The 72,089-nt window shown below is 44.8% G+C and overlaps 1 long non-coding RNA gene across 1 annotated transcript; it reads right to left on the reverse strand.

Annotated features, from left to right (window-relative positions):
* Positions 1 to 15,143: 15,143 nt before the first annotated feature.
* On the reverse strand, positions 15,144 to 44,411 carry LOC115029099 (uncharacterized). Its single transcript, XR_003834678.2, has 5 exons — positions 44,330 to 44,411; positions 18,532 to 18,720; positions 18,004 to 18,114; positions 15,365 to 15,526; positions 15,144 to 15,249 (listed from the first exon to the last, which is right to left on the reverse strand). It is a non-coding gene; the product is annotated as an uncharacterized LOC115029099 (long non-coding RNA).
* Between the last annotated feature and the right edge of the window lie 27,678 nt (positions 44,412 to 72,089).

Raw genomic sequence — 72,089 nt, forward strand, 5'->3', positions numbered from 1 at the left:
CTTGTTGGATTTCTTTATATAGCCTATCAACCTCCTATTACACGTATGATTTGCAAATATTTTCTCACTGGGTTTTCTGTCCACTGTGTCCCTTGGTTGCTCACTGTGTGCAGCTTTTTAGTTTTCTATGATCTTATTTACCCTTTTTCCTGCCAGCGTTTTGGAGATCACGTCTTTAAAACCACGGTCAAGTCCATGTCCTCGTGTGCCCCGCCCCCTCCCCCTCCCCCCTCCCCCCAGTTTTCTAATATTAGAGCTATGGTTTCAAGTGCATGGCTTCTTTATTACTCATTGTAGGAAGGATATCTAAGGAGCGGAGGGTGGCAATGAGTGGTATGAGGTCATAGATTTAAGAGCAAGACCTAAAGAGACCACGAGACAGTCAACAGCACAAAAGCATGAGATGCTCCACAGCAAGAGTTCTCCAGGGCTGGGATCAAGTCGTGAGTATATCAGCTTTGTGAGTGGCCTTAAAGAAATGAATCTGTTGTTCTTTGCCCTATCTGCCTTACTAATAAATAAAAAAAAATCCACCAGAACCTTTTTTAAAAATTAAGAGAGATAATTCACTGAGTGCCTTGAGAAGTGTCTGGCACGTAATAGCCATGCTCTGTGATTACCAGCTACTAGCTGTGCCCTACGGGTCCAGTGTGCCATGAGACTCCACACCTGTGGATCCAAGCAACTGTGGATTAAAACTATTTCAAAAAACAGATGTATAATGAATACATCTGATATTTTCCTTGCTATTATTCACTATCAATTCCCAGCATACTAATATTTGTATCCTATCTACTATATTGTATTGGAGATTATAAACAACCTAGAAATCTTTTTAGGTATCAGGAGAACGTGCACAAGTTATCTGCCAGCACTATACCACTTCGCACCGGGGAGTGGCGAATCCTCAGGAGTCATTTATGTAGAGCGCTGGAATCTAACTCCCACAGGTACTAAGGAAAAACGTTATTACCCTTAAGTAACAGTGTAGTCCAAGGACATGACAGTGGCCCAAGGCTGCCTATGATGCTACATGGGAGCCATGTCTATAGTATCATTTCTAATTATCCATCTCAACAGACACCATTCGCTCTTTATCTCCTGTAGCATTTCCACATCAGAACACACTATTACCATCTCAGGCCTAAGTCACAATCACTTCTACATTTCCTTATACCAGGCATGCAAACTCCATCTTCAGTAACATCAGGATGCATGTGTGTGTGTGTGTGTGTGTGTGTGTGTGTGTGTGTGTGTGTGTGAACCTGATCTCTCATGGACTGCTTAATGTCTTAGTACCTGTCCGGTCTAGTTTTTATTTCACTTGACACAAGCTAGTGTTGTCTGAAAAGAGGAAATCTCAATCGAGAGATCAGGCTATAAACAAACCTGTAGGGCATTTCTAAAACTGGTAATTAATGTTGGAAGGTTCAGCCCATTGTAGGTAATACCACCCTTGCTCTGGTGGTCCTGGGTTCTATAAGAAAGCAGACTGAGCAAGCCATAAGGAGCAAGCCAGTAAGCAGCACCCTCCATGGCCTCTGCTTCAGCACCTGCCTTCAGGTTCCTGCCTTCAGTTCCTGCCCTGACTTCCCCTAGTGACCGACTATTAGCCAGAAGTATATGTGGAAGAAACCCTTTTCTCCCCAGGTTGCCTTTGGTTATAGTGTTTCATCACAATAGAAACCCTAAGAGAGCGCCTTGCTCATCATCGTAGCTATGTGACACGTACTATTTTAGTTGCTTCCTCCTGTGATAAACTACACTTCAGGTAAAGGTGCAAATTTGTATGAGTTCTTTTTCTAGTTCAAGTGGAGATAAAAAGATTGGCTCCTGTAGTGGTAGAAAGATAACCCAAGTTTTCAAAAAGAAGAGAGAAGACAGTAAACCAACCAACCAACCAAACAAACAAACAAACAAACAAACAAAAAAACCCTGATCCTTACACAAATCAGACTTTCCTATGGGGCTACAGAGAAGTAGTCGAAGCACAAAGTGTGGCTAAGTGAAAGTCCGGGAGAGTTGTTAGTGGCCGAGCAGAGTCGGGTCAGATTCCACCAGCAGAAGGCTCAGGGAGAGTGTGAACAGCTGCAGAGACGGATCTGCCAAGGACTGGAGAGGTGGCTGGGTCAGACAAATATTTGAAAAAACAATGACAAAAAAAGTGTTCCAAATCAGATTAATCAGTCTACAGGTCAGTTTCCAAAAGCGAGCAGGGCAGGGGTTAGGGGGACGAGTTAAGGAAGGAGGGAGGGAGGGAGGGAGGGAGAGAGGGAGGGAGGGAGAGAGGGAGAGAAAGAGAGAGGGGGGGAGGAGTTAAAGATGTGGTGGAGGTGGTGGTGGAGGTGGTGGTGGTAGTGATAGTGGTAGTGGAGGTGGTGGAGGTGGTGGTGGTGGTAGAGGTGGTGGTGGTGATGATGGTGGAGGTGGTGGTGATGGTGGAGGTGGTGGTGATGGTGGTGGTGGTGATGGTGGTGGTGGTGGTGGAGGTGGTGGTGGTGATGGTGGTGGTGGTGGTGGAGGTGGTGGAGGTGGTGGTGGTGATGGTGGTGGAGGTGGTGGTGATGGTGGAGGTGGTGGTGATGGTGGTGATGGTGGTGGTGGAGGTGGTAGTGGTAGAGGTGGTGGTGACGGTGGTGATGGTGGTGGAGGTGGTGGTGATGGTGGAGGTGGTAGTGATGGTGGTGGAGGTGGTGGTGGTGGAGGTGGTGGTGGTGGAAGTGGTGGTGGAGGTGGTGGAGGTGGTGGAGGTCATGGTGGTGGTGGAGGTGGTGGAGGTGGTGGAGGTCATGGTGGTGGTGGAGGTCATGGTGGTGGTGGAGGTCGTGGTGGTGGTGATGGTAGTAATGGTGGTAGTGTGTGTATGTTTGTGTGTGTATGTGTTTGTGTACATGAGTATGTGTTTATCCCACAAAAAATTATTCACAGAATATAAAAGTAACTATTACCCATCAGTAATAAAAAACGTAATAAAAACATGATAATTATGTTGTTACCTAATTAGAAGGTGTCAAGAGATTTGGATCAGCACTTTACAAAAAGCATACACAGAGGCTAATAATTTCCAACTTAAAAAAAAAAAAAAGGGGGGGGGGCTGGTGAGATGGCTCAGTGGGTAAGAGCACCCGACTGCTTTTCCAGAGGTCCAGAGTTCAAATCCCAGCAACCACATGGTGGCTCACAACCATCCGTAACGAGATCTGGCGCCCTCTTCTGGAGTGTCTGAGGACAGCTACAGTGTACTTACATATAATTAATAAATAAATAAATCTTAAAAAAAAAAAAAAAACGGGAAACATCTGAGCGCACTGTCTCAATGCCATCATCCGGGAGTTTCTCCCCCATCTTGGCCTTGCTCATCCACTGTGGAATGACAAGGGGACAGGATAGCAGAAGGAATATTTTCACTTTCTCTGCCTGATCCAGGAGTTGGATTACAATCACAAGCTTCTGGAACACTGGCTAAGGCTTGATATTTTTAGAGATACCTGGCAGAGTCTGTATGCAAAAGAGGTCAAAAGTAATAGAAGCGAGGCGTAGGAGACTTGTAGTTATTTCCTTTCCCGTGTCTCCTTGCTTTGCTGGCCTCGGAAGCAGCCCTTGTCTTCCATCAGACGCAGGGAAACGGGCAGGCAGTGGCTAAACACCTGGCACAGCTGATCCTGCAAGTTACTGTGAAAGGTTGAGAAGTCACCCTAACTTCACGATGACTGTTCCCCCGCCTTATTCCACAGCTGTCTCCTCTCTAATCCAACGCCCGTCATTAGCACTGACAGAAGTGAACCTTCAGAATCCAAGTGGATTTCCCAAGAGTCATTCGTCAGAAATGTTACAAGAGCAAAGTGTGTGTTTTATTATCCCTAAAAACGTACACGCGGGTCCTGGGGATAAAACCATGCAACGGAGCCCCTGCTTGGTGTGCACAAGTCCCTGGGCTCAGGCTCCAGGGAAGAAATGGGGTGGGGGAACATAATTTTCTGTTTCTCTGTCTAACAGTAATTCTGCCTGTCTGCCCCAAGTGAATGAAGATAAGTTTCCAAAAATGGAGGATATAAGTGCCCCACTCCATGTTAGGTGTTTCATTAGAGGGCAAATAGAATCACAATGAGAAAGTAAAAATTATACATTATATATATATATGTATATATAATATATTATGATATATATCATCATTTCTTCTTGTAGCTATATATATATATCATATTATATGTAATATATATGCATATGTATGTATATATGTAAGCACACACACAAACACATATCCTTTCTTCTTGTGACTGTATATATCAGAGAGATAACCATGAAAGTCAGACCATTCATTGCCTTTTCAGATTTAAATTATTAAAAATTAAAAATTATTCAGATTTTTCTGCGTTCCCCTAAGTCTGTTAACATGGGAAGTCTGTAGGCTTGGTTCAAAGGGCAAGAGGGACTTTATATAGAGTAAATATCGCTGAAGCTACTGAAGAATGAGCCATAACATCAGGAACACCAAAGGAATGTTTGGTTTTTCCTATCTTGAACAACTCAACAAAGACACAATGGAAGTGAGACGAAGCAGAGAGGCTCACGGACAGGCTCACTCCTGCCTTCTGCTCCTGGCTTGCAAGAGTGGAGATGTCAAACATACTAAATGTGGGGCAGCAGGCATGGGGGAATAAAGGGAATGGAGAAAACCTGCGTCCCGCCAGAGTTCCGGTGCCCTGGGTGGGCAGACGCTGAGGACAGCTGCAGGCTCTCCACGTGGCCTCGGGTGGGTGTCTGGCTGTGTGAAGCTATGGACTCAGTCCGTGGGGGTTAGGGGGTGGAGGGTGGTCAAGGGGCAGACCGTTGTTCTCTGGGCCCCACAGAGGCCAGAGATAACAGGTTCTCAGTCTCAGGTATCCCAGATGCTGTTGGACACCACCGAAGAGCTGAGAGCAAAATGGGGGCCCCCGGGGATGGCTCAGTCAGCCCCGGGGCAGAAAGGAGAGAGCAGAGGCAGAGGGGACGCTGGGTGGTTCCCACGCAGGCAAGAGTCCTAGGTCGGTCTGGTCCTTGGCTGGAGCTCAGAAAGGCCTTCCAGCGGGAGGTTAGACGTGGCTCTTTAGGGGAAAGCCTATTCCATTATTCAAGCATGGTGGGCCTTGTTGAGCAGAGACAGTCTACAGTTTTAGAACTGTATTGTAGAAAAGCAGAGAGAAAGAGAGAAGGTAAAAGAAAGTGAGGGGCCGTCCATGGCCACGTGGAAAGAAGGGGGAAGGGAGGGGAAAAGGAGAGCTAGAGATGAGAGCAAGAAAGTGAAAGCTTAAGAGAGAGAGGAGGGGCCAAGCAGCTCCTTTTATAGTGGGCTGGGCTACCTTGCTGTTGCCAGGTAACTTTGGGTTGAAGCATACCTGGCTATTGTCAGGTAACTGAGGGTGGAGTCTAGCTAGAATGCCGGGAGCTTGGGGCTTTGTCTGTGTGATTGATAGGCATAGAATTATGGAGTTGGGGGCTCTGTGGTGTCAGGCACCTGTCTCTGGGAACATGGCTCACTGTTCCATCCCTTGTAGAGTTTTCTACTGGGTATCCAGAGCAAGCCTCGCTCAACCAAAACAGGCTGCCTTTCACGACCCCACAACTGAAGGCAGGACAGTAAACCTTAGCTTCTGCCTGTCTATTTTCTATTGATATGTCTGAGCACCAGTCTCTTATAAGGAAAGGTTTAGTCAGTTCATGGTTTTGAAGGCTAGGATTCAAGACTGGCTCACCACTTCTGGTGCGATGTTTATTGCTGATGGGAATTCTACAGGGTGATTCCAAGGTGATTCGGGGTATCACATAGGAAGAACAACTGAGCACAGTCTCTCAGGTCTCTTCTCTTTGGATAAAGCCACCAGACTATAGCCACACTTAAGGTCTTACTTCCCTTTGACTGCTTCACAAAAATACCATCTCCAAATGACCTGGCTAAATTAAGTTCCCACCCCCTTAATACCTCACAGAGTACGTTTTGATAGGAAGATTCAAACCACAGCAGTTCTATATTTGACTCTTGGAGTAGAGGTTAAAATGCACGGTCACTCAGAGAGGTTTGATTGGCACCTTCATTGGATGAACATTAGATTTAGAACTGGCCATGAAACCCACTGTAGTGGGACAAGGTGACCTTGAAGCAAAGGCTGGAACGAACCATGAGCCTAGGGCTCTGTATCCTATCCTATGGGAGCTGAGTCATTCCAGAGGAGGTGGCTTGATAGTCCTGGCATATTAGATAAAGTCAAAAGAGAGACAATAAATCCTGGTCATAAGTGGCAACTACGATGCCCAACAGAATAGTCACAGACAACATTCCAAACATTCCAAAGCCATTGCTTTAGAGGTAAATCAAGATCAAAAGCAAAGCCATCAAGAGGCCAGGTACCCCAGCTCTGTGCAATGTCAAGATGACATATAAGTTTCCTCCCACTAGGTAACCTCTTAGGAAAAGAAAGATATAAAACCACCTTCAGATATAGATTGCTTTTATTTGAATAATATGATTTTCTTTGCAGTTTCTACTATTGCCTCAAATTCAAGTTAAACAATGTAAAATACAATGTAAAAAAAAAGTAGAAAAAGCAATGGAATCATGATGTACTGAGAATTTGTCACAGGAAAAAAAAAAAGGAAGCAACTCTCTTGTTTTCTTTCTCCATTCAACTGAGTTGTGTAGTATACTAACACTGTCGTGTGATGTCTACCTCCTAATCTGTTGTTTCCAGAGAATGCTTGTAATACATCTTATATTACCATATTATTTCTTAAAAATAAAAATTATATCACTGCAATGGGTTTGTAGCTAGTGGTAGAGAGAATACCAAGCATTCATGAGGCTGGGGCTGAATCCCCAACATTGCAAAACAAAAATAAATAAGTAAACTCCCCATCATAGGTGTGCTTGCATACCACAGAGAACTAGGCAATCACAACTGAGAAGTAAGGTCTATGATCAATGACGTAATTATACACCAGCTTACAGATCAAAGATATCTCTACGATTTAGATTTTAAAAGCAAATAGAATAAAATGCCAATCATTGAATGGAGTATTACAGATCCACTGGACTCTCAATCTCTCAATCTTTTTTGTTATTTTATCCAGACAAGTTTCGACAAATATGGAAATGTATGCCCAATATGTTCAAACCTTCTGCCAAGAAAGGAAAAAGTCAGACTTCCAAAATACAAAAATAACTTGTCTGTGGAAACCTGGTCTTTCATGAGTTCTGAAAAGTAGAAAAGCCACAGGACAAAAACCTAAGCAGGCCATGAATGTTCACAAAGGGAAGGTCAATGTCGAGAGCTAACCATTGGGGACCTTGATGAGCCCCAAACCAGTATCTGAATAGAGTTATGGCTGGCCCCTGCCACCTTAATATTGGAAATTATCATCTAAAACCAACACATGGACTATGAACAAGTTCCGCCAAGCTGCCAATATTACTCTCTGTCCATAATGGTAGACTCATGAGAATCATGCATTAGAAATTCTACACAGGATCTTTAGCAAGATGCTTGCTATGGTGCATGGGAGGGTGGGAGGTGGGGGTGGGGGTGGGGTGGGAATGAAAACTGAGTCCCAGTAGCAAGGGTTCAGAACTACCAGAGTGGTGACCAGTGGTGATCGATGGCACTGCTGTCGGCTCTCTGGTGTGGATTAGGGGCTCTGCTCTGGGCCTGGTCACACTGTAACAGTTTGAAGGGGATATCAATGGAAATAGACGAAATCCTCTGTGGATGAAGTGAGGATTCCCAAAAGAACTTAGCAGGCTACAAGGATGGGCATGGCTCGGTTTATAGTCAAAATTCTGCTCGTTGATGGTGGGTCCTCTGCACGCCCCTTTCAGGATAGACCAGTAACAGAAGGACAACATCAATGCATACACACAATCCCCTGACATTCAAAAGCACCTGCTTTGGAGTCAGACATCTTTGCTCAAGTCCCTACACATTCGGTCCTTCCTCAGCATGTTGGTGACACTGCTAACTAAGGATACCTACCGCCCGCCTCGATGGGTTGACGCGGGAACTAAATGAGATGCAAGAGATGAGAAGCATTTAGCACATTGCCTTGCTCATAATAAGCTCTCAACAGATAATAACTATATATAGATGTACACACACGGTGGCTTAGCAGGAGCATGTGTGAAAAAGACTTGCGGTTTTTAATAGATTCCAAGTTCCAAATGAGCCAATGATCTGATGTGGTCTCCCAAAATAACTGATAGGGACTTCAGCTGTCTTTAAACAGCCATGGTAGGATAAATACATGAAGTGGCGAATTTCGCCAGGCGCCCCCAACCCCATGTCAGATGCCAGTGGGAGCAGAGCCCCCACTCCACTCCCATTAGAGCGCATCTTCCTCACTGACCTAAGATAAGAGCTCCGTCTGTCCCACCGATGAAGGATGGTGCTCGTCCACCCTGGAGAGAAATACTTAAGGGCTTCATAGCAGCTGTTTCAAATATTTTTAGGACAGTCCCATGGGAGAGAAATTAGCACTCAATGTACAGTCAAACTGATTTTTTTAGGAGTCTTAGGAAATAGCTGAGGCTTGGACGAGGACCTAATTGAAACAATAAGTCAACAATGAAAGAGCACCTTTCAGTCTGCTCCGAACAGTCTAAATCAGCCCTGAACTATTTTTTTTTTCCTAACTGTTTGATAATTTTTATAGGTAGGAGTCTTTCTCTCTGAAAACAAACAAGAACCTTTCCAGAGAGTTTGATCATCTTTTAAGATTCGGTCCACACCATCATCTGCCCATTTTCAGGAGAAGAAAAGTAAATAAAGGAGGGATAGTTCAGTAAGTGCCTCTCTCAGCTCTGAGGGAGACTGGCGCTCTGCTCATCTTCCTCTGTCAGGTTCCACCCCACCCACTGATGAGCTGGGAGGCCTCCTTTCTCAGTTAGCGATCTCCTGGAAGCCATGAACACACTGGTGTCTTTGCATATTCTTCCTCTCCTCCCTGACTCCATCTAAGCAGATTGAAAACTTAGTTTCTGAGGTGAGTGTGAGGGATTGCACTGGATGGAGCACCAGGCAGCCAGCTCCTCCCTGGGGAGCAGCAACAGTGACTCCACCTTCTATGTACATAGTGACATGACTCCATCTCAAGTTCTCATCTGTGAGCTATCCCAGACTCTGTTTTTAAGTAGGGTGTCTATATGTGTGTATATGTGTGTGTGGGGGGGTGGATATATACATGTATATACACCCACATATGCATGTATGTATATATACACACATATATGTATGTACATGTGCATATATGTATACATGTACACACATATTTTTTTAAATAAAAACATTTGTATTCTGATCATAGTGTAGGAAGTAGGTCTTTGATGGAACAGACTCTGATTTCTCTTACGTGATCACTTCATTTAAGTGAGAGAGAGGAAACAGAATCCCATTCACAATACAAATAATAGAGAAAGGCAGAAATCAATGTTTCCTAATCCAAACCAGAAAGCTGTTGTAGCTCTGCACCATTTCCAATGACTGTTAGCCCACAGGCAGACACCTGCTCTGGAATGAAAATCTGTGCAGCCTGAGGCTGCTTCTGCTAAACCCCTCTGTCCTGAAGGCTCAGATGTCAGGAGTAAAGTGGGCTGACAGTGACTGACTAATTGGAGTACTTTGATCTGGTCACATATTAATTTAAGAATAAAAATATAGCTTCAAGCTGGGTATGGTGGCACACACCTTTAATCCCAGCACTCGGGAGGCAGAGGCAGGTGGATTTCTGAGTTCAAGGCCAGCCTGGTCTCCAAAGTGAGTTCCAGGACAGCCAGGGCTATACAGAGAAACCCTGTCTCGAAAAAACAAAACAAAAATAGCTTCAATCAGTTCCTCTCCAATACTGAGGAGTTACGACAATGGCTACTTGGCCAACATTTATGAGGGATGGGAATTAGAGTTGGTAATTATGTTTTCTAAACACTAGGAACTTCTCCAGGTAACCCTAAATGCATAACTGATGATATGCATCCGTTTGCAAATGATATGCATTATTTGAAAAGAACCCCAGGGACGACCCGCTCTCCCATTCTTCCACAAGACATTATTTACCAGCAAACTTCAAAGGATCCCACAGAGATTTTCAATTATATTTATTATTAGCTCTATAATCAGCAAGCTGATTATATAAAGCAAAGGCAGTTAACTTGGCCGGCTCAGGGACCAGCATCAGGTTTCAAAGTGACACGTGGCTCTTGCAGATCACAGACATTGGGAAGATAGCCATCCCTCTTTTGTTTTGTTTTGGGTTGTTTCGACTCTATCAACGGATTCTCCTGTTCCAGACACTACTGTCTTTACCCGAAGGTTAAAAAAAATTTTTTTTCGAACAAAAATATTTTAGTTGTTTTTATTTTAACAACACTTCAAGAGGTGGCTGAAGAGATGACTCGGAGCAATTACTGCTCCTGCAGAGGTCTCAGTTTGTTTCCCAGCAACCAAATGTCAACTCACAACCTTCTGTGCCTTCAACTCCAGGGGGTCTGACACTGTCATCTTGCTTTCTCACACTGGGCGTGGTGCTCATACAAGCATGCAGACAAACACTCATATGCATAAAATAAAAATCTTTTAAGACAAAATAAAATGTCTCAGAAGGGCAGGAGATTTGTTCCAAGAAGAGATGTTGCTTATCCCAACAGCTACATCCATCAAGGGTTCTGGGATTCAAAGCAACCATGACTTCACTCATGACTGAGTGTTATGGGAGTTTTTTTGTTGTTATAGTTGTTGTTGTTTTTTAAACCAAGGTGTGCTGTGAGAATGAGGGCATTGAGGGCACACGATGAAAAGCAGCAGCGGGGAGAAGATCAGGCTTAAGACACGCGGGACAAGGGCAGTCTATGCTGGTGCCCTGCCCAGAGCAGGACTCCTCAGCCATTGGCATCTGCTTCTTTGCAGCCCTGAAGCAAAGAGAGAAGAGCAGTCAGCCTCCTGCGGAAGCTCTTCACAGTCTCCCAGGGATTTCCAGTCATGGCCAACGTCTTTGTTACAGGACGGAATCCAGCAACCACTTGCAACCTTAACATAGAGCAGTAGCCAAGTTTTACGGGCTAGTTACAAATATCAGATGTGTGGTGATTATCCATGGGCTTAGAGTGAGTTGGGCATATTTAAGTTATGAAAGATGTGTTTATTTCCCCTGGACCCCAAATAAATGTCAGTGACAGCTCCAAGGTCAAGAGTCCTTCTCTCTGAGGTAGCTGCCACCAACCATAGTTTTTCTAGACAACTTGAGTCATTAGCCCTTCAGATATGCTGGGTCTTTGTACTAAAGATGGTTTGTGGGGAGCAGTTTCCTCTTGGCCTCTTTATAACACTGGAACGAGGATTCAGCTCCTCTGATTTAGGTCTCAAAACTGACTGCTGAAATAGAACATTTTAAACACTCTCAGTTAGGAGACAGTAGGAGCCAGGTCTCAGCCTGCAAAAATAGAGGCCAAAAACTGAGACAGGAAATGAGGTGGCAGACAGTTCACGGCACTTCACAAAACAGGTGACATAGGCAAAATGTGTGTCACCTTTTTACAGAGTTGTTACAATGACTTCATTTGCCACAGGATATCTGCAGGTTGAGTTGAGAGAGCAATGTTTGCTTACAAATAAAGATAGTGAGACTCAGGCCCATGCTTTCCCATCACCAGTGGAGCCCCAGAAGAACCACACAGAGAATCAGATCTCCCTTGCTCTTTGGTCTCCTCTTCACTGATGTTGCCAGTGAGGGGCAAGAGCTGCAATCACCATGAAACCAAGAACAAAGGACAAGGTCAGGTGGTGCTTCCTCTAGCTCAAGTAATAATGTCTGACTGAATAGAAACGTGCTTTTAAAAAAGTTCATGGAGAGTTTACCCACAGGCTTCCAGCCTTTGCTTCACAAACAAAAGTCAGTGCCACCACTAGCTTCAAAAGCCAAGACCCCTTGAGTGGGAGTTCCATCCAATAGGCCAATAGCAACAAAGTAACCCCTGCATCTCTGCTCTGATGTTTTTATGTCTCCCAAAAGCTCATCTATCAAAAGGATTGGTCTCCAGGTGCCACTGGGAGGTGAACACCAAGGGGAAGGACTTTAGGTCATTGGGCAAGTCTTTGAAGGAAATTGTGAAACCCTATGTGGTGGCTTGAATGGTAATGGCCCCCATAGACTAATGTGTTTGAATGCTTGACCACAGGGAGTGGCGCTGTTAGAAAGTGTGGCATTGCTGGAGGAAGTGTGTCGCTGTGGGGTCGGGCTTTGAAGTCTCATGCTCAAGCTACACCCAGAGTGGCCACAGTCTCCTTCTACTGCCTGTGAATCAAATTGTAGAACTCTTTGATCCTTCTCCAGCACCGTGTCTGCCTGAATGACAGACACTATGCTTCCCGCCATGATAATAACAGACTAAACCACTGAAACTGTAAGCCAGCCCCAATGAAATGTTTTTCTTTATAAGAGATGGCGTGGTCCCAAAGGGTATACTGTGTAACACACCATGACACAGTGCAGATTCCATGATGTCAATGTCTGTCCCTCCCTCCATCCATCCGTCTGTCTGTCTGTCCTCTTTGATGGTGTGATGGTTTGTATATGCTCAGTCCATGGAGTAGCACTATTAGAAGGTGTGGCCCTGTTGGAGTAGGTGTGTCACTGTAAGTGTGGGTTTTAAGATGCTCATCCTAGCTGCCCGAAAGTCAGTATTCACCTAGCAGCCTTCAGATGAAGATATAGAACTCTCAGCTCCTCCTGCACCATGCCTGCCTGGATGCTTTCATGTTCCTACCTTGATGATAATGGAATGAACCTCTGAACCTGTAAGCCAGCTCCAGTTAAGAGTTGCCTTGGGCCGGGCATGGTGGCGCACGCCTTTAGTCCCAGCACTCGGGAGGCAGAGGCAGGTGAATTTCTGAGTTCGAGGCCAGCCTGGTCTACAAAGTGAGTTCCAGGACAGCCAGTGCTATACAGAGAAACCCTGTCTCAAAAAAAAAAAAAAAAAAAGAGTTGCATTGGTCATGGTGTCTGGTTACAGCAGTACAACCCTAACTAAGACAGGTAAGAAGGTTGCATGGGTGGATGTGGAGGGATGGGACAGTAAGTGGGACTGGGGTACATAATGCAAAATTTATAAAGAATCAATAAAAAATAATTGCCATGGTCGTGGTGTCTCTTCGAAGACAATAGAAACACTGTTTAAGACCCTCAATCTCTTCTTCTTACTCTTTGCTTCCTGGCCATGAAATGAACAGTTTTGCTCCACTATGCACCCGCCACAGCGTATAATCCATCTTCGCCATGATATGCCCTTTTGTCACAGGCTCAAAGCCATGAACCAGCTAAATATGGACCAAAGCCTTCAAAACTGTGAGCCCAAAACAAGCATTTTTCATTATAAGTCACATATCTCCAAATATTTCAAAAAAGTAACTGAAAGCTAAAACAGCAACAACAACAACAAACCAGTCTGCTGCTATGCAGTCCAAAATTTGATAGAAAACTACATAAAGTCTGAATGGAGAGAGCGAAAACATTAACAATGTTTAGTATTAGTGGTTCACGGAGCTCTTGCAACACCAACTCTGTCTCCTGTGTGTTCCTGGGAAGTAGATGCTTCTTGGAAACATTTCTAAGCCCTCACTGGCCTTAAAATTGAGTAGAGAGCTTGAGGGCACGTTTCTTACAGAAATACACACCATACATTGTTTTTACATTATCCCGAGCTTTTGTCCCCGCCGGCAAGAACACACTCAGGACAACCGGAATCTTCTGCGGCAAAGCTTTATTGCTTACTTCTCAGGAAGATCCCGACCCCAGAAAATGAAGTCCCTTATATAGCACTCAGCCATGACGTTTCAGCACCTGATGTGGCGTGACAGCTCTTGATTCGTTGCTCGCCCATCACACCACTATTACACCCCGAGAATGGGCAGTGACTAGGAGTGAGTTCACTCTCGCACTTGCGCACAAGGCTTGTTTACTAGTTTGTCACAGCGGAGGCCAGCGCCATCTTATAATGGTGATTGCTCGCAGCACGCGCACGGCTCTCCACAGCGATTGCTCGCTGCACGGCTCTCCACATTACATGGTTTTGATTTCAGTTGTTTTAGCTTCCAAAGTTGAGCACACACTTGCGAGCAGAGCCAGTGTAGGACCTGTTCGGTGTTGTACTTGACTGTCGCCTGAAAGCTTTGCTGGGGAATGGAGCCTAATTCACCACTAACGTGGATCCAGCAGCTTCCTTGCAGTGAACGGGGAAATAGTTCTTCTTTTTTTTTTCTTCTTTAAGTTACATACAAAAGCTGTTGCAGTTTTGCCCCACATGGAGACCACCCCTTGAATCCAAATGTTTGATGTGAAATGCATTCTCGTCCCTGTGCCTTTCTCCAAAGCCATGGAATTCCCCATTCTCTCCAAGTTCAAATTAGCTCTGCCTCATGTGGGTCTCCAACTCCATTTTCTCCCTCCAAGAGGAAAAGTGAAGAATTCGGAAGGATTGTAAAGTACTTAAGGAAAAAGAGTCTCCTGGCCTCCTAGTGGAAGCAGAAACGCCAAGCCAACTCCAGTGTGCTGATACATGTTATACTCCCCAAATTAGACTTTGTGGGATATTTACTGCATGTAGAGCCACATATTGCAGCCCAGAAAGAATATACAGAGGTATAACAGCAGAGCCACCCCTGAAAGGATTCAGCTGCTCTGAGAAACGATAGTACAGCTAGTCATGCTGTACTGGACCTAAGAGCAATATGACCTTGCACTAATCTCAGAGGGTCTGCTCACTAAGAACTGGTTCCCTAAAGTTATTCTTCCCTTCAACAGAAAGAAGAATATGGGAGCTACAAGCCTCTTCTCCATCACTATCTGTTCCTGATGCAGTTCATTCCCCGCCAGCAGGACTCTCTGGTCTCCTCCAGGGCGTCAGACAGAGGGTGGCCATCCTTCAGACATCTCTCAGGCTATGTTTTACAAGCTGATATTCCTACGGGAAGATAAAAAAATTAATAAGCTTTTCTAAGTGCAAATGGAAATGGGAAGACATGGGGACACAATGGGACACCTGCTGGTAAGTGAGTCTTGCTGGGAGGAGTCTTTTGACCTGGTTAACATCCAATTTCAGTAGCCGGAGAGCGTCCCCGAGTCCCCGAGCTTCATGTCAGGTTTATCCCTCACACGATCTTCTTAATGAAGAAAAGCAGGCTGGAAACGCCACAGTGCTGTGTGGATCACCATCCCCTGGAGAGCTGTGTAGGAAAACTATAATGAAGTGAGTACATAATTCAATGTTAATGTATAAAACACATGACGCTTTGTAAAAATAAAATAAAATTCACGTTCTCAAGGGCTTTTAAATTCACTGGGCAATACCTACAGCAAGTTTGATCAAGTTACAGATTTCCATCCCAGAGCTCTGCCAATTCGTCACGGCTTGTACCCAACATCCTCCTGGCCATCAGAAGTGATACGGCTGCTGGAGTCTAGTGTCCTAGTTTGCATTCTGCGGCTATGATGAATAACAGGACAAAAGAAGCAACTGGGGAAGCAAAGGATTTGTTTAGTGTACACTTTGTTTAGAGGGACACAGCACAGTCCTCACTGATGGAAGTCAAGACCGGGACCTCGAGGTAGGAACTGAAGGAGGGGCTAAGGAGGACCACTGCTTACTGACACGCTTGCTCCCCATTGTTTGCTCCTGTTTGTTTTCTCTCTCTCTCTCTCTCTCTCTCTCTCTCTCTCTCTCTCTCTCTCTTAACCTCCCAGAACCACCCGTGGAGGGGTGGAACCTCCAGCAGTGGGCGAGGCCCTCAGACTTCAATCATTAATCAAGAAAACATCTCCCATAGGCTTGCCTATAGTCCAACCTGCTGGAGTCAGTGTCTCAGGTGAAGTTTTCTCTTCCCAGATGACTCTAAGCTGAAAGAAAACTTACAGCACATTCAACATGGCTTTGATTGTGGTTCGCTAGATATTTCCCCTGCTTGCGAACCTGCTCTTAAAAATACAGAGACCCAACACCTTTGTCGGACAGCAGGATCCAGCTCTAACTTCCTTTGCACGACAGCAGTCTTGGCATCTGTGTGTCACCCCCAGCACAGATCATGTGGCTGTCTGTGACCATTAGTTCCTGATACACGCTATTCATTATGAGACAGATGGGAGCACTTGGGAAGGAGGCTGAAATACTTTGGTATGTGGTGGGATTTCCTCTTAATTTGCAGCACCACATCCTTTTCTCTACATTCTGTGGCTGCCAGCTCACTTACCCTTTGCATGACTTTGTCCTGGAAGGCAATTTTGAAAATGATATGTCCACATGGATCAGTATTGGCAAACAGCCACCCTTGGTCCTCCATATTGAGATCTTTCCCCAAAGTCCTTGCCAAGAAACTTGCTGTTAGCAATTAAAGACGACCAGTGGGGATTTTCAAGAGCCTGCTATCTCAGAATTGGGAGAAAGGAAGACATATTGCAGGCCAGGCTCTTGGGTAGCTGCTGCTGGGATGGAGAGTGGAACAACACATTGAGTGTACAGAGGAAAGAGCAGAAGAATTAGCCACAAGAATATGCCAAACTATAATCAGGCCCCAGTCAATGTCCCACTGGGGCTCCAGAACTGACTGGCCTTGCAGAGTCACCCCGGGGTGGAGTGAGGGGCCAGGCGCTGGCTGCTGGTAGCTTCCAACAGTGACCTCAGTTCAGCAGCTGTCTTCATTATAAGCTGTGAGATGTTGACAATTAACACCCCCAGCAGTTGTGCAGTGGAGAATGCTGAGTCCTCAGGGCAATGGGGTGGGGGTGGGGAAGCAATGATGAGCAGCAGTGACTGCTGGGATCTGATCACATATGCATCCTCCCTCAGTGTAGTCACACATCTAACCATTTAGTTATTTATTTACTTACTTACTCGCTTACTAACCTATTTATTTCCTTATGTGCTTTAGAGACAGAGTTTCTCTGTATGGCCCTGGCTGTCCTAGAACTCACTCTGTAGACCAGGCTGGCCTCGGACTCAGAAATCCGCCTGCCTCTGCCTCCCGAGTATTGGGATTAAAGGTGTGCATTACCACTGCCTGGATAAGTCCAATCTTTTTGCTCTGCTACTTAGCCAAGATGACCAAGTGACTGTTGGATCAGAATATACCCTCCCTCTCTTAACAATGTGAGAATGGTGGGCGAGTTTTTGCATTCAAAACATAACTGGATTTACTAACTGCTGCTGTATCAAGACCATTCCGAGCCACGCTATGGTATAAGGCCAGTGTACACTCGCACACACAACACCCTTCACAGAAGTCTTTCCCAGGAACTTCCACCAGGGCCAAGCCTGCCCTTCTGGAGAAATGGCTTACAGTCTAGACATTGGGAAGTTACCACACTTAACTGATCATAATTGTCAGACTAGTGCTTGAAAAACTCATCGTTTCTTTTTTTTTTTAACTATTGCAAAATCACACCTACTTCTATGGTAGGAACCAGAGAAGTAAAAGCATAGTAGGTCATTTCTCTGGTGTCAGCCTAGAACTGGGATGATTCAGTCTGGCTTTCTCCTCTGCGAAGTCCATGGCCCCCAAGTAAATACTTTACATTCTCTGTGGGCCCTGGGTTTTTCAACCTGTGGCATGTCTGGGGAAGGTGAGTCTTGCACACTGGAATGAGTCCTGTCACAAAAGCTAGAGCTGGAAGTGACACATGTGGCACAGCAGTCATGGTCTCCAACGGCTTTATGATCACGTGACATCCTACAGATGCCAAAGGCCTTGCCAGCGATAGCCCAGATGGACAAGGACAGGACGTGGGCCAGCACCATCCAGCCATCTTGTTCCTCAGCCAATGAGCCCACACCTTATCCTCACCCTGCCCACTTTCTCACAGTGCTACACAGAATTACACGTGCTGCTTGGTCCCATAGAGCCTTTGAGAAAACACATAACACTGGCCAGTGATTTCAGCCTCTGCACTGGAGGCAAAGCACTCTTCAGATCTGAAGGACTACTGTTAAAAATGCGTTACCTAAGTCATTATGCCAGAACTCCACCTTGGGATCCCGGAGAGAGGAGAGAAGTAACTTGTTGTGTGTGGCTAATGCAATGTCTGAGCACGCCCATCCATCCGGGTATGCGGCTGTCACAGAGGAGGCAAAGGAGAAAGGAGAGGCAGAGCCTTTAAAAAAGCAAATTACCATGCCATGTATTTTATATTACATTTTCCTGCCCTGCTTCTTTAATCAGTCTAAATTGAGAGCTCTTGTAATTCCCTAGAATCAGCGCATAAGCTCTCAGCATGCTCAAGGGCTGCAGGGCGTGCAGTTTCTCTATCCTTCCGTAGGTATTCATTTCCAAAACTTCATTACCGACCCACTCGTGAGTCATTCCCTCCCATGCAATCCACTTAAAACGCCCACCAGGAGAGAAAGCACAGAAAATGCTGAGCCTCCTCATTTGGTATGTTATGGACTTTTCAAAATGACAGGGGAGAGGAGGGACCAACGGGGTCCCCCGTCTGAAGCCCACAGAAGACGTGGACACATCTGATCCTTACCCATCTCCCGTCTCAGAAGGTGCCCTGAGACTCCGCTGTATGCTTCATGAGGGGGAAGGACAGTTGCTGAGGGAGAGCAGAGATGGGAGACGTTGCTTCACAGGAGGCTAAAAATCAGAACTGGAGACTATCAGGAAGCATCCCATGGGCCATGTGTAAGCATCTCTGGTAGGTACAGCAGACCTGGGCCTGGAGAGGTCACACAAGTGTGCAAGTGAATTTTCTGTCTAAGCCTGATGTCCTGGTTAGTTTTGTTGTCAGCTTGACACATCTGAAAACTCCGATGAAAAAAAAAATTGCCTCCATCAGATTGGCCTGTAGGTGTGTCTATTAGTGTTTTCTTAATTGCTAGTTGATGTAGGATGGCCCAGGCCCCTGCTGCAGATGGGCATGAGCTATAGAAGAGAGGTAACTGAGCAAGCCAGGGGGAGGGAGCAAGGCAATAACCAGCCTTCTTCCATGGTTACTGCTTCCAGTGTCTGCCTTGGCTTCCCCTGGACCACAACCTGTAAGATAAAATAAACCACTCCTCTCCAGCTTGCTTTGGGTTTTATCACAGCAACTGAACTAGAATGCTTGAGGACCTGAGTTCAGATCCCAGAAACCACAATTGATTTTTTTGCTTTCATCCCCAGTATTACAGTAAACACAATAGTAAAAAAAAAAAATCAATTAAAGCCCTTTTGTTTCAAATAATACCATCTATTTTGGAGTATGGTTTGAATGAGTCCCCCGGGATTCATGCCCTGAAAGTCTGTTCCTCAGTACAGTAGAGTTGGGAGGTGGCAGAACCTTGACTGCAGTCTAAGGGGGATGAAACTAGGTCCTTGAAGGCAGGGCCTTCATAAGGCATCAGTGTGAATTCCACAGGAAACCAGTTTGCTCTCAGGAGCAAGTTCTGAGAGCTCAACACCTCCACCATGATTTTCCTTTAGTGTGTGGCTAGTTCCTTTTCCATTTCTCTATATGCTGTAATGAAGCTAAGGGGGCTTCAACAAGATGGGACCCCCAAATCTTAGACTTCTTGGCTTCCCAATTTGTAGTTACATGCACCTCTTTTCTTGACAAAGTACCAAGTCTCTGGTCTTTTGTTGTAGCACAGAAATCAGACTGAGACAGTAAGGATGAAAGAAAGGGGGATATATTTTCTTGAACTTCTGGTTTATCTCCATATTGAATGGAGATATAAAGAAGGTAGTGAAAATAGTCTTCTTAATGATCTAAGAGTTGTAAATCTCTTAGAGAGCAGGAGCCAGGGCAACAACAACTGTGCCCCTTCCTTCTGGAAGATGTGAATGTATAGGCTGGTTCCCATGGTTGCAGTCTGTGGTGGTCTGGATAGATGTGGCCCCCACAGACTCACCTGTTTGAATCCTTGGCCCACAGAGTGTAGGAGGTCTGGCTTTGTTGGAAGAAGTATGTCACTGTGGGGGCGGGCTGTGGGGTATCCTACACTCAAGCTCCACCAAGTGTGGAATTCTAGTCTCCTCCTTGCTGCCTGCAGATGAAAATGTAGAACTCTCAGCTCCTCTAGCACCATGCCTGCCTGGATGCTGCCATGGTTCCTGCCATGATGATAATGGACTGAACCTCTGAAACTGTAAGCCAGCCCCAATTAAATGCTTTCCTTTATGAGTGTTGCCTTGGTCATGGTGTCTCTTCACAGCAATAAAACCTTAACAAAGACACAGTCTACGGTCAAGTGCAAGTTCCAAAGAGAGAGAGAGAGGCAATTTTATTGGCTTTCCTTGGGTGAGGCCAACCAAGCATGGTGAGAATAAGAAAGGCCTCGATGGTCATGGTCATGCAGTACACCTTTATTTTTCTTGTGGACAAATCTGGAAATGAAGACTCTTGGAGGAGTTCTCCCTACAGAAGGTGCTGCATGCAGATCCAATCCAGAGCCTGGTGAAATTTACTACTCGATACCACAATTGAAGCTGCTATGAATAAAACGCACCTTGCCTCCTACTCACACCCGGTGATGTAAAGTCTGCATCTGTGGAACCAGCTAGGAATTCTGATTTAGTGGAAAATGGTTTTCTGTTGTTGTTGTTGTTTTTGTTTGTTTGTTTGTTTGTTTGTTTTGTTTTGTTTTAATGTATGGGGTATAGAAAGATTGCTCAGTGGTTAACTGCACTGGCAGCTCTTGCAGAGGACCCATCCATATAGTGGCTCACAACTATCTGCAACTCCAGTTCTAAAGAAAACACCCTCTTCTGACCTCCATAGGTATCAGGCATACACAAGGTATATATAAATCCATGCAGGCAAAACAGCCATACACACAAAATAAAAATGAATAAATGTTTAAATTTTATTGTGCTTAGTTCTACTCAGTATTTCACAAATATCAAGAACAGCTTACCACCACTGATAATTCTGTCAAGCGATAGATAATTCTGAAATCGTGTTCAAATGGCTTCTGAGAAAAAGGCTGTAGTAGAGAATGTGCCACCATTGATCAGCGATGTCTGGATGGACAGGGGTTACAAATCCCAACAGGTGCCCAACAGTAGTTGGCATTCCTTGACTGTATTCAAGCACTGAGAGAAATGTGAAAACTCAGAATCTATAAGATCAACTCAAAGGAATGAGACAAAGTATTCTAACCTTGACCTCAACTTAGAAATGATTTAGGGGTTGATTTAAAGCAGATCCCATCACAGGGACACTTGCCAATAGAAATATTGACTCATGCTCTGGCATTCCTGCCATTATTCTGATTGCTTAAGAGATAACAGGACAAGAGATTGCTGCTCAGAGATTTGTTTCTCACTCTTTAAAGAGCTTGCCGATCTGCCACACAGGAGTGTGTGAGTCCAAGTTAGGCTCAGGGTTGACAGAGGACAGAAAATACAACCAAAAAGGCCTTAAAGGAGAAGCTCACTGTATCCTTCTCATCCATATTATATTGATTTTCTGGATGCTGTGATAAGTACCTGACAATATCAACTTAAGGAAGGTGGGGTTTGTTTTGGCTGGCAGTTTAAAGGCACCTTGTATCATGGTGGACAGAGTCAGAGGCCACTGGTCAGGGAGCAGAGAGAGGTAAATGCTAGTGTTCATCTCTCTTTCTTCTTTTTATTCATTCTGGGCTTGCAGTCAGTGGAATGGTGCCACCCACATTCAGGGTGGGTCTTCCTACCTCAGTTAAACATCTCTGGACAATACACTACAGACACTCCAGGAGCTGTCTCCAAGCTGTTTCTAAACCTGGTCAAGTTGACAATCAAGATTAAACATTAGTCATAGCCATACCGATCCCAAGTTGATAGGAAGTGCCACAGTCACCAGAAGCCTGCTTTGCCTTATGTCGGCCTGCCCTGCCTTCCTCAGCAAGAGGCTTTAGCCTCTAAACTGCCTCACAATCCATGATAGCTACCAAAATTCCAACAAGTGACTAACTCCACTCTAGCCAGAATCAAAAGAAAGAACAAAGAGGCAAGTGGATGTGTTTTCCAGCAGTCAGCCCAGTTTTAAATTATTTTCCAAAAAGCCCTACTTGGTGGCTTTCAATAACACCCACTGGTGACGCCTAACAGTAAGGATAATTAGGAACACATGGCCCTCTAGAGAGGAGAAAATGGATTTGGGGCGGACAGGCCATCAAATGCCTATGACACATTTTGTCTCTTAGAAGGCTGCTGCCACCAAATCCTCAATCACACTATAGATCTTGGGCTCTGTGACAGCAGAGATCCAACCCCAGCCCACCCAGGACTGGGTGTACTTTGAGAAATGTAGAGTAACTGGACAAGTCAGAATTGATATGTCAGCTTCCTGTCTGGGCCGGTGCCCTGTGAAGACCTTGAGCTCGAACTCCGCAGCCAGTCCCACAAAACCCAGAGGAAGCTCCATTCACAAGTGCTCTAACATGCCCAGGATCATAGGATCAGTGGTGAGGAGGACACAACATCTGCCTAAACACTGGGAGTAACTGGGACCAGCGGGATCCAGGCACCCAGGAACTCCACCTGACCAGTGGCACAGGTTCCTTCCAGTCTGAGCTGGTGCCCTGAGCAGACCTTGGGCTCGAACTCCACAGCTAGTCCCACAACACCCAGAAGGAGCTCCACTCCCAGGTGCTCTAACACGCCCAGGACCACAGGACCACAGGATCCCAGGATCCCAAGATCCCAGGATCCCAGAATCACAGGAACTTGATCACACCAGGATCTCAGGGTCACAGAGGCAGCTTGACTCCCAGGAGCTCTGACACACCCAGAATCTCAGAATCACAGGATCCCAGAGACAGTTGAACTCTGAGGAATTCTGACACAACCAGGATCACAGGAAGGACAGGCTCCAGTCAGATATATCGAGGACAGGTAACACTAGAGATAATCAGATGGCAGGAGGCAAGCATAAGAACATAAGCAAAAAAACAAAACAAAACAAAAACAATAACAAAAAAAAAACATAAGCAACAGAAACCAAGGTTACTTGGCATCATATGATTCCAATTCTCCCACCATAGCAAGTCCTGGATACAACATCACACCAGAAAAGTAAGATTCAGATCTAAAATCACTTCTCATGATGGTGATAGAGGACTTTAAAAAGGACATAAATAACTCCCTTAAAGAGATACAGGAGAACACAAGTAAACAGCTAAAAACCCTTAAAAGGGCTCTTCCGGTCAGAAAAGCACCTGGGAAGCAAGGGCGCAGGGTCGGCTGACACTCGCCAGCTACCCACATCACCCGCCACAGGATCTTAAGACTTCTGGTGAGTGGAACACAGCTTCTGCTCCAATCCAATTGCGCGCAGGACCTGAGACTGCATTAGTTAGGGAAGCAGAAACCGGCCTGAGTAGGGCCACAGGCCTCATCCGGCCGGATCAGCACCAGGGGAGCTAGAGCGCAGGGTCGGCTGACACCCGCCAGCTATCCACGACCCCCGCCACAGGATTTTGAGACTGCTGGTGAGTGGAACATAGCTTCTGCTCCAGTCCAATCACGCGGGACCTGAGACTGCTCTGGTTGGGGAGAGAGAAATCCGGCCCACATAGGGCCACAAGCCTCTTCCGGTCAGAAAAGCACCTGGGTAGCTAGGGCACAGGGTCGGCTGACACTCGCCAGCTACCCACAACACCCGCCACAGGATCTTAAGACTTCTGGAGAGTGGAACACAGCTTCTGCTCCAATCCAATTGCGCGCGGGACCTGAGACTGCATTAGTTAGGGAAGCAGAAAACCGGCCTGAGTAGGACCACAGGCCTCTTCCGGCTGGACCAGCACCGGGGTACCGCCAGCTACCCACGACCCCAGCCACAGGATTTTGAGACTGCTGGTGAGTGGAACACAGCTTCTGCTCCAATCTTTAAACAGTGACAACGACAACAACTAACCCCAGAGATTACCAGATGGCGAAAGGTAAACGTAATAATCTTACTAACAGAAACCAAGACCACTCACCATCATCAGAACCCAGCACTCCCACTTCGCCCAGTCCAGGGCACCCCAACACACCGGAAAAGCTAGACACGGATCTAAAAGCATATCTCCTGATGATGATAGAGGACTTCAAGAAGGACTTTAATAACACACTCAAAGAAATACAAAGGAACGCTGGTAAACAGGTAGAAGACAATAAAGAGGAAGCACAAAAATCCCTTAAAGAATTGCAGGAGAACACTGCTAAAGAGTTACAAATCCTTAAAGAAAAACAGGATAACGTAATCAAACAGGTAGAAGTCCTTAATGAAAAACAGGAAAACACATCCAAACAGATGATGGAAATGAACAAAACCATACTAGACCTAAAAAGGGAAGTAGACACAATAAAGAAAACCCAAAATGAGGCAACACTTGAGATAGAAACCCTAGGAAAGAAATCTGGAACCATAGATACCAGCATCAGCAACAGAATACAAGAGATGGAAGAGAGAATCTCAGGTGCAGAAGATTCCATAGAGAACATCGGCACAACAATCAAGGAAAATGGAAAATGCAAAAAGATCCTAACTCAAAACATCCAAGAAATACAGGACACAATGAGAAGACCAAACCTACGGATAATAGGAGTGGATGAGAATGAAGATTTTCAACTCAAAGGACCAGCAAACATCTTCAACAAAATTATAGAAGAAAACTTCCCAAATCTAAAGAAAGAGATGCCCATGAACATACAAGAAGCCTACAGAACTCCAAATAGACTGGACCAGAAAAGAAATACCTCCCGACACATAATAATCAGAACAACAAATGCACTAAATAAAGATAGAATACTAAAAGCAGTAAGAGAAAAAGGCCAAGTAACATATAAAGGCAAGCCTATCAGAATTACACCAGATTTTTCACCAGAGACTATGAGAGCCAGAAGATCCTGGACGGATGTTATACAGACACTAAAAGAACACAAATTCCAGCCCAGGCTACTATACCCAGCCAAACTCTCAATTAACATAGATGGAGAAACCAAAGTATTCCACGACAAAACCAAATTCACGAATTATCTCTCCACGAATCCAGCCCTTCAAAGGATAATAACAGAAAAAAACCAATACAAGGACAGGAACCACGCCCTAGAAACAACAAGAAGGTAATCCCTCAACAAACCTAAAAGAAGACAGCCACAAGAACAGAATGCCAACTTTAACAACAAAAATAACAGGAAACAACAATTACTTTTCCTTAATATCTCTTAATATCAATGGACTCAACTCCCCGATAAAAAGACATAGACTAACAAACTGGCTACACAAACAAGACCCAACATTTTGCTGCTTACAGGAAACTCATCTCAGAGAAAAAGATAGACACTACCTCAGAATGAAAGGCTGGAAAACAATTTTCCAAGCAAATGGTATGAAGAAACAAGCTGGAGTAGCCATTCTAATATCTGATAAGATTGACTTCCAACCCAAAGTCATCAAAAAAGACAGGGAGGGACACTTCATACTCATCAAAGGTAAAATCCTCCAAGAGGAACTATCAATCCTGAATATCTATGCTCCAAATACAAAGGCAGCCACATTCATTAAAGAAACTTTAGTAAATCTCAAAGCACACATTGCACCTCATACAATAATAGTGGGAGACTTCAACACACCACTTTCACCAATGGACAGATCATGGAAACAGAAACTAAACAGGGACACAGTGAAACTAACAGAAATTATGAATCAAATGGATCTGGCAGATATCTACAGAACATTCTATCCTAAAACAAAAGGATATACCTTCTTCTCAGCACCTCATGGTACCTTCTCCAAAATTGACCACATAATTGGTCACAAAACAGGCCTCAACAGATACAAAAATATTGAAATTGTCCCATGCATCCTATCAGATCACCATGGACTAAGGCTGATCTTCAATAACAAAATAAATAATAGAAAGCCAACCTTCACGTGGAAACTGAACAACACTCTTCTCAATGATACCTTGGTCAAGGAAGGAATAAAGAAAGAAATTAAGGACTTTTTAGAGTTCAATGAAAATGAAGCCACAACATACCCAAACTTATGGGACGCAATGAAAGCATTTCTAAGAGGAAAACTCATAGCTCTGAGTGCCTCCAAAAGGAAACTAGAGAGAGCACACATTAGCAGCTTGACAACATACCTAAAAGCACTAGAACAAAAGGAAGCAAATTCGCCCAAGAGGAGTAGACGGCAGGAAATAATCAAACTCAGGGGTGAAATCAACCAAGTGGAAACAAGAAAAACTATTCAAAGAATCAACCAATCAAGGAGCTGGTTCTTTGAGAAAATCAACAAGATAGATAAACCCTTAGCCAGACTCACTAGAGGGCACAGGGAAAGCATCCTAATTAACAAAATCAGAAATGAAAAAGGAGACATAACAACAGATCCTGAAGACATCCAAAACACCATCAGATCCTTCTACCAAAGGCTATACTCAACAAAACTGGAGAACCTGGATGAAATGGAGAAGTTCCTAGACAGATACCAGGTACCAAAGTTGAATCAAGATCAGGTTAATGATCTAAACAGCCCTATATCCCCCAAAGAAATAGAAGCAGTCATTAATAGTCTCCCAACTAAAAAAAGCCCAGGACCAGATGGGTTTAGTGCAGAGTTCTATCAGACCTTCAAAGAAGATCTAATCCCAGTTCTTCACAAACTATTCCACAAAATAGAAACAGAAGGTACTTTACCCAACTCATTCTATGAAGCCACAATTACTCTGATACCTAAACCACAAAAAGACCCAACAAAGATAGAAAACTTCAGACCAATATCCCTTATGAATATTGATGCAAAAATCCTCAATAAAGTTCTTGCTAACCGAATCCAAGAACACATCAAAACAATCATCCATCCTGACCAAGTAGGTTTCATCCCAGGGATGCAGGGATGGTTCAATATACGGAAATCCATCAACGTAATCCAGTATATAAACAAACTCAAAGACAAAAACCACATGGTCATCTCGTTAGATGGGGAAAAAGCATTTGACAAGATCCAACACCCATTCATGATAAAAGTCTTGGAAAGATCAGGAATTCAAGGCCCATACCTAAACATGATAAAAGCAATCTACAGCAAACCAGTAGCCAACATCAAAGTAAATGGTGAGAAGCTTGAAGCAATCCCTCTAAAATCAGGGACTAGACAAGGCTGTCCACTTTCTCCATACCTATTCAACATTGTACTTGAAGTCCTAGCCAGAGCAATTCGACAACAAAAGGAGATCAAAGGGATACAAATTGGAAAAGATGAAGTCAAAATATCACTCTTTGCAGATGATATGATAGTATATATAAGTGACCCTAAAAATTCCACCAGAGAACTCCTAAGCCTGATAAACAGCTTCGGTGAAGTAGCTGGATATAAAATTAACTCAAACAAATCAATGGCCTTTCTCTACACAAAGAATAAACAGGCTGAGAAAGAAATTAGGGAAACAACACCCTTCTCAATAGTCACAAATAATATAAAATATCTTGGCGTGACTCTAACTAAGGAAGTGAAAGATCTGTATAATAAAAACTTCAAGTCTCTGAAGAAAGAAATTATAGAAGATCTCAGAAGATGGAAAGATCTCCCATGCTCATGGATTGGCAGGATCAACATTGTAAAAATGGCTATCTTGCCAAAAGCAATCTACAGATTCAATGCAATCCCCATCAAAATTCCAAATCAATTCTTCAACGAATTAGAAAGTGCAATCTGCAAATTCATCTGGAATAACAAAAAACCTAGGATAGCAAAAACTCTTCTCAAGGATAAAAGAACCTCTGGTGGAATCACCATGCCGGACCTAAAGCTCTACTACAGAGCAATTGTGATAAAAACTGCATGGTACTGGTATAGTGACAGACAAATAGACCAATGGAATAGAATTGAAGACCCAGAAATGAACCCACACACCTACGGTCACTTGATCTTCGACAAGGGAGCTAAAAACATCCAGTGGAAGAAAGACAGCATTTTCAACAAATGGTGCTGGCACAACTGGTTGTTAACATGTAGAAGAATGCGAATCGATCCATTCCTATCTCCTTGTACTAAGGTCAAGTCTAAGTGGATCAAGGAACTTCACATAAAACCAGAGACACTGAAACTTATAGAGGAGAAAGTGGGGAAAAGCCTTGAAGATATGGGCACAGGGGAAAAATTCCTGAATAGAACAGTAATGGCTTGTGCTGTAAGATCGAGAATTGACAAGTGGGACCTCATGAAACTACAAAGCTTCTGCAAGGCTAAAGACACCATCAATAAGACAAAAAAAACACCAACAGATTGGGAAAGGATCTTCACCTATCCTAAATCAGATAAGGGACTAATATCCAATATATATAAAGAACTCAAGAAGGTGGACTCCAGAAAGTCAAATAACCCCATTAAAAAATGGGGCTCAGAACTGAACAAAGAATTGTCACCTGAGAAATACCGAATGGCAGAGAAGCACCTGAAAAAATGTTCAACATCCTTAATCATCAGGGAAATGCAAATCAAAACAACCCTGAGATTCCACCTCACACCAGTCAGAATGGCTAAGATCAAAAATTCAGGTGACAGCAGATGCTGGCGAGGATGTGGAGAAAGAGAAACACTTCTCCATTGTTGGTGGGATTGCAAGCTTGTACAACCACTCTGGAAATCAGTCTGGCAGTTCCTCAGAAAATTGGACATAGTACTACCGGAGGATCCAGCAATACCTCTCCTGGGCATATATCCAGAAGATGTCCCAACCGGTAAAAAGGACACATGCTCCACTATGTTCATAGCAGCCCTATTTATAATAGCCAGAAGCTGGAAAGAACCCAGATGTCCCACAACAGAGGAATGGATACAGAAATTATGGTACATTTACACAATGGAGTACTACTCAGCTATTAAAAAGAATGAATTTATGAAATTCCTAGCCAAATGGATGGACCTGGAGGGCATCATCTTGAGTGAAGTAACACAATCACAAAAGAACTCACACAATATGTATTCACTGATAAGTGGATATTAGCCCAAAACTTAGGATACCCAAGATATAAGATACAATTTGCTAAACGCATGAAACTCAAGAAGAATGAAGACCAAAGTGTGGACACTGTGCACCTTCTTAGAATTGGGAACAAAACACCCAGGGAAGGAGTTACAGAGACAAAGTTCGTAGCTGTGATGAAAGGATGGACCATTTAGAGACTGCTGTATCCAGGGATCCATCCCATAATCAGCTTCTAAACGCTGACACCATTGCATACACTAGCAAGATTTTGCTGAAAGGACCCAAATATAGCTGTCTCTTGTGAGACGATGCCGGGGCCTAGCAAACACAGGAGTGGATGTTCACAGTCAGCTATTGGATGTATCACAGGGCTCCCAATGGAGAAGCTAGAGAAAGTAACCAAGGAGCTAAAGGGATCTGCAACCCTATTGTTGGAACAACATGATGTACTAACCAGAACCCAGGAGCTCTTGTCTCTAGCGGCATATGTATCGAAAGATGGCCTAGTCGGCCATCAATGGAAAGAGAGGCCCATTGGACTTGCAAACTTTATATGCCCCAATATAGGGGAATGCCAGGGCCAAAAGAATGGGAGTGGGTGGGTAGGGAAGTGGGGGGAGCTATGGGGGACTTTTGGGATAGCATTGGAAATGTAATTGAGGAAAATATGTAATAAAAATATTAAAAATTAAAAAAAAAACCCTTAAAAGGGAAACACAAAAATCCCTTAAAGAATTACAGGAAAACATAATCAAACAAGTGAAGGAAATGAACAAAACCATCCAAGACCTAAAAAGAGAAATAGAAACAATAAAGAAATCACAAAGGGAAACAACCCTGGAGTTAGAAAACCTAGGAAAAAAGATCAGGAGTCATAGATGCAAGCATCACCAACAGAATACAAGGGATAAAAGAATGCAGAAGATACCATAGAAAACATTGACACAACAGTCAGAGAAAATGCAAAAAGCATGAAGCGCCTAATCTAAAACATCCAGGAAATCCAGGACATAATGAGAAGACTAAACCTAAGGAAAATAGGTATAGAAGAGAGTGAAGATTCCCAACTTAAAGGGCCAGTAAATACCTTCAACAAAATTATAGACAAAAACTTCCCTAACCTAAAGAGATGCCCATGAACATACAAGAAGCCTACAGAACACCAAATAGACTGGACCAGAAAAGAAATTCCTCCCGTCACATAATAATCAAAACACCAAATGCACTAAACAAAGAAAGAATATTAAAAGCAGTAAGGGAAAAAGGTCAAGTATCATATAAAGGCAGGCCTATCAGAATTACACCAGACTTCTCACCAGAGAGTATGAAAGCCAGAAGATCCTGGGCAGATTTCATACAGACCCTAAGAGAACACAAATGCAAGTCCAGACTACTATACCCAGCAAAACTCTCAAATACCATAGATAGAGAAAACAAGATATTCCATGATAAAACCAAATTTACACAATATCTTTCCACAAATCTAGTCCTACAAAGGATAATAAATGGAAAACATGAACACAAGGAGGGAAACTACACCTTAGAAAAAGCAAGAAAGTAAGCTTTCAACAAACCCAAAATAAGATAGCCACAGAAACATAATTCCACCCCTAACTACAAAAATAACAGGAAGCAACAATTACTTTTCCTTAATATCTCTTAACATCAATGGACTCAGTTCCCCCAAAAAAGACATAGATTGCCGGGCGGTGGTGGTGCACTCCTTTAATCCCAGCACTTGGGAGGCAGAGACAGATGGATTTCTGGGTTTGAGGCCAGACTGGTCTACAAAGTGAGTTCCAGGACAGCCATGGTTATACAGAGAAACCCTGTCTTGAAAAAAAAAAAAAAACAACAACAAACGAACAAAACAACAACAACAAAAAGACATAGACTTACGGACTGGATATGTAAACAAGACCCAGCATTTTGCTGCATACAGGAAACCCACCTCAGGGACAAAGGGGCACTACCTCAGAGTAAAAGGTTGGAAAACAATTTTCTAAGCAAATGGTACCAAGAAACAAGCTGGAGTAGCCATTCTAATATGGAATAAAATCAATCAACTGAAAGTTATCAAAAAAAAAAAAAAAAAGATAAGGACACTTCGTATTGGTCAAAGGAAAAAAATCTACCAAGATGAACTCTCAATTCTGAACCAACCAAGTAGAAACAAAAAGAACTATACAAGGAATCAACCAAACCAGGAGCTGGTTCTTTGAGAAAATCAACAAGATAGATAAACCCTTAGCCAGACTAACTTGAGGACACAGAGACAGTATCCAAATTAATTAAAATCAGTAATGAAAAAGGAGACACAACAACGAAATATATCTTAAAATGATTATTCTGTTTGTTGAATATTAACAGTTGAAAATATTAAAATCATGTTCTACAAACATCATGGAAAAAAATAGAATCGATATGTCAGTCTGACCCCAAAGCCCCACTATGCTCTGAGACATGTACAAAGCGGGCAGTGGCTTAGCCGGGGTAGGAGGCAGGAAAGTAGGTTCAAGGCTGAACAGTGGCCATTACAAATACCCTTCATCCAGAACTCTGAGCAACATCCACAAGAGACAGCAGAAAAAACAGGAGAAAATGGAAGACTATTGCACAAATCTAGTTAATCCTAGTCACCTTGAACCAAGAGCATGCCACAAGGGTTGGTGAAGGAAGCTGAATGGGGGGGGACTCCAGAGGACAGGGGCCCATGGCCTCACAGAGAGGGAAACCTCAGAAATCCCAGGTGTTTGGCTTATCTGCATGTAGGTGGAGATGATTTTTTTACCCTCTTGTGATGTGCACGTGGATAATCCACATTCTTGGTAGAACTGTTTCTCTTCCAGACTGAGCAACCGGAAGAGAAGAATGCTGGAGAACAAGCCATCTGGGAACAAACTGGCTTTTCTAGAGGTCCCACTGAAGTGGGGAGCAGGGGTTGCTGTCCTAGCAGGCCATATGGTAGGGGCTCTGTGACCTCCGGGGAAACAAAAATCAATGTAAGACTTCTAAATAGGACTTTAAAAACAATCCAAGGGTTAAAGCTTCTCTCTTCTGTTTCTGGCTTTCACTCTCAGAGCTGTTTGTCCTTCCTCCCTCTGTTCCTTTCCCCATCCGCCTTGTTTATGAACGACAACACTGCAGAGAACAGCTGTATTTAGGATGAACTATGGAATAGACTGTTCCCCCTAATCCTGTAGTTACACAAAATCAAACACAGGCAAAACATTTGGAAACATCAGAGATCAGAATTGTTCTGCTGAAGTCAGGATGTCAGGGGCCACAGCACAGCCCCGGCTCTCCGGATTACCTGCACAACTCAGTTCTCCAGACTTTATTTTGCTAATGGTTATTGCTTGCCAGCATTTTCCCATCCAATTACTCTTTTATGGATGTGTTATGAAGTTTCTGAAACAGGGACACATTTGATTTATGCAGTGGTTCGTAACATCAGCCTTTGACTCAATTATGAGTCAGAATTTCATATGGGAATGTTTAAGACAAATTTTTCCTGTCAATTAGTTTTTGAAAACAGAGAAAATTCAAAATCCTGAGTCCTAAGAGATTCACAGTAAACTATGAGAGTGTGTTTTAGCAGCTGCAATATGTAGCTCCTCTCCTTTGGTTATTACCAATCCCCTACCTCCCCCTCACAAAAAAAAAAAAAAAAAATCTTGGTTTTATTAAAATGTTTCAGTAATATGCTGTTGTCTGGTTTTTCCCCAAATTAAATTACAACCTGATGGACTTGTCCTATTAAAAATTTTCAAAGCCCTGACAAAATTCAATAATAGTGGAAATAATAAAATATACCAACCCAGATAGAATAATGAAGCAGAAAGGAAGCAAAATACCCAGAATGCCACAGGCTGCTGCTTCTCTGCACCCACATTCCAGTGACTCATAGTCCGATTCTGCAACAATGTTTGTGTCTTCAAGGACTCGGGGCTAATTTGCTTTTGGTTCCTTTCTGTTTTCTTAGAATTTATGGCTCACATGTTACTACAATGAAGCAGTTTCTGGATTCTGCCTTTGCTGGTTAAGGTCGCCATTAGTTAGCCTTATTTTCAATGAAGACTCTTAAACATGTGGGGATGTAATTGTCCCCACCTCATTAATTTCCTAACGAGTAGAGTATTACTCCTAACATATTGAGATGTCCAGACGGCTTTTTATTTGTTTAGGAATTGTGGATTAGACCTTGTAGCCACTCATTTCCCAGTCAGACTTCCAGAGTGTGAGAACCTGGGGAGAGAGCCCTTCCCCCACCCCACCTCCCTTCCAGGCCATTAGCGGTGTCAGGTTGTGCAGCCTGCACCTTTTAGAGCTGGAGGGAAACCTAGAGGTTTGAAGAACTGTTTGGTGCTCTGAGATCTCAGGTCTGACTCTGATGTTCCTCGGGGCATCACTGAACATGTGATCTTTAGTTCCTGGAACCCTTCATCTAACGAACTTTCTAAATAATCCCTCATCTACTGATAGAACAAACATCTTACTCAATAAATAGGTAGGTTTATAAGACAGAAACAAATATCATTTCAAAACTTTTGATCCAAATTTCCCAACACATTTTTTAGCACTTCAAGATTTTAGTCTAAACGTGATCATATACTTTTCCATAGGCACATAACATATAATCCTAGAAGCTAAGTCTATTTTACATTTATGAGCCAAGTCCAGCATACAACCAGGGAGCCAAGCCTGTGCCCTCATAACTTCCAGGCTAATGGGAAATGACATTCAGATCAATAACACTGCTAAGAATCTCTGCAGTCTCAATGTTTAAGAGCTCATTTTCAAAACATAGGTATAAGCAATAGCCCACAGTGCCCTTCCACTGAAGGTTCAGACGTGGTTGTTGACTGTGGTGGTATGAATATGTGTGGTCCCCATAGACTCATGTGTTTGAATGCTTGGCCGATGGAGAGTGGTACTATTAGGAGGCATGGCCTTGTTGGGGAGTAGGTGTGGCCAAGTTCCAGGACAGACAGGGCTACACAAAGAAACCCTGACTCAGAAAATAAAAATAAAAACCAACCAACCAACCAAACAAACAAACAAACAAAAAGAATTGCTGTTGTCGGGCGTGGTAGCGCATGCCTTTAATCCCAGCACTCGGGAGGCAGAGGCAGGCAGATTTCTGAGTTCAAGGCCAGCCTGGTCTCCAAAGTGAGTTCCAGGACAGCCAGAGCTACACAGAGAAACCCTGTCTCGAAAATCAAAAAAAAAAAAAAAAAGAATTGCTGTGGTCATGGTGTCTCTTCACAGCAATAAAACCTTAACTAAGTCAAGAATATACAAAGTGTTCATGTGTTTTTGGAAAGATCTGTTCATTTCATCTACAGCTTGAACCTTCTTTAAAAAAATATTTTTGCCGGGTGTGGTGGCGCACACCTTTAATCCCAGCACTCGGGAGGCAGAGGCAGGCGGATTTCTGAGTTCGAGGCCAGCCTGGTCTACATTGTGAGTTCCAGGACAGCCAGGGTTATCCAGAGAAACCCTGCCTCAAAAAACAAAAAACAAAAAAAACAAACAAACAAAAATTTAATATAGGATTCTCTGTAGGCTGGAATACATACTAAAGGAAGTCTTTATCCATTTTCTTATTTCTGACTACAGACAAGTACATCCATTCTCATGTTATCACTATCAGCCCAGTTCTCTGGCTACCACTAAAAGACTTATCATATGCGAGACACTCTTCATCATTACCACATATATTATGGGATAGATATTCTTACCTCTCTGCTTATATAATCATTTTAATTTATTGTGAAACTAATATTCAGGAACATGAGTAACATACCCAAGACCACAGTCTAAAACAGACCAGGCAGGTACTCAAAGTTCTATCTGCCATGGAACGCAAATACATGTGAATTTGTGAACGCAGTCTTTAAACCTTCTAATGCTTTTCTGTTCCTTTTCACCATAGGATGGTGTCTCCCATTTGAGGCATTATATTCCCACTAGATCCAACCTGTGAGTCAAGACCATCAGAAAACCCTATGTCAGAATATCTAATTTCTTCTTGTTGTTCCTTTGCACACAACTACCTAAGAAGTTGCAACCACCAGCAAACAAAAATGAGCAATAAACAACAAACCACCCTGCCTCTCAGGGCCCTAGCGCTTATATTCCCACTGAAGAGTTCCCATAATTCCAACTGTCGCACAATCACAGAAACTATCTGCCACTGGCAAAATTACGCCCCTGCTAGAGCACAAGGCAAATCATAACCAGCTGTTGTAGACAATCCGAAGCAGCCCCATATACTATACCTTGGATTAAAATGGAAACATACTCATAATATTTTTATGTTTTTTAAAGAAACCAAAATTCTCACTACAAGCTGTGGGACACCTGACTCGCCAGCAAGAAAGACACCACAATAGGATCCTTCTGTACACGTTTATTGGGAGAGCATTGACTGTGTAGGCGAAAGACTCCGAGCCCTGGGTCTCTCACTCTTATATACTATCAGTTCCCATCCACGCACAGCAGGCCACGCCACCTCACCAGGCACGCAGCTTCAGCTAATCAGGGCAGCAGGGGCATATCTCCACCAAAATGGCTTCGCCAGTAACCTGGTACACCTGCACAGCTCTCACGATGTTTGTGGTTTATATGAGGAAGTCAGGTGCAAGTCATACGACTTAGCTGCAGTCCCTGGCGCCTTCTTGGGACTGCTGCCACATCTGCTCCTCACAACAAGCAAATTCTCTCCAACTGCATCTTCCTTTCCTATCTTAAATTTAGAGTCATGCCCATGCCTGAGCCTCTGTACAATCCATTGAGTCAATCTTTAGATTGTAGCATCCAGTTATCCAAGGTTAACTGAATAATATTAAATACTATAATATTCAATGCAATTGAGTAGTATCTATTAAATAAGCAATCTATTCCGAGTATATTTCTAGGCCTGTTATGGGGGCCAGCAACTACCTTCCAATACTAAGCTAAGACTTAGCCATGAGTTTAAAAACAAACAAACAGTTAATAGACAGCTTTTAGGTATATCTATCTTCTCATAGAACTGCTATGTAATTCTATTGCTTGGTTTCTTAGCCCTTCTGATTTCGTGATATATAGAATTCCTATTTGGTTTATATTTTGCTCTATTTTCTAAACCTGGTATTTTCTGAAGGGTGATTTGCAAGCTGTCTACATCAGAGCCAGCCAGTATAATTCTTTAAGAAAATGAAGATTCCTAGACCCACTAAAGACAGGGAAGCTCTGCCTAGAGGGAATGGCATCTGGGAGTCATGTCTTTAGCAAATACCTAGAGAATTGGGTCAGCAGCAAACGGTGTTAGGACTTGGTTCCATTACACTGATTGTATGATACTCATTAGGACACCACAGTCCTCGACACATATGACAGTTTACTGAACACATTGCCTTTGTGAAACATACACAACATGGGCTTACATTCTGTTCTAGTTTATTTTCTGTTGTTATGATGAGATGTCCGGACAAAAAAAACAGCCTAAGGGAGAAGAAAATCATAGTGGCAAGAGCTCGAAGCAGTTGCTCAAGAACAAAGAAAAAATACACACATCCCTATTGCTCATTCACTGCTTAGTACTCAGCCAGCTTTCTCTACTCATGTAATTCAAGGCCCAGCCAAGGGAATGATGCCACCCACAGTGGGCTTGGTCTTCCTACATCAATTAATAAGGTTAACACACACACACAGACACACACACACACACAGACACACACACAGACACACACACACACACAGACACATGTACGCACACCAGCACACTTCCAATTTAAACTCTTTACTTGAGAAAACAGTTTAGTATGTGTTTTTGTTTGGCTTTCAGTCCCCCTTCCTTTTAATGATCTCAACTGAATCATAGAGAATTTGAGGTCAGGATCAATGGGCCCTGATAAACTTCTTTATAGATAGGTTTAACGCAGAGAAGTCTGTCTCTTCTAGATATGCAAAGCATCTAGCTAGGTATTGGTTTAACCAGGTGCAAATTTAAAAAAAAAATACAGCTTTTAAATGTAATAATTGGAGCTATTACAAATTACGTTGTTAAGTATATTAGTCTTTTGCTTTTGAAATGTGTCTTGAATTGATTTATAATTCTGTATTTATTTGCTGGATTTGCTAAATCAAGTAGTGATATTTTTCAAAGTACAACCTACAGACTGTCTATTAGAACCAGCTGGTTGGGTTCTTTGAGAAAAATGAAGATTCCCACCAAATGTCATGGTACACACTTGTAATCCCAGCACTCAAGTGGACACCACAGAAGATTGTTAATTTAAGCCCAAACTAAACTATATAGCAAGACCTTGTCTTGGAAAACCAAACCTCAAACAGAAAAAGAAGGACGGGGCGGGGGGAGGGGTGGCCCTACTGGATCTCATAAACCAATCATTATGTTTGTGTGGGAGGATAACAGACCTTAGGAGCTTAATTTAAAGATTTATTATTTTAATTTATTTGCATGAGTTTTGTTTTGTTTTGTTTTTTGTTTGTTTGCTTGTTTTTGTTTTGCCTTGGTGCATATCTTTTGCTTTGTGTGTGTGCCTGGTGCCCATAGAGGCCAGAAGACAGTGCTAGGTCCACTGTCACTGGGTTGATATTGGTTATGAGTCACCATGTAAGTGCTAATAACTGAACGCAAGTCCTCTGCAAGAACAGCAAATGCCTTTAACCACTGAGCCATCTCTCCAGACCCCTAGAAGCCCAGTGTGACAACATCTAACCCAAACTACCAAACTCAGAGCTTAGCTCTGGTCCCTGAATTCTTAGAAAAAGAGTCTAGTGCCTATTTCATAGCCATCGTGATTGATGAGCCAATGTGTATAAAACTGCTTGCTGTCTCATACAAAGGTTCCATTCCATGTACGAAGCAGCCACTTCTTACATTAGCTCTTAAGTGACTTGTTTTTGGAAAATTCAGAATTTAGTTGTGATGTTTTCTGGCAGGGAGGGTTCACTGCAGTCAGTCAGAAAAGGGGGTGCAGGTACACCCATGCAAGTGTTCACATGTTCTCAATGTCATGAGGCGAGTTTCCTTCTAGAACAGGGGCTCTCGACCTGTAGGTTGAGACCACCTTTTGGACATGGCATGTCAGACATCCTGCATATCAGATATTTACCTTACAGTTCATAACAGTAGTAAAACTACAGTTATGAAGTAGCAACAAAATTTATGGTTGGGGGTCACCACGACATGAGGAACTGCATTAAAGGGTTGCAGTATTAGGAAGGCTGATTTGGATGGAGAATTTTCCTTCCTCCTCTGGTGGTGTGATGATTGCTAAGCTAGTGGGAAAGATTGGCACAGAGCAGCGATGATGTCGTCACTCTGGGTGGTTTGAACAGAGGCTGGCTTCCCCAGACTGTGACCAGCCATCCCCAGCTGTCTATGCAGTCAGATGTTCCTGTGCCTAGAAATTCCTGGGAAATTTGTGTTTTCTGAACAGAGTCTCATGTTTGCTTTACTTACCCATGAGACTCGTAATCAAGATCTCCTGCTATGCCATGTGCACGTCCAAATGCATAGCTCTTTTCCAGCAGGTTCACTCTCGTGCGTGCCCCTGGCTAGCTCACAAGCACTGGAGACAAACAGCACCTGGCTTGGGATACAATGACCTCATTCTCCTGGACAGAGAAAAGACCTGGTCTGCCAAGTAGCCAATCTGACTTTTAAAATGTCATGGTTCTTGTCTTCAACACAACCATGAAAGCTTGATCTACTTCAGAGCTCACATGGTACCCTGGAATATTCCAAAGCAATGGGAAGTATAAATAATTTCACAAAGCCATCCTTCCTAGACAAGAGCGTCCATCAACTGCACCACAGACAACAGTGGTGGCACTGTGCACCGTGCATTTTGCAAATGCTTCTGCGTGTTATTTCATTTGGTTCTCACAGTGAGTCAGAGAAGTGGTATCCCGTATCATAGAAGGCACTGGGGCACATAAAGAAGTTGAAGCTTGTCATGGTCAGAAGAGCAATTTACCCAGTATGTCTGTTGGACTCCAGAGCCTTTCTTTCAACCACATCAATGGACCAGGGTACTTTTGTGATAATAAAATAATGTTACATTGACATTTACTCAGCACTAGCTGTATAGTAAACAAGTTGGAGACATTTTACAGGTAGTATTTCACTCAACCGGGTATCCAGTGTGCTATGATTTGGCAGGTTGAAATAGGGTTAAGGAATTTGCCCAAGGGTCATAGGTAGGAACTGGAAGACTCACATCCTGAGCCACCTCAGGGGTTGCGATGTCCTAAGAGCTGTAAGTCCGAAGTAAGAGTTAGAGCTTACTAGACTGCTGGAGTTCAAGGTGAGTGGGGAAGCTGGGGTGAGGGAATGGGAGGAATTCTGCAGCCACGTCACAGAGCAAAGCCATTTTCTTAAAGCATTCCCTACTGTGTATGCTGGAGGAGCAGGGCTCCAACCCTGAAGGACACTGTGAGGCTGAGGCTGGAGGGGGTACAAGGTTAACCGCACCAAGGACCAGAACAATCAGCAAAGGGTCAAATGTACAGCCAGATAGACACAACAAAGACTACGTGACAAAGAGCAGATCCAGGTCAAGGGAGACGACAGGCTCCAAAGCAAGAGGACTTCACTGAGGCTGGCAGTAACTGTGGGGAGACAGCCACGGGCTAGATCTTGAGACTTTGGTGTGTAGAATGAGACACCATAAGCAATGTGGAAACAAGATGGTAGGAAGGCCTGTGGAATGGTAGGGGAAGCACAAGTCCTTCCATAACCCTCCTCAGACTCCAGATCTAAGTTAGCCAATCATGATGGGCCTGATTTCTGAGCTCTTCCCCTTAGGGATAGGGAAGTCAGTGGTCTCCAGCACAGGGCTAACTAACATGTCCTTTTGCCTTCAGCTCCCCCTGCTTTGACAAAGCGCAGCCAGCCACTGAGTGCACTGAAGGCTTCTGTCGCAAGAGCGCCTTGACTCTGCTTATTGCCTTCAATAAAACATGTCTCGCTCTGTTCTCTCTCCCGGTCCATATCCCTGGACACCCACACAATCATCCATATGTAAACAAAGAGGCTCCGAAGCCACCAGGAGTCCTGCAAGGCAGAGGGAGATGAGAATGAGCTGCGGCCTCCCTGCGGTGAACCAGAGGCTGGAAATCTTTCATAATCTCCACTTGGTTTTGTGACTGTGAAAGGCACAAGTGTTCACCATGGAAAAATACATGAACACGTCCAGAAAACAACTATTATCCAGCAGAGATAAGCAAATATGACATCTAGTTGAGCGTGCCTTGATGTGTGGCGTTACATCGCATGCAGCTTCCTTGCCTGGTGTTTCCCCTTGGCACAGACTGCATGCGTATTCACTATGAGCATCTTAGTGACTGTATACTTGCCTTCAGACTAGGCTGCCTGTTTAACACTCTGCCCCCTCCGTTTCTTCCGTACACCCTTGGAAATTCAAGATGTTGGTTCTGAGACCCAAACGGCTCTGCTAACTTAAGTTTGAGGAAAAGTAAATCTGGGTTTGGCTTGAGCTTGGCCACTCATTCCCCAAGCAGCTGTGGCCGGTCACTTTTCCCTGTGTGTCATGTCCCACATCTGCCATGTTACACTGTCCAGGTTAAAGCAGATCAATATGGCAACGGAGAAAGTCCCACCGGCTAAGCCGAGGCCCCAAACTGCCGAGCCCAGCCCAGTGTGGGAAGAACTGGTCATTCCTTTTGAATGACAGTGAATGACAGGCACCCCCCCACACCTCGTGGCAGCCATTGTGCAAAGCACAATACTTGCTTTTTTTTTTTTTAAAAGCTGACTTCTCCCAATATAGTAAGAATTCTTATAATTTTCATGTGGTGAGAAAAAAAGTTAAGTGACGGGGAGATTGCAGCCTGCCTACACACACACATACACACACACACACACACCACTAAGGAAAGCTCTCTTCCCCATACGACTGGGCTTTGGAGCCATACCAGCAAGAGAGCACATGGCCCGCTGCCTTTCAACACTAATCAAGTTGTCCATTTCAGAAGCCAACGGCAGTGTGTCCGTGAGGGAAATCTGTTCAGTATTCAAATCAAGGCAAGGAAGGAAAGCAGATGTGAGACATGTGGAAGAAAACTCTCTGTGGAAGGAGGAAGTCAGGATCCCATCTGGAAAGGAAACCGAGGTCTCCAGCTCAGCCAGACCCGGTCCTTGCTCTCCTGCTTGACTAATTTAATCATAAAAACACCTGGCTCTGAGCACCCCAGCACACCCAGAGAGATGGTATTTTGAGTCTTGGTAACCGACACACAGATCTATTCAGATCTATTTTTGTGGCTGTAGACACATCCTTTTACAACCCTTCCCCATGCAGTCTCTGCTGTGGGTCCCTCCCTCCCACCCCCACACAACTGAGAGCTCAAGCAGAGGCCTCAGAATAGAGACCGATCCCTTCCCTCCCTCCCTCGGGATGACTCACAGACTACACAGAGCGAGGAGAGACAGGAAGGCTGATCTCCAGCTACTCTCTCACCTTCCCAGTCTCGCAGAGCAGAGTCGAGAGCCTGCAGCTCAGCTCCCGTTAGGTCCACAACTATCTCTTTCACATCCAAGAGATGCTCAAGCATTTGGGAGGAGGAAGAAGTTGGGGACAAGATGGTGAGCGATGTGAGCCTGTCAGGACAATGTTTTCTAGTTCAACTGGCTAGTGGGCACTTGAACAATGGTTAGTCCAATTCAGAAGTGTTATATTGTTAAATACCTTTCAACTTTCAAATATTTTGTATAGAAATATAGATGCACACATTTATATGTTATATACATATGCACATATATGCATACACATATACTGTACACATACATATGCATATACAGTAATATTTTTAATTGTTGTCAAAATTACAGTATGTTGGGTATATCATGTAAAATATGGGTGTCAGCAGCTGAGGCACCAGGGGTCTGAGATCTTGGGCGGGAGGCTCTCTACTCCTCTGCAAGGCGCTGGCCCAGCTTCTGTGGGTCAAGCCCAGAGTGTTTAGATTTGGAGAAGCAAAAGGAGAAAGAGAGGGGAAGGCTGGGAGAGAGGAGTTTAGGTACATAGATTTGAAGTTTCTGGAAAGAACTGGTACTTGGTGACTAAGGCAGAATATTTGCTTGGCTAGAGAGGCTCAGTAGAACCTGCAGCTGTAGCTTGGGCTTTGGAAGACAAGAGTATATATATATCCTTCAAGAATGTAACCATGGCTGGAGACTTCGAGAGGAAACCTCTTCAAAGAGAAGTTTTCCACCCTCCGTATGTACCTGCTATCACCTGGGCTCATAGGTATGCTCTTTAATTCACTCCGGAATAAAGTGTGTGCTTATCACACTTAACAAAACTAGCCAGAGGCTTGTGTGTATCACCAGCCCTCGTGGGGACTCCGTAGGGCAGAAGCAAGAGATGTGGGGGTCACACTGCTAATTCTCTTTTCTTAATCTATGCCCTATGACACAAGTCACCCTAACATCCAGCTTAATTAAAACTAGAAAGTGGGGCTGGAGAGATGGCTCAGTGGGTAAGAGCACTGACAGCTCTTCCGAAGGTCCTGAGTTCAAATCCCAGCAACCACATGGTGGCTCACAACCATCTGTAATGAGATCTGATGCTCTCTTCTGGGGTGTCTGAAGACAGCTACTGTGTACTTACATATAATAATAAATAAATTTAAAAAAACTAGAAAGTGGTCAAGTGTAGTGGTATACACCTGTGACCCCAGCATATGGGAGGCTGAAGCAGGAGGGTTGCTGCAAGTTTGAGGCCAACTTGGGCTACATAGCAATACTCTCTCAGAAGGAAAGGGGAAAGTAGAGAGGGTAGAAAGAATGGAAGAAAGGAAGGGGAGGGGAAGGAGAGAAAAGCAAGAGGAAGATGGTGAAGAAAAGAGAAGGAGAAAGGAAAAGAAAAGAAAACAGAATCACAGAAGATGGGCTTGAGTCACATGATCTCCGAGCTTCTTTGGCTGCAACAGATGACAAAAAACCCCTGTGATGCAGAGGAGATGAAAGGTACCTAGGCCTCTCTACAAAATACTGGCCCTGGCACAGAGGTGTGCCTCCTCCTCTGTCCCCTGGAACTGACCACAGCACAGCATTTGCCTGTTAAGGCCTTAGCAGGATCTGTATCTGCAGAGATACAGGCATCTCTACCCTGGGCCAAAAGCCAGTCTTCTTCCTCCAGGATCAGGTGCCTTGAAAAGACATGGGATTTCCTTCTCAGGGATAATGGGGACCTCTGAGCAGCAGCCTTTCTTACTCTTTGAAGGGAGAGGGGTACATGTAGCCTCTCCAGAAAGACATGGGCCTGCTACTACTCAGTCAGCAAGCTGAGACAAACTGCACTTTCACTGGCCTCCTGTGAGATGGTGAAGATGGAACTCTGACAGGCTGGACCTTTCTTGCTACAGTTAAAGGGATGGGGAAGGAAGCTGAAAGGTGAAAGGATTTTTAAGGTTCTTGCCTGCTAGCTGAGGCATCTGATGAGCTTGGAGAATTCAAACCTGTATATAGACAACTCCAAGCAAATCCACAGATAAAGGCAGAACTTGAAAGATCCAGAGCTGAGAAAGAGATCATATGAATCCCGTCCACAGACCGTCAGCTGTCAGACTCTTGGGGCTTAGAAATTGCCTTAGAAACCACTCATGGCTATGGGGTGCATAGCCTGCCTCATGGTAGAAATAGGGAGTCAATATTTAATGAGTGCTGAGTTTCAGGCTACAAGGTGAGAAGTTACAGAACACAACTATGCAGTCCTGAGACTATTTTAATGGTTCTCAACTATGCATTTAAAATGGCTGTGCTGGGCTGGAGAAATGGCTCAGCAGTTAAGAGCACTGACTCCTCTTCCGAAGGTCCTGAGTTCAAATCCCTGCAACCACATGGTGGCTCTCAAACATCCATAAAAAGATCTGACTTCCTCTTCTGGAGTATCTGATGACAGCTACAGTGTACTTACATATAACAAATAAATAAATAAATAAATAAATAAATCTTTAAAATAAATGGCTGTACTGGCACATCTCATATTATATGTATCTTTACAATTTAAAAAATAATTTTAATTGTTTTTATTTAGTTTTTATATGCATGAGTATTTGCCCACATGTATATCTGTGTATCACATGCATGCAGTACCTAAGAAAACGAGAAGACACTGTCAGATCCCTTGAAATGAGTATTTGTGCACCACAACCATCTCGAAGGTCAGAAGAGGGAATTGAATCCTCTGGAACTGAAGCTATAGACCACTTAAAACTGCCATATGGGTGCTGGGAATCTAATTGGGGTCCTCTGGAGAAAAACTAATGCTCTTAACTGTTGGGCCATTTTTTCCAGCTTCTAAACAATAAACATTTTAAAAGAAAGTTAAATGGTACCGTAGATGAAGTCCCCAGGAATCAATCTTTGCAGATCCCATTTCATGTGCCCTGTTGTTCCAGTGGTAAGATCATGGTGCCACCAGAGACACATAGGGCAGGCTGGTCCTTGGCCTTCTAACCGGAGAAAGGAAAAAATCACTAAGAGTCTCCAAGATGTTACTCAGGCCTCATCTAGAGCCCCCGTGATGCTGATTCAAGGCACTGGTTCTTCCTGACCTAGGCGATTGCCTAATTTATCTGAGACCATCTTTTGAATTATATACACACAATGGTGCTGGAGAAGAGAGTCAAAAAGCAAAGGAAATTGGTCCCAGGGAAAACCTGACCTGCTTCCTAATTGGTGCCTCTGGTCACTCTGTCCACTTGAGCCCTCATCCAGGGAACCCTCAGGGCTGCTCGCCCCAGCAGGCAGACTCCGTTCAGTGGCCTTTCCCAAGCCTCTATGAAGTGCAATCTCCAATACTTCTGATTCTGTAGAAACACCCGGTGCACTGGGGATCCTTTGTCCATAGATAATGGGAGTGTGGGGTATTAAATAGAGCTAGTTCAAAGGCTGCATGTGCCTTGTATCTGAAGCACCTCATACATTGCCTAGTGGATAGTCGCTTGTAAGGGATGGAGGGGTGGGTTCAGGAGTGGGCAGGGAGAACACAAGGATGGTTGAGTGGATGCTGGAGTCTTCATTTGGATGTAGCAGAAGGAGATCCTGAGACATGTGGGAAGCCACATGTGCCGTTGCAGAGTGGCACAGGCTACTGCTGGCCACCATGCATAAGTTTGGGCAAAACGACCAATGCTTACTTATGCAGTAAAGTTTTTCGCCAAAACACTGCCTGGCCCGGGCATGATAATGAGGCTCTGCAAAGTACTAAGAGAGTTAACCAATCAGATGTGAGACATGCAAATGAGGTATGATAATGAGGTACTGAGAGAATAACCAATCAGATGTGAGACATGCAAATGAGGTATGTTAATGAGGTACTGTGAGATACTGAGAGAGAGTAGCCAATCAGATGAGGAACATGCAAATGAGGCATAGTGCATAACCAATCCGGGTGTGAGACATGCCTCTTCTAGGCCTATATAAGCAGCACCAGTTCTGGGCTCAGGGTCTCTTCGCCTCTACAATCAAGCTCTCCCAATAAACGTGTGCAGAAGGATCCTGTTGCAGCATCGTTCTTGCTGGTCGAGTCGGATGCGCGTAAGAGAGACAGGACTTGTGTAACTCAAGGTGACTCTCATGGGAGAGGACAGTGAGCTAGGTAGGAAAAGGAAAAAGAGGAATCTAGAAAAGGATGTGATACCAAACTGGGTGACACTCATCTATTTGGACGATACCATGAAATGTGGCTTAGGACCAGTGAGACTCAGTGGGTTAAAACACTTGGTGCCAAGCTTGACAACTTGAGTTTGATCCTTGGGACCCACATAGGAGAGAGAACTGACTCACGCATTTTACCCTCTGATCTCCATACGTACACCATGGCACTTGTGTGTATATGTGTGCACATGCACTATTACATACACAAACATACACACACGCACACATGAAAATATTTTTAAATGCTAGTTTGACTTTAATGTGCATTAGAGGTGTTTCACCCAAGGTACAGAGAAAGCTGGGCCTTTAACCTGCACATCTCCCTCAGTACCCACTGAAGGCAACAGACAGCACTTTGAGATGAGAGAAAGACCTGGATCAGGCGGAGTCAGGAATAGTACATACTAAGGAGGGAGCCAGGGCTGGGGTGTCTCCGGCTCAGCAGCCTCAGTGTCACACTCACAGCCCTTTCCCTGCAATGGGCAGGGCCCCTTCCTGTAAAAGCACCCAGCCACTCAGTCTTAACTGAGCACTTCCAGGAATCCCCGCCCTTTCTCCCTGCTCTCCTCCCAGTTCCCTAAGGGCATCAAAAGATTCATGAGCCACTGTGAACAGGGAGGACCATTTTGCCCTGCTGCCAACTTAGTAAGAGTGACCAACCCATTCCTCAGCACCCTAGAAACACCACCCAGTAGTGATGAGATGTCAGAGTAGAGCCCAGTTCACTCTGTGCCACCACGATGAGAAGCTCATTGTAGCAGCCCTGCTCCTGTTAGTTTAATGGAGTGATTATACATTATACATGAAAACAGAACTGACCTCGGTGAGTGTAAAAGACTGAGCCATGGCTGGTTGTGCCTGTAAGGAGCACTCGGTACCTCTTCCTGACTGGCAGGCCTGCCTGTGCCTTCCCAAAACAAGGGACTAAGAAACTAGTCCATTGAGGTATGCTCAAGTTTAAGGGAAAATGTTAGGAAACCCACTGAACTTCTAAGGCCATATTTCTTATATGGCCATGTCAATAATAAATACAGTAGGTATTTCTCCTCTGGATTGCTGTCTGTCTCGAAGTTGGTGAACAATCACGTAAAGAACAATAGAATTCTTGTCCTAATAAAACTTTAGCAGGGCTCTTCTCCTAGTCTTTACAACCATCAGAATTCAAGAGACTATCCAACGTACCGCCCTAAAAATGGCTCCAGTTTCTCCCCAAGTGAGATACCATACACACTTCCCCGGGTACTCACCATGTTCCTGAGTATACTAAAGGCTTCCTAAAGCCTGTCAGTTATAGATAAGCTAGCAAAACTCTTGCCAACTTTGTTTAATAAGTATTTAGCTTATTTGACTTTGAACTCATTCAGTCAAAGAGGAGAGTCAGCAGACGGTGCCTCTGCCTCCTGGAAAGGCCTCTCACTGGGCCTTTGGGCTTCCCACACTTGGCTTGCAGGGTTCCCCGAGAAGACAAGGCTTTGACCAGCTTCTGGTTGAGCTGTTTCTCATCTGAGGTGAGCAATCTCGAGGGATGAGGTAGTGTTTCCCCCCAGGACCCAGGGCATGCTCATTGTATAGAGGTGTCTTCCCCAAACAAACCCACTATGTACACTTCAGCCCGGGTATTCGGGAGACATGGGAAACCAGATCACATCCCCATGTGATTTGCCATGTGGTGACTTCAGAGCCAGGAGCCACATGCCTTCAGCTTGCCTCTACTAACTAGCCTGCTTACTAGTTTATTATTCACAAGCAAGAAAAGCATTCTGGCCGGGTGTGGTGGCACATGCCTTTAATCCCAGCTCTTGGGAGGCAAAGGCAGGCAGATTTCTGAGTTCCAGGACAGCCTCGTCTACAAAGTGAGTTCCAGGACAGCCAGGACTACACAGAGAAACCCTGCCCCGAAAAAAAAAAAAAATACAAATTCTCTACCTGAAAAACTCCATCTGTCCTGCAGATAAAATACAAACTCTTCTGTATTCCAAGAGTCCCCTTCCCCGTGCCTAAGCCCCTACAGCTCCTTATCCTTATCCCTGTTCAACTGGCTGCCAGGCTGAACTCTACACAACTGGCTACCAGGCTGAAGTCTACACGGTGTGCCTCTTGCTAGATCTGCAGATGATACCTGTGGACAGAGATCGCATTACATTCATCTTTCATGCCCAATATAACACCTGATACATACCACGCACTTAGATGTCTTTGAATGAACCAGCGTCATGGAGTATTTACAATACCCATGAATACAATAATAGAATGGGTGAATCTGGGTTTGACTGTGGAAAACAAAATCCACTTTGGTTGTTTTATGTAGGAAGGGTCTTGGGTAGAGAACTGGGCACTGACAAAATTCACTGGACAGCCTGGGAAAGAAGGCTGTAGTTTCTGGAAAGCTGCATAGAAGGTAACACTCCTTCCACGGCAGCCCAGAGACCACTGCATGAGGAAGCCGTGGATCCAGCAGGATCCTGCAGGATCACTCTGCCTGGAAGCATGCAGCTCAACAGCCAGAAAATGAAAGCCCAAACTCCGAGGTCTAGTGCCTCATGCTAGAGGCAAACCAGTCACCTCCAGAATGGTGCTCAAGAGCAAAAGGTTCAGAAGTGTAGCGTCTGTCTCATCCCCCTACCAGTCTGACTGGTGAACACTTGATGGGCACCAAGCCTTAAGGAGTCAGTGACAGATGCAGAGGCTAAGGAGAAATTTCCAGCTTATCACTCTCTACGGTGCAATAAGGAACACAAAGAGGAGTCAGGATGCCTCTGAGAGAAACTATTATTAAAACAGCCACCTAAGGGCTTGTTGCCATGCTTCGGTGATAGCCACAAAATGTCCCATTGAATTAATTGTTCCATCACACTGACAAATGAATCCTACTATGTCACCAAGAGAGAGCTAGGAGACAAGGCTGAAGCCTCCCCACCCTGTCCATTCAGATGTCTGTGCTGTGGAAAGAATGCGGGGGCGGTGAGGTTCCCACAGTGTTGCTCAGAGTCTTTGACAGCATCTCCTCCCAAGGATGGGATGGACCGAACTAGAAAGTAAGAATTGTCGGGTACCAGGCTGTGGGTCTTTCTTGACAGTTTTCACTCCATATCCTTCCTTCCCCTGGGGCAATGTATCGTTTGGAGAATATGTCAGTGCAAAAAACACCAGGCATGGTTCAGCAAAGAGGCCTGCTCCTCCATAACACAGCATCAAAGGTCAACAGCCCCAGGCACCTTGTAGAGAAAGTTGCAGTACCACAGAGCCATAGCCAGGCAGCCTTTCTTCGCTTTTTTATTCTGCAATAAATGCTGTGATAGGCTCCAGGGCATTCCTGCACCTGATCCTCCACTTTTTCTTAGAACCTCAACACTCAAGTGCTGGGAGCCACAGATGCTCACGGCTCCCAGCTGAGTCCTTGTCTGGGAACTGTCCTGCTCTGAGATCATGCTCCTGTCAGAGACAATGCAGCTAGCCCACACCTGATGAGTAACCGATGCTAGTCTTTTGTCTCAAAGTGGGGCGACCCAAAAGAGCCACACCAAAGCCAGGCCTTCCCTGGGACTCAGCAAATGCAGGGCGCTTCAGCTCTCCCTCTGTCCTTCATCCCTGCTCTTGTCACTCCAAACAGATGTCACATGTGGATCTCTATTGGAAAGTCTGTGGACCTGGAGACACCCCCCCCCTTTCAATTACAGTGAGGCCAAGGGGGTCATCAGGAAGATAGCAGACAACACCCAGGTTAAACATCCATGTCAAGATACTCTTTTTTTATCACTCCTTAGGATGAATGCAAATGTATGATTGGTGGCTTAAAATTCTAATTTGATTGATATTATTAAACATACAACCATCTTGAAGGTGTACAGATAGGCTTAAACACTGTGGACTTCCCAATAATGTTTTGGGTATTTGAGATGCCTCCGCTGAGATTAAAAAAAAAAAAAAAAATCAGTCATGCCACTCAATACCAGTAGAGCTGAAATAAAATTCATTGTGTGTTTAGTCGCCTATTGCCAAATCTTGGGGTTTAAGGGTCCTTCCAATCCTCAGGAAGAAAAGCATAGGTTTTGTCAGCTCCCTATGGTCTGTACTGAGAAAGGCTAAGATGCTCTTATGTTTAAGCACTGAATTATTTCATGTTTCTCCAACCTTCATTTCTTGGGGTTTAGGGGAGACAGTTAAACCTGTTTCTATCTTATGTGCAGCATCTTCCTGGAGAAAACTCGACTTAGTTACTAGGAGCTGAGCTTCACAATACCTGCCCCACTCTGACTGCCAACCACACACATTTCACAGTTTCACTGCATTCATGCCCTGCCAAGTAGCTTTAAGCAGTAATATCTTAATGCTCCTCCTGCCACCTCCAAGGATACAAGGTCTGTTAGTAATGACAAAGGACAGATTACACTGGTCAGAGGCCCAGCAGTCCTTGTTAAACCAAACGTGATAAGCTATTGGCAAGGAAGGAAGGAAGGAAGGAAGGAAGGAAGGAAGGAAGGAAGGAAGGAAGGAAGGAAGGAGAAGGAGCAGAGAGAAGGAAGAAAGGGAGGGAGGGGGAGGGAAGGGGGGAGAGGGAAAAGGGGGAGGAAAGAAGGGGGAGGAAAGGAGGGAGGGAGGGAGGGAGGAAGGAAGGAAGGAAGGAAGGAAGGAAGGAAGGAAGGAAGGAAGGAAGGAAGGAAGGAAGGAAGGAAGGAAGAGATAGGGGAAAGAAGGAGATAGACATGCCAACTCCATTCTCGGAACTTCAGTACTGGGCCTCTTTCATTACTTCATTGCCAAGGCCTCGCTAGTACCTGGCCCACAGTACCTGGCACTCAACAAATATTTGCCAGATGATTAAAATGAGCAATGAACTATGGATAGAAAATAACAGGACCCAGTGGTACAGACTCACATGAAGATCTGGAGTCCAGATTCTTAGCCTCAAAGAACTCTACAGAAATCCAGTTGTGAGTCAGTGGCTGTGGAGACTGGATCCTGGAACCTCCTCCTCCAACACCAAAGAGCAAAGATATGCAACCCCCTATTTGTATGCAACTTATGCATAGCTCCCCATATACTTGAGTCTCTAGACTCCTTATATCCCTAATGCAATGCAGTGCTATGCGGACAGTTTTTTTTTGTTTTGTTTTGTTTTGTTTTGTTTTGTTTTGTTTTGTTTTTTGTGGTTTTTTCGAGACAGGGTTTCTCTGTGTAGCTCTGGCTGTCCTGGAACTCACTTTGTAGACCAGGCTGGTTCTCGAACTCAGAAATCCGCCTGCCTCTGCCTCCCGAGTGCTGGGATTAAAGGCATGCGCCACCACGCCCGGCTTTTTTTTTTTTTTTTAATGTGGACAGTTTTATTTACATTGTCTAGACAATGATGACAAGGAAAAAGCCAACCTGTGTGTACTGCAGAATCTCCTTCTTATAAGGGTTTCAATCCGTATTTGGTGTTGTCTTTGGATTCGGAGGCACAAATAGAGTCTGTGGACTATAGTATAGTGGCCCTTACTCCATACAGGAGCAACTGAGACTAAAAAGCTTAAATAACTTGACCATGGTGAGACACGATTGGGTATGGCTTCTGCCCACCTCCCACCCCTGGGCCTAGACCAGTAAGGTCACTGCTGCTATCCTGCCGGACATAGAGAGATGGCCATGGGTCAGCTCATTTTCTTCCTGATTCCCAGTTAACACTGAACACACCCCCACCCAGAAGTCTTGTCCAAGGCCTCAAAGGTCACAGAAGAGAACAGTGTTACTTACAATCAGGCGCATTAGCTCCGGGCCTGAGTGGAATGGGAACATAGGTTCCCATCAGCAGCTGCCTCTCCAGAAATCAGTGAGATTGCTTATGACTTGGCAGAGTTGAGTTATGAGCAGGGACTTTTCCCTCTTGGAAAGCGCTCTAGTGCGTTGGGAGTAGAACGTTGTGGACTGTAGGTTTCAGGAGCACTGAGGGAAAGAAGTCATTAACGAAAAGCAGAGGGGACAGGACACTCTTCCATGCTAGTAACCTCCAGGAAGAAAACACCTTAGCTCTGACCCTGGGTTGGGAGGTGTAGCAACGGAAATTGTGGGTGATTTGCATAGGACTGTCCTGTCATCATCATTACAAGTCATAAGGACTTGTAATCATCATACGGACTTCCTCAGATGCAGACCATAAAGCCACTTGGCCACCAGTCTGTTTCTGTTATTTCTCCTACACCTCACATCTACAGGAGGAGAACCAAATAGGATGGTATCAAAGAGAGATTCTCTACTAAGTGTCTCTGCTGAGTGACAAGTTGATGAGAGGCACCAGTAGGTCCTCCCTAGACGGTGAGTCACCACTGCTAATAGTTTGTACCACTCTAGAACCAGTGGAAGGGCTGGTATGGCTGAACGTACTGATCCCACAGCACAGCTACAGAGCATATCTTGCCTCCTTTTCACCCAGGGTGGGATCTGAGGGCCAAGGAGGGGAAGCAAGTACACTAAACCTGAAAGATAACAGCCTTAAAGATAACCGAGGCAGGCTCTAGAACATACCAAGTCCGGGGTCTCTGTCTCTTCACTGTGATGCCTCCTTAGAAATTGAGGAATACCACTCCTTTGCTCCGGTAGGGTCTACCCGGCTATACTATGGCACGTCCATAGTCCCAGCACTCAGAAGGCTGATGTGGGAAGATCACAAGTTCTAAGCCAACCTGGGCTCTATAACAAGACTCTGCCTTTTAAACAAGGCTCAGGAAGGAGAAAGCCTTGCAGTGTCTGCCTGTAACTTCAGCTACTTGAGCTTCTTCGGCAAGAGGATCACAAGTTCAAGGCCTACCCAGGCTACAGAGCAAGTCCAGGTCCAACTGAACAACTTACTGAAAGCATGTCTCAACACAAACAGAAGGAATCGATTTAAAAGTGCTGAATACTGACAGAGCACTTGCCTGACATGCACGAGACTCTAGGTTCTACCCACAGCAGCGAGAAGGTGGAAGAGGGGGCAGACTATTGTGAGTGGCAGGAGAAGGTACATGCACACACCCTAGATGCCAGATGGAACATGATCATAGCTCACATGGAGATGTCGTTGTGGGCCACCATCTACTGTGACTTTTCACCGTGAGGAGTCTATGTGCCGCTGCTCCTGACATCGCCATTCACCCATGACCCCATGACGGCTGGAAGAGGGCAGGGGCTCACCACAGTCATACAAGGTGTAATTGAATTCCAACATTTGAGTCTTGGGAAGGGTCAACTGTCTCTGGCTCAAGAGCTCATCTGTTTACCTCTAGATAGGAGTGAGGGGCCAACTAAAACCACAGAGCTTCCTGGACAGTTCCTGCCTTTCTATGAGTCCCAGACCCCCCAAGGTGACCCCTATCTTTCTCCTAGTCAGTCTGCTAGCAACCATTTGAAGCATCCCAGGGCAATGTAGCTTATTCAATCCCACTTGGTGCAGAGGTCTTTGGGGGCAGGGAAGGGGAGGGATGATAAACACCACAGCTCTGAGCTATTCTAGGAAGCTGCTTTCCACATCCACCCACAACCTACTCGCCCGTCATAGCTGTGTGCCTGCTACGAGCAAAGATACATCACCTACCTACACATGACAGCCAAGAGGGAAGAAGTCTTGTCTCACACACGGGCTCCTCCTGGAGCTGCCCTGCCCACTCTGTATCACTGCAGAGCCAAAAGGCACCATGGGCATCTGCGCCTTGTGAAACCGGCTTGTTCCCATGTGGTTCAAGGACAGATGCCTGGAAAGACGGTTATAAGACCCTCAGAACACCCTCTTCAACAGTTTATCTGGAGCCCTAACCTCTCTTCTGATATCCTCCAACTTCATATGGGGAGGAGTTCGGAGACTCCTGGCTCCTCCAGCCTTCCACACTGATACCATCACTCAGACTCCTGAGCAGCAGGGTGGGCCCCATTCTTCATCAAGATGGAGAGACCTGGGTGGGATAATAAGACTGTGGGTAATCAGGCCACAACATCTGCCACTCTACTGAATGTTAGCATTGATTCAGAGTCTAGCTGGCCAGGTGAGTAGCCCTTTTCTTCCTCACTGCTCTGTGTGTACCCTTCCTGAAGCTGCAAGCTAAGTGGAAGAGAACAAACTTCCTCCTTTGTGGTGGCTTGAATAGGGATGTCCCTCCCACACACACACACCCCAGACTCAAGCATTTGAATGCTAGGTGTGGGAGGTGTGGCCTTATTGGGGTGGGTGTGGCCTTGTTAGAGGAGGTGTGTCTAGGGGGTGGGCTTTGAAGTCTCAGACACTCAAGTCTTGCTAGAGTATCTCAGTCCACCTTCTGCTGCTTGCAGATCTGGTTGTAGAGCTCTCAGCTCCTTCTCTAGCCCTGTGTCTGCCTGCAGGCCACCATGCTTCCTCACCATGACTATAATGGACTAAACTTCTGAAACTGTAAGCCACCTTCAATGAAATGTTTTCCTTTATAAGAGCTGCCATGGTCGTGGTGTCTCTTCAGAGCAATAAAACCCAAAGACACCTACAGAGGATGACCATTGGTCGAGGGTACACCAGACGCCCCATTACCCTGCATTACTCTCCAAACACGCTCTCAAGGTGGGGCAATTGTGGGGTGCAGCTGGGTTTTTTGGAAAATAAAATAAACCCTGTTGTACCTCCTACAACCAAAGGAGAGGAAGGAACTGGAGCAGAAGGAAGGGTCCTAGTCCTAAGTGACCGGCAGAAGACTGCAAGCCCCTCAGGCTAAGGCGGATCCTGGGCTACCAGGCGAGCAGTGATGTACCAGTCACGCTAGAGAGCTGGCCTGTGGTGGCCATGATTAAACCACCAGCCATCAGTGTCTCCCACACGCTATATATATACTGAGCAAATCACCTTATGTATGCAGTTGATGCTCGTGATACCCCTGGGAGATGTTATCACCATCTCCATTATACAGATGTGGAGAGTAAGGCACAGAGAGATCAAGTTGCTTACCTTAGATCACGCAACCAGAAAGTGGCACAGATGGGATTTGAACCCAGGAGGTTTCAGGACCACCACCGTGGGAGTTCCAAAGAGATTGAGAGAGCAGAGAGCTACACCACAGACTCCTCAAAGAAAGCACAGACGCCTGGGTCTTTAGTGCCGGGACCCACGGAGAGCCTCTGCTCTTGCAGAACTTGGGTTTTCCTTTTGTTTAACAAGCTGCCTTGGGGCCCTGTCTGCAGGGTGCCCACAGGCCCAAAGGGCTGTTTGGTAGTGAGAATTCCCTAGGCTCCTAGCAAGAAGCTGAAGCCAGAGAAGTGTGTCATCTCTGACGCAGTGACTGACACCGGGTCAACTGTAAGTGCAGTATGTCGGCCCGCTTTCCAAGCTGGGTCACCTACTTAGCTTTTATCTCCCGAATCAAAGGTTTCTCCACCTGTGTAGAGGGGACAGCACTGTGTTACTGGCACAGCCTGGACCTGCACAGTCTGACTTTGAAGGTAATCACTCTGCTCGCTGCCCCCTTTCCTAATAGGTCACCACCCCAGGTACCTCTTAAGAAGCCAGCTAGCTTTTCTAACATGGTCAGCCTGATTTACAGCTGCTACTAGTAAAAGGCCATTTGCCTGAAGAAAGAACACCTGTAACCAGTGAGGTAGGGGAAAACAACTGCTCTGTTGACTGTTTACTGTGTGGCAGGCACATTCCTTCATCTGCTCCCAGACAGAAGCAGCAAGAAAGGGACTCACTGTGGCAGAAAGGCGCACATGCGACATGCAGAGATTAAACCACCCAGTCTCTACATGTGGAACCAGGAATGAGACCGAACTGCCTGAAAACAAAGAATCTCTTTGGCCAAACTCCAGCCAGGCTGCCCTGAGCCCTCTCTGGTTAACTCTCTCTAAACCCTGGACAGGCACGGCGTGAACGAAGCACAGAGGACTCGGACAGTTCAAGGTCACGACCCTTAGGATGCTCCCCTACCCGGAAGCAGCTGCCTAAGGATATTCCCAGCTATCAGAGGAGTTTACTCATTCCTGCAGGAACTGGTTATTCCAGCCATGTCCTGTCTCTCAGCTGCGGTGAGATCCTGTCTTGGAGAGGCACAGGGGATCAGATCACGTGGGACTTCCATGGACTGCTCCCCACCTCCTACCTGCATCATCCTTCCATCCCCTGAGTGTAGGAAGACCCTATCTACCCCCTACTCTGTCTCGCCCATTCGCCAATGGCTGCCCACAGATGCTGTCTGTAGCTACTCCTTGTCACTGACCTCCACAGACAAGGTGTGGAATGCAGGGGGAGGGGGGTGGGGGAGGAGTGGGGGAGGGGGCTTTGGATTATAAGGTTCTGGTTGCTAGGGTCTGACTATTTTCTGCTCTTTCTCTATTTTCCAAACATTAAGAACTAAAAATATAGCACTTCTGCCTCAAGTGGGTGTTATTTCTGAAAGTAAAAAGGAGGGAAGTGTTTTTGAGTAAAAAAAAAAAAAAGTAAACGCGCGGGGGGGGGCAGTACTGTGCATGTCTGCAGCTCTCAGACAGGTCACTGGCACCCTGGGCACCCTGGGAACTCATCTAACAGTTGGGTGGAGTCCTGCCTTTCTGCCCACCCTCCTCTGCTCCTGGCTCCATTAGTGCTACCCCCATCTGACAAGAAACCACTTACTCTTGCCCCCATTGAGCAGGACTTCAGCTATGTCCTCCAAGAAGTGAATGGCTGAGAAGGCAGCTGTCAAAACCAGCCTGCACAGGTTCCTCTGGGTGGCCACCTTTTGAAAGGGTTTTGCCCTTTCACTGGACCAACATACTAGAAAAAAGTGCTAGCCCGGTCAGTAGAAAGAGCCAGACCTGCAGGAAGTGACTGTGCCCATATTTCTTAGCTAGCTGTGAAGAGACACCATGACCACAGCAACTCTTATAAAGGAAGACATTAAACTGAGGCTGGTTTTACAGTTCAGAGATTTAGTCTATTCTCATCATAGTAGAAAACATGACGGTACCAAGGCAGACATGGTGCTGGAGAGGTAGCTAGGATTCCTACATCAGCATCCACAGGCAACAGGAAGAGAGAGTGACACTGGACCTAGCTTGAATATCTGAAAGCACCAAGTCCACCTCTAGTGACTCACTTCCTCCAACAAGGCCACACCCAGTCCAACAAGGCCACACCCAGTCCAACAAGACCACACCCAGTCCAACAAGACCACACCCACTCCAACAAGGCCACACTCACTCCAACAAAGCCACACCTACTCCAACAAGGCCACACCTACTCCAGCAAGGTCACACCCACTCCAACAAGGCCACACCCACTCCAACAAAGCCACACCCACTCCAACAAGGCCACTCTTCCAATCATGCCCATCCCTATGAACTGATGGGGGGGGCCATTTTTATTCAAAGCACCACACCTTGTCTTAATGAGCACAAGTGATAAGAGCACAGCCAGGTCAAGGACATCAATGTCTCAGGCTCAAGGTCATGGCAAGGCCTTCCCTGGGTCAGGCTAGGGGGTGGTGAGTGCCTTCCTCTGGCCTGGCCTGAATATAGACGTTGACAAACAGTTGCCCTTTAGGTAAAAACAGTATGTGCAGATATCCACAGCATCCTTGTCTGGGTGATCACATGATCACCCCCTCCTGCCACTGATTCCCCCCACAGAAACCCCCACCCACTGAGATTACTCATATAACAAATGCACTGGATATCAGAGCTGATGGTGTGTCTCCATCTGTGTGCACGGCCCACCTGATCCCAGCTTCACGTTGTGTCTTTCTTTCTTAGTCTCTAATAACTAACTCCCAGTCAGATTTCTAGGACGCAGCCAAGCAGGTCCCAGCATAGTCCTCTGTCAATACCTGCCACACAGCCCTGCCTTGTGATGATTGCACACTTATATTCAAAATAGCTGAGCCTTATTCCTGTACTCAGAGGCTGTCTGCTGCCCGTGGAAGTCTCTCCCAGTCAGCCAGTCCACACAGTGAATAGATCCTCCCGTATGCGATCCCTCTCAGAAACAGTTTCAGTGTGTCTCCTCCCTACATGCCAGGCCCCTCTTAAGGACTTCATATAGCAAGAAGTGCTGAAGACAGGTTGCCTCCATTACAACAACAAGCAGGCTTGCTTACTGTCCATTATAAAAACCCACGACTTCTTTTAAGCTCAGGATTCCTCCCTGTGATGCAGCCTACCAAAATGACAGAAAACAGCCATTAGCCTGAAAATGCCCTCCGGCCATTGCCATCTTCTAGTGCAGGTGCCCTCTGAAACTGCTGTGAGTCACTGTGGACGATAAGGCTCCAAGGATCTGCTCACATTGCTGATGCTCCGCCCTCCATTGTGCCTGAGAATGGCGATTTCTTTTTCCCCCAGTGACTTCTTGTATCTTCCATGCCGTGCCAGTAGCCATAAAATTAAAAGAAGCTGAGGAGAAGGGCAATTCTGTAGGAGGACCAGCAGTTTCATTTAATCTGGACACCGGAGGTCTCTCAAACACTGGACCACCAAACAGGCAGTTTACACCAGCTGATATGAGGCCCACACCCGTGTTCATTCAGAGAGGATGCACCTAACCCTCAAGAGACTGGAAGCCCCAAGGAATTTAGAGGTCAGGAGAGGTGGGGGGATGGGGACATCCACATGGAGACAGGAGGTTGGGAAGGAGGTATGGGATATGGAACAGTCAGAGGGTGGGGTGGAGGGATTAAAATATGGAGTGTAAATAATTAATTAATTAATTAATTAAAACTAAAGCAGACTTCCTTACCTTGTAGTCTGGGGCAGGGATGTCAAATTTCAGGACACTCTGGGCCTGTACCACTCAGCCAATGGGCGTATGGGTCTGCCTTTTTCAGACAGGGCACTTGCCGTGGTTCTCATGCCAGTGGCTAATATTAATGAATCTTGACTAAAGCCATGCTTGGTGTACTCAAAATAAAGTGAAAGTTGCCCCAAAATGTCAAGAATAATGGCAGTTTGAGACTTCTTCACGAAAACAGCCCATTCAGGTCAATAAAGAAAATGGAATTCTTTTAGAAAAAAATGGGGTGGGGGCAGATGGCTCAGTGGTTAAGAGCACTTGCTTGTTTCACTTGCAGAGGGCTGAGTTCAGTTCCCAGCACCTGCATGGTGCACTCAACCATCCATAATCCCAGTCCCAAGGGATCCATCGCCTTCCTCCTGCTAATTTCCGTTACCAAGCATGCAGATGGTTCACATACACACCTGCAGGCAAAACACTCATACACATTAAAACAAATATTTAAAAAAAAAAAAAAAAGATACAGCACAAAACATTAGAACACCTCTATCTAGGATCACTCAAGAAACAGTTGCACTCTTCCTGTAGGCGGCCAGAGATGACCTATGAAGATGGTTTGCTACTCTCTTGACCCAGAAAACCCCACAAAATCATGCAAATCAAGAGTTCACTTTAAGAACACCCAAGAAACTGCCCAGGCCATCAAGGGTACGCATATCCGCAAAGCTACCAAGTATCTGAAGGATGTCACTTTAAAGAAGCAATGTGTGCCATGCAGGTGGTATAATGGTGGTGTCGGTAGGTGCGCCCAGGTCAAACAGTGGGCCTGGACACAGGGGCAGTGGCCAAAAGAGAGTGCTGAATTTTTGCTGCACATGCTTAAAAATGCAGACAGTAATGCTGAACTTAAGGGTTTAGATGTAGACTCTCTAGTCATTGAACACATCCAGGTGAACAAGGCACCTAAGATGCGCCGACAAACCTACAGAGCTCATGGCCGGATTAACCCATACATGAGCTCCCCCTGCCACAGTGAGATGATCCTCACTGAGAAGCAACAGATCGTTCCAAAGCCAGAAGAGGAGGTTGCACAGAAGAAAAAGATATCCCAGAAGAAACTGAAGAAACAAAAACTCATGGCACGGGAATAAATTTAGCATAAAATAAATGCAGATAAAGTAAAAAAGAAAAAGGAAAAAAAAAGAAACAGTTACAAAGAGACAGAGAATATGAACATGGTGGTCTATGTTCTGGGGCCACTGGGACCACATCTCTCCCCAGGACAGTATTTGCTAAATAAGACACCGCTGTTCCATCATATGGCTTAAATTATAAGTACCGTGGAAATTTGTAAGCTGGAATTCATCCCTGACTCCAGCCCTGTAGTGGGTTAAAAATTGGCTATGATTGTATAAATTTGGCCATATTTAGGCTTCATCCTAAAATACTGCTCAACAACAAAGTAATTACAAGGTTTAGTCTGAACCATTTCACACAGTTATTCCCTTTAATCTTGTTTTCAGCTCTGGGAAACAATGACCATGCCACAGATAATAAGCTCTGAAAATAGAGCATTCGGGGCCAGAGTTTAGTAATCAAAATGCACAAGAAAATTAATTTGACTCATTTTTTCCAGTCTAAGTGGTTGTTGTGCTACCTGGCAGCCAGGCACAAGCAAGCCATGGGGACAGATGTGTTTAGTGCATGGGAGCCAAGGTTGGGAATGCTCTGAGTCTCTCTCCTTTCCTGAATCCATCGACCTCACACATCAAGGATGCTAGAATCAGGTCGGGGCTTTCCATACTACAGAATCAAACTGTGGTGACTAGAGAAAAGGCTCCCCGAACTCCCTCCTCCTGCTGCTTCCCTTTGGGATGATAGGTGGGGTGCTCAAGGGAAAAGAACCAAGGAAAGAATGGGGGCCTGGGGCTGGGAGAGAGTGGTGCTTACTCCTGTTCTTCCCAGTCTAGCAGTATCTCCACAGGGGAATAAGAACTGCATGCCGGTGGTCCTCAGTGTCCACATGTTCTTAGGAACTAATCACTCAAACCTCTGACAGCAGTCCAGGGAGGAAGAGGTGGGTCCAGGGAGGAGGAAGAGGCCTCAGTAGATAGATGCTTCCCCATTTACCATCCATGTCTCTGTCTCTGTCCCTGTCTCTGTCTCTCTCTCTCTCTCTCTCTTACACACACACATACACACACACACACACACACACACACGTGCGCGCGCGCACACACACACACAAAACACTATTGCTACTTGGGTGTGGCGAGAGTCCCCCACCTCCTTCCCTGATGGCCTAAGGGTCCTTTAGTCTCCCCATTGCTCCACTCTTTCCTGTCATTTTCTATTTGCATGTGTGTGTGTGTGTGTGTGTGTGTGTATGTGTGTCTTCCTGACTGCTATATACCCCTGTCACAGGCTAGTAAACATTGTCTGATTCGTGGCCAGGAAGATTCACACATACGTTCTGCTTTGGATTTTTGTCAGTTTGGTCTCTCCTCAGTGGGTCTTTGTCTAGTTCTTCTAGCACAGTTTGGTGAACAAGCTTGCTTTTGGGAAACTTCCTGCAAACGGTGAGATCTTTCACTCTTCCAATATTTCAAGTCTTGGAAGTTGAGTTTCACGAGCTTCAGTTTCGTTCCCAAAGTTTGCTTTAGCATGTCCTTTGTTTCTGGTGAAGACAAAGACAGCAGTGATATTTTTAATTGATGGCTCTTAGGGATTTTTCATGATAGCCAGCCACCCCAGATTCCTTTTCTTTTTTTTTTTTTTTTTTTTTTTTTTTTTTGGTTTTTCGAGACAGGGTTTCTCTGTGTAACCCTGGCTGTCCTGGCACTCACTTTGTAGACCAGGCTGGCCTCGAACTCAGAAATCCGCCTGCCTCTGCCTCCCGAGTGCTGGGTCCTTTTCTTAATTAAAGTGGTATCTCTGGTGTTCAGCATTATGTACAGCAGCAAAGTAGATGCCCTCTGTGTGGCTGGAGGGAAGGAAATGACAGGAAAGAGTGGAGCAATGGGGAGACTGAAAGACCCTTAGACCATCAGGGAAGGAGGTGGGGGACTCTTGCCACACCCAAGTAGCAATAGTGTTTTGTCTGTAACATGTTCACATCTCTAATCATTCTGTCTTGACACCTCCTTTAGTCTCGTCTGAGAAATAATTTCCAGTATAGAGAGGTTTTGTTTGGGGTTTTCATTTTTCATTACATAAAGTGGTGGGTTGGAAAAGCATAGGTCCCATAGGGAGTGGCACTATTAGGAGGTATGGCCTTGCTGGAGGAAATGTGTCACTGTGGGGCAGATTTGAGGTCTCTTATGCTGAAGCTCTATGTTGCAGACACCCTAGAGACCATGTTAGTCCCTTTTGGAAAAGGTCCCTTCCCTCTGTGAGTCTCTGGAGGGTAGATGTTCCCTCCGTTGGCAAATCCTTGTGATAAACATTATTTCCAAAACTGACAAAGTTTGTCAAGAAAAGCCAGTTTTCTCAAGTCAAAATTGAGCTCTCATCTGCCCGCCCCCCTTTCCCCACCCCAACAGGGCCCAGCTCATTAGAGATTGAGAGTCTGGGAGCCATTTGTTCTCAGAGAACACCCAGATGTGATTGCTGCTGTAAAATGCAAACTGACTGCAAATGAAAGAAGAATGTAATCCTCACAATGGCGTTAGAGTTGCCCCTCCTTTTCTCCAGCTCAGCAAGAGAATTAACAAAATGTTTATAAAAGTCCCAAGAATGCAAGACCAAGACAGTTGAAGGAAGTGCCTTCAAAGTGGGACAGATACACACAGCAATGTAATCCTTTTGGGTAGATTTAAGTCCTGCGTTATTGCAAAGAGTGTGCTCAGATGAATATCAAATAAGTCTTCATCAGTGGCCGCTCCTCCTCCAGCATTCCATAACAGAAGTGGCTCTAATGGAGCTGCCTGCCCAGACACTGGGAAATTCATATCTCAGGGTGCCAGGAAATAATGCAATCATGGTTTGCAAATGCAAATTTAGGGGAGTCTCTGGACTCAGTAAATAAAGGTTTATGAGTCTACCTCATTAATATTTCTTGCAAGCCAAGTATGGCACAAACGGCGTGAGATGAAATTCTCCGTAGCATCTTAAGCATCCAGTTCATAATGAGATATGGAAATGCTGCCCGGCGGACAGTATGGAGTCAGGGTTTCACACTAATAGCAAACTCAATCTCCTTTAGGGTGCATTTGCCTCAATTTGCTGGAGGAGTGCTGTAAACACCAGTCGCCATTTTGTGGCACATAAAACAGAGGCACAAATTGATGTTTCTCCTGGTTTGAGGTTTTTATGCTGCCAATCTAGCAGCAAACATCCACAGGGAAAACACATATGCTCCAGGCAGAATGGAAATTTTGTATTCTCATCAAAGTCTCCTCTCTTTTGTTTGTGTATCTTAAAGGGGAAAGAGAAGTTTCTGTTCCAGCTGTGTTGGGAGCATAAAACCCCAACGAACATACTTCCTTTCATCTAACAGCATTTTTATGATGCTTTTTGATGCTTGTGTGTGAGAGAGCACGGTTTCAGAAAGCAAAATGCCCCACCAGGACCAAGCGAGGCCAATTGCTTAGAGAAATATACAAGTGCGTCTAAGATGCAGCTCTCGGTTTTGTTCTGCACGGAACATTCGTTTCTATCTCAAGGACACTGGTGATCTCTTTGAAACATGCTGACCCACTTTCTTCAGGGTGAATGTGCCCAAACAAATAAAATTCTCATGTCTAGCCTTCAGTTACCATTTCTATCTTTTCTTTACCCCCTGGGGAAAAGACTCACTTGCATACAGATTTCACAATACCTTAAAAAAAAAATAGCTAACGCAACTCAAGTGGACAATTTAGAAGAACTGAAATGGAAAGAAAACAATCTTATCTGTGTAATCGTGTGTAAGGCAGAGCGGTCCGACTGTGGATGAGCCACTGTGGCCTGCCGTGTCTCAGCAGTAGGCACAAGAAGGAAGTCTGAGAAGTGTTATTCCTTCTGCCCCTCAAGGTGGGCACAGGCTTTCCTGTCCCCAGGGAAGCATCCTGAGACTTTGAATTTATCAATACTACAAGGAAAGCTCCAGACGTAAACTATTCATAGTCTTAAATTGCCCGCTGTCCTGAGTAGCCTTCACCCCTGGTTCTGTCCCACCTGGGAAGTAGGTCACACCTTTCTTCAGCCTGTACCTTAGCTCCGAGGCTGTCTTTGGTTTCATATCAACACGGCCCCTGTGTTTGTGTTCAACTAAACCCTGCTTTTATTTCACATGGCCCCACTCAAACACGAGAGCAGTGATTCTGGGGTTCAGGGAGAAGCTGCCAAGTGTTCTCAAACAAGAGTGGAGGGTTTTATTTGAGGAAGAGAGTATGGGTGGGTAGAGTACAGTTAGATGCATTTAGAGAGATCACAGTCACCTAGCTTTCGAGCACAGCATCCCTGCATGATCGGTTGTCATCTTAGTTGTGTTCAGTTTCTTACTGTGCCTAATCTATAAATGAAACGTTATTACAGGCGAGACGGGTCCTCTGCTGACTAAAAAGGCCAACTCAAGCCAAATTAAATTACAAAGGCAGGTTTACTTGGGGTGACCAGCAGACAGGAGGAAAGGGGGAGTGAGAAGAGAAAGAAAAAAGAAAGAAAGGGCAGTCGCACAGGGAGAAATGCAGAGTCGGGGGAGGGGAAGGAAAGGGGAGAAGAAGGGGCAGGGGGAGGGAAGAAGTGAGAGAGGGAAGGAGGGAGGGAGAGGGAGAAGAGGGAGAGGGAGAGCGAGAGAGAGCGAGAGCGAGAGAGAGAGAGAGAGAGAGAGAGAGAGAGAGAGAGAGAGAACAGAATGTCTGGATTATACAGGGAGGAGCCCCTCTGGGTGAGTGGAAACCCAGGCTCTTGGCTGGAAAGTTGGGGGGTGGGGGTAGAGGGCAGGGGTATTCCAGCCCTACCCTATAACTGGTGGGGACTGGGAGGGTGGGGGTGGGGAATACAGGAAGAACGTGGAGGTCAAGTCTGCTTTGGTATGTAAATTAGGCACCACCAGTCGGTTGTCCCGGGTCTGAAACCCAATACTGGGCAAAAATGAGAAAGAACAAAGTATAAATGGGATTTGGCTCTGTAGTTTGAGGCTTCCCCTGGGGTTCTTGGCAACTTCCCCTGAGGAAGGGAGTGGAGTCCAGGACACAGCTGCTATGTTCACCCTTCCTGGGTGCTAGATGTTATGTGTAAGTAGGCTGTAGGAACTCCCTTCTGCCATTTACCCCTGGATCCATCGTAATCATTCTACTCTACATGCTTCTTCAAATATCTAGACTCTCTCATCCTTCCCCTTCCTCCTATGCTTCCGGCCGGGCAAGCCTTTCCCAGCAAGTCACATCCTGAGGAAACTGTGTTGCTCTGGAGTGATGTGTGTGGTCATCCACACTGTTGGTTGTCACCTTGGTTGTGGCTGTTTCAGACTCATTAACTTGCCAGCTCCTCAGCCTTCCCGTCTGTAAGGGGCAGTATCATTCTATGACACCTTATCATGGGTAGAATCGGAAGGGTCCCAAACAGGCTTATGTGTTGAACAGCTGGTGCTGTTTTAGAAGGCTGTGGGATCTCGGGGGCGGGTACCTCCATGGGGTGGAGGGAAGTGAACGCTATGCCCACCTCCAGTTTTGGTCTGTACCCTCTTGCCTCATTGCCTCAACCACCATGTAAAGCTCTCAACCATATATATGCTACCAGATGACACAGGCTGAACGCCACGGGCTGCCACGCCTTCTCCGCCATGATGGACCAATAGAAACCTCCCCTCCTACACGTTGGTTTGGGCAAGTATTTTGTCATCAGTGTGAAAAAGTAGATAACACACGCCCCAAGGCCTTGTGAGCTTGGACTTTTCACACAAAGCGCAGGCTCCTTTACGAGCCCAGTACCTGTGGCTGTCAGCTCCTGATTTACCACTAGTCACACAGTTTGCCTCCGGCATCTTTTCTCATTAGCGCGGGTTTATTTTGTAACTTTGCATCGATAAGTTCACTTTGTAGACTGTCAATAAACAGCAATGAATAAATACAAATACAAAACCACATGAAAATGGGGCAAGAGGCACGGTGAACACACCTCTGTGGCTGGATAGTTTTGAAAAATATACTTTAGAAACATAAATGTTCACAAATGGTTCATTTTATTTTTTTAAAAAAAGCTGAACAAAACAAGCAAACAAAACAGAAACCCTGCTTTTCTTACAATCTCACGTTATTTCCCAGTTAAACTAACCTGCTATCAGGAGTAAACTACTATTCCAATATCCTCAGTGCGAGGGACAGTAAGCACTGACTTATTTTTCGGAGGAGCTGAGAGGTTCCTAGAGGGGTCAGACAGAGGTTGGAAGGCTGCGCCTTGCTCCTGCACAGCTGGGAGAAATGGTGAGGAAAGAGCATGCTTACAAGTACCGTATGAATCACAAGACCTCTGTGGAAGGACAGACTGACTGTCGGCTGGCACTGTGTGCTTGAGGTCCAGGGCAGGGCCGTGCAGGTTCTCAATCTGCCACCTCCTTTCTACCACTTGACCATGGGTCATCCTCCGACCATCTCGGCTTCCTGTTCCAAGTGGACTTCACAGCTCTCCTCCTCCTCCTGAGCCAGCATGGTGCACCCTGAGAGCACTCTGCATCTAGAACCTGGTAGGTGATAAGCACTATGCCATCAAAATGGGCCGGCAACTCTGGGGACATGCAAGGGCCCACCGAGTCAGAGGCTCCTGTGTGGAGGGGCTCAGACATGCCTGAGACTGTTTGCTCTTCTTTTTCTAGAAAATTTAGTCGGGAAGAAGTTTTCACTCTGGCACCCAGATCTTCAGGGGCAGCTTGAACAGTAGAGGGGTGAAGACTTCTAGAATGTTCCATGGAAGTCACTGCACTTCTACGTGGAAAGAGAAATGAGTGCACTCTGGATTTGTGATGTGAAATTCCCAAATAATCAATAAAAATATCATGAAAAAAATATGGGCATAGTGGCCCATGCCCCAATGTTGGCCAGAGATAGGAGCATCCCCAGGCCCTCCTGGATAGCCTTTGTAGCTGAATCAAGATGTTCCAGGCTCACCAAGAGACCCTGTCTCAACAAACAGAGGAGAGCAACTGAGGAAGAGAGCTGACATCGACCTCTGACCTCCACACACCCACACATACTCACATGAACGTGTATACATACACACATGGCCTAGACATACAAAAAGTTTCTATTTGTGTTATAAAGAGAAGTTGTCAAAACAAACAAACAAACAAAAAAAAAAAAAACAAGTTACTAGCCAGGCAGTGGTGGCCACCCTTTTAATCCCAACACTGAGGAGGCAGAGGCAGGCCAGTCCCCAAGTTTGAGGCCAGCTTGGTCTACAGAGTGAGTCCCAAGCTGCCACAGAGAAACCCTGTCTTGAAAAACAGAAAAAGAAACAAAAAGAGTGATTAAGCATATAACTAATGAAGTAATTCATTAACAATAATTTATAGAGATATGGTATGCGATATAATCTTAAAAGTTCAAAACACACATATAAATGTATGCTTGTATTTGTGTTTCACATAGAGAAATGGAGTTCAGGGGTATAGAGACAAGGATGAAGTGTCTACCCGGGGTTCAAAAGGCATGGAGAAGGCCTAGAAGGGATATAAGAGACATTTGAGGAGACTGTGGGAAGAAAATCCCAGGATGCCCCGTGCATTCTCAAATCAAGACGCACAATGAAATTCAAACAAGAAAAATAAATATAGCAGCACACTCAAATACATCATGGAAGAAACAGGAGAAAGCTTGACACGGAAATGTAGGAGCTAGGAACGCATCTTAAGTGCAGCGAGATGTCTCCCTAGGTGAAAGCACTCGCCCCATAGACCTGATGACCCAAGCTTGACCCCCAGAACCCATAGAGGTGAGAAGAGACAACGGAAGAAATATTAAAGAAGAAATATCGATCAAACAGTCAAAAGAAAATAACATTTACAATTGCTGCTAAAAAAAAAAAAAAAAAAAAAAACAAAACCTAGAATTAAACCTATTAAAGGTATCAACCTTAGAGAAGAAAATGATAAAATTTTATTTTGACAGCCACTAAGGACCAAAATGAAACAAATAGAAATCTAAACCCATGGATATGAAGACTCAATCATGTCATAAAGATATCAATTGTCTTCCAGTTCATTTCATTTCTGTTGAACACAGCCAGCTGTTCCAACAACCCAAACCATACACTAAAGCAAATTAAAGGTGAGATAAGTGCTGCCAACTAAAATCTATATTTTAAAGTATATCATCATATAAAGTGCAATAAAATGAAGATGATAAGAATTTTAAAGTAAAAATGACCTACAAACAACTTGGATATGAGAGACAGTGTGTGTGTGTGTGTATATATATATATATATATATATATACACACATATATGTACATATATGCTCAGATACATATTTAATGATAAGTTAAATAAACAGGGAGCCCACTAAAAAAGGAAAGTACGTATGTGAGAAATTATTTCAAGTTGAATCACTATATACCATGTTAGTGCATAAAATTAACAAATATTTCAAATGATAATCCCTGGTGCTACTGAGAGTATAAGGAAAAGTCTTTCTGCATCAGTGTGGGAGACAAAAAAAAAAAAAAATGTTCAGCCTTTCAATATACGGTACTGACAACTAAATTGTATGCCCTTCCCCTCAGCGTCGATATGGTGGCGCTCCAGGCCCCAAGGTAAGGCATTAAGGACCGGTGATTAACTGTGCAGTTAAAACCAGTGAGGTTTCAAGGGTGAGACTCTAATCTGATAAGACTCGTGTCCTCTTAAGAGGAAAGGGCACCAAAGATCCCCTTCAGCACACACAGAGGGAGGTCATGTGAGGACACCAGGGCAGCCTGCAAACCAGCAAGTGAGGCCTCTATAGAAATCAAATATGGCTGGAACTGGATCTTTGGCCTTGAACTTTCCAAGCCCTAGAACTGTGAAAAAATAAATCTCTATTGCTGAACCCACCCAACGAGAGGTGCTTTCTTCTCATGGCCCAGTAGACAAATACTCCCAAGCACAACGGCTTTTAATGTGCCTGCCACTCAGCCAAGCCATTCATCTGCTGGGAATTTAGCCTAAGGAGAGAAACAAAGGATTTTCTGCAAAACTGAACATGTTTCTGCAAGAGAGAATTGATGGAGAAGCTACTCCTGACAGTACAATACATACTTAACAAACTTTAAAGTGTGAGGGAGAAAATGTGCAACTTTTAAAGAGGGGCAAATAATAAAAGTGTCCTTAAGTCCCTAAGTGTCTATGATTTAGTAGTGAAGGAAGGACATGGGCTTAACAAAGTGTGGTGACTAACATACACCTCCAACTTGAGCGGAGGGTCAGTAGTTCAAAGCCATCCTTGACTGCACAGTGAATCCAAGGTGAACTTGGGCTGCATAAGATCCTGCCCCAGAAAATTGACTAATATTGTTTTTAAAGATTTACTTATTTATTTTATGTATAGGAGTACACTATTTCTCATCTTCAGACTGTATCTGTCTTCAGACACACCAGAAGAGGGCGTCAGATCCCATTACAGATGGTTGTGAGCCACCATGTGGTTGCTGGGAACGGAACTCAGGACCTCTGGAAGAGCAGGGCTCTTCACTGCTGAGCCATCTCTCCAGCCCTAACTAGTATGTTTTAAGGCATTCTGGGAGAGTGGTTTCTAGACACCAGCTCTGTGACTTAGGGCAAGATGCTAATTACTTAGTGCCTTACCTTTCTCCATCTCTAAAAGGAGCTGCTACGGCAGGAAGTGGTGGCATTTAAAGTCCTCAGCAAAGAAGGTCTCCATTGGGGTGAGCAGAGTGGATATTCATCAGAGTGGGTAATTGGCAGAGGTACTCAGCATAATGGGTACTGGGCAAGGAGGGTACTCAGGAAAGTGGGTACTCAGCAGAGTGAGTACTTAGCAGAATGACTGCTCAAGACTCCAGCAGTGTAAGGATTTCTGTCCTGCCTTGAGCCGTAGCCACTAAACCTGTGGCCTGGGGCAGATCCCTTCCTTTCTCCGAGCTTCAGATTTTTTCATCTACAAAATGAAGCCCCTTGCCAGCTTATCTCTGAGAACTAGCTAAAAACAATGTAAATCTGTGTCCTGTGGGTAAGGAGAGACAGCATGACTTTAAGTAACATGAGAAACAGAAGTAGCATCATCCTGCCCACTGGCGCTTCCTCCCCAGAAAGTCCACAGTTGCTCCCACCTTATGCGCAAGAAGATTTTTTCATGTTGAAGGATTCTGCCGGACCCTGCATGGCAGCCGTTTTCAGAAATGCTGATTATGAAAATACATCACAGCAAAAAGCTACTAAGCATTCAGCCTTGCATTTAAATTAATTTTTATTTTAATGAAGCCCAATAGCAACCTCATTTACTTGAAAAATAGTAACACTTACACGGGGGACACTTCATTCATCTCCCCGGCAGGCGCAGTTGGTATCCAGGCAGATCTTCCATGACCACTCCAGTACCTACCCTTTGAGAATCACTGAACAGAGGGCATTGTGGGAATCTTCTCAGGGCTCTCCAGGGAAACCTGCTTCCTGTGACTATTTCCAGGTTGCAACTGGGCCTAAAGGTTTAGTGTGCTGTGCTATAGCTTTAGGAATATTGCCTCAGAGTGTGGATGCCAAGTAACCCCATGTATCCCTTTGGCATCCATGAGGGCTTGTGAGGTTAGGTTCTGCCTCAGAACCAAAAGACAGTCCTCAGAAGAAGGGAATTCATGAGCTTCTTACAGGCCACAGGTTGGGCATTTCCTCTTCGTCCTCTGAACGATGATCCGGAGAAGGCCACCCCCTTAAACTAAAATCAAACTGTCATTGGGATTGTTCGATGCAGTGTGGATGATGCAGATGGATATAAAACTTGGGCATGTGGGTTTGAAAGACAGTTTGCAAGAGTCTGGAGAGATGATGGCTCAGAAGTTATAAGCACTGGCTGCTTTTGTAGAGGAGATGTCACCTACTTGGTGGTTCACAGCCAGCTTTAACTTCAGTTCTAGGATATCTGATGCCTTCTATCAGGCACTGGTGTGGTATACATACATACATACATACATACACACACACATACACACACATACATACATACATGCAGGTGAATACTCAGATACATAACAAAAATTAGTCTTAAAAAAAAAAGAGAGAGTCATCCAATGTCTCTTCTTGTCAGTTTTGTAAAAGGTGACACTGGTAATAACATTAGATTCAGTGGTGGCTGTCATCTAAGAACCATGAAAGGATCCCAGGAGCCTCCTGAACACTGCCAAATGATGGAATTATTACTAGATGTATTGTGGAATTTTTTTCCCAGTTTTTTTTTTAAATAATGCTTCTCTTCTACCCTTGCTAAAGTCTGGCTGCCCCGATAGAGAACCTTTTAATGCCAAACAAAAATGACCAGTTTAATCCCCTGCACTGCCCATGCCTGTTTGCCATGGGCTGTGTGCAAAAGAATGATCTAGAGAAGCGAAGGGTTTTTTTTGTATTGTTTTCTTTTTTGTGAAGTCCCATCTATCTTCTCCCCTCCAGCTTTTGTAGGTGAGCTATTCAAACCACATCCACAGCACCAGCTTGCTCTGATCGTCTAGGATAACAAGGAGTCTGGCTCGATTTCCCCACTGGGGAAGATACAGCCCCATTGTTGCCTACCTTTGCCTAGATTTGCAAAGCTACCTCTTTGTTCATTCTTAACAGTAGGACCTGGGGCTTAAAATCTGTGCTCTGATTTATATGCTAGAGAAGAACACATTAATTTACAAAACTCCAAGAGCTCCAGGGCTAAATGAAAGCAGTTCCATTGATATGCAATCTTCTCTGGAATCGAAGAGCATACTTATTTTTTGAGAAAATATTAATTTATATTAATTTATACTGTGTAGGGAAAGCACTCCCTTAAAAGCTTAATACCGCCAGCAGAGCCATCAGATTTTCAGCCTTATCTTGCTTCATGACAGAGCACTCTAAACCACTAATGAATATCCCTTTAAAGTCCCAATGCTTCTTGTTAGCCAAAGCTTGGGAGCATTGGACATGTCTCAGGTGCACAGGATTCAGACCTAAAACAACAGCAGCTGTCTGTAAATGCAGGTGATTGTCGCTGCCGTAAGCAAGCTGGTGGAATACAAAGTGCTTGTCAGATTACCCTCTGGAGCACGGCCCTAGAGGTGCAGTGTGAACACCACTAAGGAAAAGAGATAAGTATCCTGAAATTCTTACAGGCGAAATGAGAGCTTGCCTGGGATTTGCCTCACAAGGAAAAAGATGAACTGTAAAACATCACAAGCTATATGTGGATACAGACATAGATGGTATTGAAAGAGCAACAGAGATGGAAACGAAGGAATGAGACAGGACATTGTCCAGAAGCAAAGAGACCATATTGGGCTTGATAAAAGGAGCACCATCTTTACCCTGTATTTCTGTATATTCTGTATATATACATGTGTGTATGCATATATGTATACATATATATTGTGTGTACACACATACATGAACATGTGTGCATATTTAAATATGTGTGTATGTATGCATGTATGTACAAATACACATATATTTTTTTACAATAACATGTTTATTTTCTCAATTTTTATATGTGATTTGGCTTTCATTTTTGTTTTACTTTTAAGGAAAAGGTTCAAGTTTTGACATTTATGGTAGAACTATACAGCGTTAACTATACAGTCTGTCTTTAAAAAGGAACAAGGTCTCTCGGTAATGCTCG

The sequence above is a fragment of the Mus caroli genome, unplaced genomic scaffold (genome assembly GCF_978045245.1).
Source record: "Mus caroli unplaced genomic scaffold, Mus_caroli_1 scaffold_15, whole genome shotgun sequence".
NCBI classification, from domain to species: domain Eukaryota; kingdom Metazoa; phylum Chordata; class Mammalia; order Rodentia; family Muridae; genus Mus; species Mus caroli.